Source organism: Cervus elaphus, chromosome 28 (genome assembly GCF_910594005.1).
Source record: "Cervus elaphus chromosome 28, mCerEla1.1, whole genome shotgun sequence".
Taxonomy (NCBI): domain Eukaryota; kingdom Metazoa; phylum Chordata; class Mammalia; order Artiodactyla; family Cervidae; genus Cervus; species Cervus elaphus.
In genome coordinates this window covers 16,308,394-16,378,079 of record NC_057842.1, presented here as the reverse complement: position 1 = coordinate 16,378,079, position 69,686 = coordinate 16,308,394, and the positions used below count along the sequence as shown (strand labels likewise).

At 52.1% G+C, this 69,686-nt stretch overlaps 4 protein-coding genes across 4 annotated transcripts; all 4 read left to right on the top strand.

Moving 5' to 3' along the window:
• The first annotated feature begins 28,615 nt into the window (after positions 1–28,615).
• Positions 28,616–32,877, top strand: LOC122685237. The gene is made up of 4 exons (XM_043889828.1): positions 28,616–29,059; positions 29,453–29,762; positions 30,058–30,206; positions 32,782–32,877. Exons 1-4 carry the CDS (start codon positions 28,925–28,927, stop codon positions 32,875–32,877), a joined length of 690 nt encoding a protein of 229 aa, XP_043745763.1. The 5' UTR covers positions 28,616–28,924.
• Positions 32,878–39,850: 6,973 nt separating this feature from the next.
• On the top strand, positions 39,851–44,260 carry LOC122685236. The gene is made up of 4 exons (XM_043889827.1): positions 39,851–40,294; positions 40,688–40,997; positions 41,293–41,449; positions 44,017–44,260. Exons 1-4 carry the CDS (start codon positions 40,160–40,162, stop codon positions 44,258–44,260), a joined length of 846 nt encoding a protein of 281 aa, XP_043745762.1. The 5' UTR covers positions 39,851–40,159.
• Positions 44,261–51,085: 6,825 nt separating this feature from the next.
• On the top strand, positions 51,086–55,347 carry LOC122685235. Its single transcript, XM_043889826.1, has 4 exons — positions 51,086–51,529; positions 51,923–52,232; positions 52,528–52,676; positions 55,252–55,347. The coding sequence occupies exons 1-4, from the start codon at positions 51,395–51,397 to the stop codon at positions 55,345–55,347; spliced, it is 690 nt and encodes a 229-aa protein (XP_043745761.1). The 5' UTR covers positions 51,086–51,394.
• A 6,957-nt stretch (positions 55,348–62,304) lies between these two features.
• LOC122685234 lies at positions 62,305–66,566 on the top strand. Its single transcript, XM_043889825.1, has 4 exons — positions 62,305–62,748; positions 63,142–63,451; positions 63,747–63,895; positions 66,471–66,566. The coding sequence occupies exons 1-4, from the start codon at positions 62,614–62,616 to the stop codon at positions 66,564–66,566; spliced, it is 690 nt and encodes a 229-aa protein (XP_043745760.1). The 5' UTR covers positions 62,305–62,613.
• Positions 66,567–69,686: the final 3,120 nt, after the last annotated feature.

Sequence of the window (69,686 nt, the reverse complement as noted above, 5' to 3'; positions counted from 1 at the left end):
GTAGGGACCTGACGTCCTTTCCCAATGGATACCAACTAGTCCCAGTGGGCCTTCTTTCTCCCTTTACATGTTTAGAAAGACTTCTCCAAATCCAAAGTATCAAAGGCTTCAGGTCTTTGGTCATTTGGGAAGCACCCAAGAGGCAGGTGTCCTTTTCCGAGTCTTCTCCTCGCATTTGGCCACTGCCAGTTTCTGGTATACACAAGTGCCCCAGAAAGTTCTGTGTAGTGAACCGTGCATGTTTCTGTGAGGACAGAGGATGTGAGCACGGAGGAGGGGCTGAGTCCATAGCGACCACTGACCATGCTGAGCAACTCCACCGTCAAGTCTGGCTGAGACTTCCAAAGGCAAGTTCTGTGTTTCTTCCTTTGGTGTCTGGCTGCACACAGGAAGGTTGGTGGATTGGGACTTTGGTCTCTGGGATCAGCAGTGGAGTTGAATCTAACCAGCAGATTAGACTCACAGCCTGATTGTCCATTCTGTTTCCACCATGTGGGCTCTCCTGAGCTGGAGTGGAGATATTTCTGATACATTTCTGCTAAAGGCCTGAAAAGCAGTCAATCCTTCTGCTTCCCACCCCCTGCCTTGTCTGTACTTCTGTCATTTTTTAAAAATAGAGTTCCTCATCAATGTTGTCAGTCCTTGTGTCATTCTGACAGTTAGGCACCTGCGGATTAATAGACCTAAAGCTCCCGAGAGCTCTTGGCCTGCTGGACACATGGAGAACTCAGGGAGCAGCACCACATCACACTGGAGCCTGGACCAGAGAGAAGGTCCTTGCCAGGAAGAGGCCGGCCCTGCGGTGGGGGTTCCGAGTTATCACTTCTGATCTTGCATCCCCCGCTCCCTGGTTTAGGCCCCACTCTGAGATCTGGAAAGGAGGTGGCCTCCTTCCCTGACCCACGACGACTATCATTTTCGTCCTGGTCCTCGACCAGCCCCATCTGGCTCCCCAGCTCCACACTTGACCCTTGCCCACAGGATGAGGAGAGCACAGGTTCAGAGAAGTTGGACACAAGGTGAGGCTGCTGGAGACCCTCCAATCCCCTGGTCTAAATAAGCATTTTCCTTTAGTTTCACAACCCTGGCAAGGCGGTACTGGTTTTGTGTCCATCTTGCAGTTGAAATGGTTGAGCCTCAGATCATTGTCTCATTTGCCCATGGTCACTCAGCAGGTTAGCAAGTGAGCGGGGATATCAACCCAGAATTCCCACCTCAGAATCCAGGACTCTGTGCAAGTCTTTCAGCTCCTGGTTGAAATTGATTTCAAGGTATTTCATTCCTTTGGATGCATTTAGCAGTTCAGTCGCTCAGTCATGTCCAACTCTGCGACCCCATGAATCACAGCACGCCAGGCCTCCCTGTCCATCACCAACTCCCGGACTCCACCCAAACCCATGTCCATCGAGTCAATGATGCCATCCAACCATCTCATGCTCTGTCGTCCCCCTCTCCTCCTGCCTTCGATCTTTCCCAGCATCAGGGCCTTTTCCAATGAGTCAGCTCTTCGCATCAGGTGGACAAAGGATTGGAGTTTCAGCTTCAACATCAGTCCTTCCAATGAACACCCAGGACTGGTCTCCTTTAGGATGGACTGGTTGGGTCTCCTTGCAGTCCAAGAGACTCTCCAGAGTCTTCTCCCCAGGCTCAAAAGCATCAATTCTTCGGCGCTCAACTTTCCTTCTAGTCCAACTTTGTCATCCATACATGACCACTGGAAAAGCCATCGCCTTGACAAGATGGACCTTTCTTGACAAAGTCATGTCTCTGCTTTTTAAGATGCTCTCTAGGTGGGTCATAACTTTCCTTCCAAGGAGTAAGCGTCTTTTCATTTCATGGCTCCAACCACCATCTGCGGTGATTTTGGAGCCCAGAAAAATAAAGTCAGCCACTGTTTCCCCTGTTTCCTTCCCCATTATCTGCCAGGAAGTCATGGGACCAGATGCCAAAATCTGAGTGTTCTGGATGTTGAGCATTGAGCCAGCTTTTCCACTCTCCTCTTTCACTTTCATCAAGAGGCTCTTTAGTTCTTCTTCACTTTCTGCCATAAGGGTGGTGTCATCTGCATACCTGCGGTTATTGATATTTCTCCCAGCAATCTAGATTCCAGCTTGTGCTTCCTCCAGCCCAGCGTTTCTCATGATGTCCTCTGCATGTACGTTAAATAAGGAGGGTGACCAGATAGAGCCTTGAAATACTCCTTTCCCTATTTGGAACCAGTCTGTTGCTCCATGTCCACATCGAACTGTTGCTTCCTGACGTGCATACAGATTTCTCAAGAGATCCTTTAGATGGATTCCTGTTCATATGCATTCACTAAACATGTGATCTGTATAGTCCAGGGGGTCAATCGTCATCTATTCGAATATACTTATTTAGGCTATAAGAGTGTCACAGAATGGAATTCCAAATATGACAGAATCTAACTGTATTAGAAATGCATGGAAAAACCTCACAGTAGGGGATGGGGCAAAAGATGCTGACCTAAGTGAACGTTAGCAATGAACAGACTCTCTGAACTAAAGGCAAAATGGACCATACAGAAGCAGGAGGCTTTGTTTGATGGAGTCCTTTCCAGAGTGTGAAAGTGAAAGTCACTCCGTCGTGTCTGACTCTCTGTGGCCCCTGTGACTGTATAGTCCATGGAGCTCTCTAGGCCAGAACACTGGGGTGGGTAGCCTTTCCCTCCTGCAGGGCCTCTTCCCAACCCAGGGATTGATCCCATGTCTCCCGCATTGCAGGTGCATACTTGACCAGCTGAGCCACAAGGGAAGTGTAGTAGATGACACTTCTGAAACCACTGTTTATGTCATCTGGAAAGGTCCAATGCACAGATAAATGGCAGGTGGTGGAAGCCTGGTTCCTGCCTGTGAGAGTGGCAGTTATAGAGTAGCAAGGGGACAAAAGAGATATAGAGAAACCCTCCACATCCTGGATCTAGACTTCCTGCGAGGATGGTGTGGGGAGTCGACGACCTGGGGAAATGCACAGATCTTCATACCTGGAGTGCCATGCAGATGGAGTCACCTCACACCCCATCCTTCCACCCACACTAGCTGGAAATGAGGCAGAAGAGACATAGGCCCCAGGCTGAGAACCTGGAGGCCCTCCCATGTGGACAGACACAGTAAGATGAAGACAATAGCAGGAGGCAATAGGACCCGATCCCTGTCCAGAGAACTGACGAAAGACCATAGAGTCCTCATTGTCAGGGTCGAGGAGACCTGTTCGACTACACAGGTGCAGAAAAGCTCCCAAGGGTCAAAGGACGAGAGGGCGCCACCCTACAGTCAGTCAGTGACATCAACTCCCCTTAGGCTTCCTTGCTAGAACCTGCCTTGGCTAAGTGATGCACACACATGGGAAGGAACCTGAGACAAACCAAATACAGACTCAGAACCAGACAGAGCAAGATGCTGGGCCAGAGGAAACCTGAAAGAAACACTGCATGTGAGTGATTTAAGCCACCGCAATGGGGACATCTCTTTCTGAGCGCACAGTTTTGTCTATTCACACAGACGGTCTTTCCACTTAATAAACACTTGACTTGTTTCAATCCTTTCTGCTTCTTTGTGGAAATTCATTTCTACAAAGCCACTCAGCCAGGGCCTTCTCACTGAACACTGGTCTACTGGTTGGGATTCAACTCTTTCACTGCCATTGCCTGACTTCATGCTACTGGAGTCGGTAGCCTTTCCCTACTCCAGGGCATCTTCCCAACCCAGGGATGGCACCCAGGTCTCCCGCATTGCAGGTGGATTCTTTACCAGCTGAGCCACAAGGGAAATGTAGTAGCTAACACAGGGGAAGCGTGAGCTTACTACTTCTGCATGGCATTCCAGCCATGAAGGTCTGTGCATTTCCCCAGGTAGTCAACTCCCCACACCATCCTCCCAGGAAGCATAAAGCTAGGATGTGGAGGGCTTCTCTGTATATCTTATCTCCCCTTCCTTATCCATAACTTCCACTCCCACAGTGAGAACCAGGCTCCCACCATCTGCCATTTGTTTGTGCATTGGATCTTTCCAGATTACATACACAGTGGTTTCAGAAGGGTCAGCTACTACACTTCCCTTGTGGCTCAGCTCGTAAAGAATCCGCCTGCAGTGCGGGAGACCTGGGTTCAATCCCTGGGGTGGGAAGATCCCCTGGAGAAGGGAAAGGCTACCCACTCCAGTACTCTTGCCTGGAGAACTCCTTGGACTATCCATAGGGTCACAAAGAGACAGACACAACTGAGTGACTTTCACTTTCACACTCTGGACAGAACTCCAGAAAACAAAGCCTACTGCTTAGGTATGGTCCATTTTGCCTTTAGTCTAGAGAGTCTCTTCATTTCTAAGGTTCATTTAGGTCAGCACCGTTACCTCATCCCCTATGGTGAAGTTTTTCCATGCATTTCTAATACAGTTTGATTCTGTGGTATTTGGCATTCCATTCTGTGCACTCCGATAGCCTAAAAAAGGAAATTTGAATAGATCATGATTGACCCCTTGGACTATATGAATCGATCTGTTTAGCAAACACATATTAACAGGAATCCATCTGAAGGATCAGTTCAAATTCCCCACCCCAGGATCTCTTTTCACATCTGTGGAGATTTGCCGTTCCAAGAATGTCATCAGTGGGGTCATACTGTACTCAGCCTCTTCAGACTGCATTCTTTCACTTAGCCACATGCATCGAACATTTATCCCTGTCTTTCAAGGGCTGACTTTTCACTCCTGTCCACTGTTGAGTTTTATTCCTTTGCATGTGTATAGGAGGAAACACAATTTCCCTCTGCCCTTTTGGTTCTTGGTTGAGCCTTCCTTCTCCATCATGAAAGCCAAAATATCAGGAGAGAAACAGAAGTTGAATAACATGTATATCTTGCATGTGGGGAAGAGGCCAAGGAAACTGAGTCACTTCCTGCAGTGACCAAAGCCATCAGCGTAAATACCGACTACAGCTCAAAACATAGCAAAGACCTTGGGGGAAGCGGGGAGGCCAGTTATGGCAGGTTATCATGGAAAGCACAGTAAACAAGCATATGATTCTCTGCAGACTTATGCCGGGACCTCTTCACTGAGAAGAGTTCCTTCAGATGGAACTATCCTATTTCAGGTGGAAAGAGGGACATACACTTACAAACAGAGACTTCCCTACTAAACGCAAACGGAACTCACAAAAGGGCAACCTCGTGCTCCCCTGGTCTTCTACCGGTTAAGGAGCTGCCTGCTAATGCATGGGATATGGGTTTGGTTCTCTGTCCAGGCGTATCTCACATGCCTCAGAGGAGCTAAACTCATCCACCACACGCACTGAGCCAGCGCTCTACAGCCTGGGAGTCACAACTGCTAAACACATGCAGCACAACGACTGAAGCCTGGACACCTGGACCCGTGCTCTGCAACAAGAGGAGCCCCACTCACCAGAACTAGAGGAAGCCCTCTCAAAGCAATGAAGCCCTAGCACGGCCAAAAATCAATTAATAAATCTTAAAATCAAGAAGGGCAACTTCTACTCAGGTTTTCTCTTTTTTTATTTTATTGAATTAAACACAGCAAACTCACCCAATGTCGGAGACACATCTTAGGGTGACATGTTCTGCCCCAAGTGACTTGGATGTAATCCAATTGACCTACACATTCATCTACTGAAGGATATCACGACTTCTTAACATGTATAGCCATTTTGAACAGAAGTGCTGTACATAATTGCATCCATGGTTGCATTTTCAGAGCAGTTGCCTGAATGCAGGGAGCCATTCTATGCTCAGCCACCCACAGAAGCCAAGCTGGGAGACTTGAACCAGAATCTCGATGGAAAAAGAGGACCAGAAAGTTGGCTCCTCTTTCATATAAGAGAAGGCGACCTTCCAGTCTTCCTTTCAGCCCCGCAATTGGGGGGTGGGGTCTTGAAAAGGCAGCAAGGGGAGTGTCTTTTCCTAGGTCCCAGAGCCTGTTTCTGCCCCATTCCGTGCTAGGTCAGCCCTGTATTGAATCCTTCCTTTGGGAAGTCTCAGTGCACAAACTCCATGTGATACCAGCCCCAGGTGGAAAGGCATGGGGGTCTCGGAGGCCAACAGATCTGGGCAGGAGATGGGAGAATGACCCCCGCTCGGCAGATGGAAAGACTGGGGAAACCCTGAGGGGCACATGCTTGTCTAGGGCCACGTGACCTAGGAGAAGGAGGAGCCTGGTCTGAAAGCAGCTGTGTCCTCAGAGCTCAGGCCCTGGCGGAACCCAGGCCTCCCCCAAGGCTGAGGGCTGGGCAGTGTGCGTGTCACTGTGCCCGCACGGGGCCTAAGGGTGTGGTTGCACACTCAGAAACACCCAGGTTCCCTTGGGGAGCTCTGTGTGAGGGACCTCAGCAACGAACCCAAGAAATGATGTCACTTCCTGGCAACAGAACTCAACAGAACCCAGAACCCAGGGACCCAGGCACCACTGCGAGAGGAGACCCCAGCCAGATCACTTGCTGCCAAGATGTTCTGCTGTTTGCCCCTGCCCAGAGGCCGGGGCCTCGGGAGGGCTCACAGGCAGAGTGTGTGGGATCGCTGGCGACGCTGGCTCAGGGCCCCCCGAGGAGGCCTCTGGCCCTTTGCCCGAAGGAACAGGAAGGTAACCCGGGAGCCCCAGGCCGGGCCCGGCCACCTCTCCCATCCCACCCGGGCAACCCCGAGTCCTTTCCCTGGGAATGGGGACGGGGGGTTCTCGGGGTGTGTCTGCCTCAAGCAAGCCCAGAAGGATGTGCGGTCAGAAGCCTGTGCACCGGTGGCGTCCCCACCCCAGGGGAGAGCAGGCCGGGGGGGAGGGGGAGAGCCCAGGCAGCGCTGACTGCCCAGGTTGACCTGACGCCCTAAGAGGTGTCTCCTTCCTCCCGGGTGGGTATCTGAGCAGACACACATCTCCGCTGGGACCAGAAATTCAAGTGGGCAGAAGCAGCAGCCATACTGGCCAGGCCCAGCTCGGAAAACACCAAGCAGGCCTGGCTGACGCTTACTGTCATTGCAGAGCTTCCCACCGGATGTGGCCGACGAGGGGGACACGCCGTCCACCTCCTCGAGGGAGGGGTCGGAGCCCCATCCCCCTGCCCGTGAGGCCCAGTGCAGGGTCCAGGTGAGCGTGCCCATGGAGGGGTCAGCCCAAGGGGGAGTGAAGAGCAAGAGGGGAAGGCCTCCCCAGAAACCACCCAGGACACACCGCGGGGCCCAGTCTCGGGCTGCTTCGCGGCTCAGCACACCTGGCTCCGACCCAGAGCCCCGAGCACCCCTCCCTCTGAGGCAGCACGAGGACCTGGAGCCCAGCGCGGCAGAGCACAGAGGTGAGGAGCCCGGGGCTGGGAATCTGAGTGTGTGGGGAGGGGCGCTGAGCTTCCCAGGGAGGAGTCCTCCAGAGCTGGGGCTGGGCCTGGAGCAACGGCTGGCCTCACACCATCTTGCAGACTGCAGTCAGAGAAGGCATCCTATGCTGGGTATTCTACTGGAAGTCCTGGGAAGCTTTAGAGCCCAGTTAGGCCCGTGACAAGGGAGACCTCTGGGTAATCTCTTCTTCTCTCCCAGCTCTAGCTCTGACCTTCCAACTCAACCAGGCTCCATTTCCAACACCTGTCCCTACAGAGGTGCTTGCTGCACGTGCAGGACCCAGGGATCCACTGAGGGGACATCGAGACCTGATCCATCCTGCCTCAAAGACACTGGACCAGCTGGTTCCTGGCCACCACACTGGGCAGATCGGACCTCTGTGCCTGCAGGACGCCCAGCCCCAGGCACCGATGTCCCTCCCCCTCGGCCCAAACGTCCACCTCCACCTGCACCTGCACCCTCTCGGGCTTTGGCAGGAGAACCCGAGTCAGGGCATGAGTTACCACCTCTGCAGGGACAGCCTGCCCTGGCTCCTGCTCAACACCCAGACGCCCACGATGACTGACCAACCGCTGCAGGGACAACGGGCCCCTCTTTTGGACAGAGACCCAGAGCCCGTTCTGGAAACACCAGGTCCAGGGGAGCCGTGGGCTCTGCAGCCGCTATCCCTGTCTGCCCCCCATGGATGCCATCAACTCGCTCCCCACCCAGGGGAGACTGACTTCCCTTCCCTTGAGGGTCTGTTTATTTGGTTTTTCTCTACCTATTTTGTGCTCTTTTACTTGTTCTATGGTGTTCTGTACTTTTCTTGGTTCAGTTTGAAAGAATAAAATTATTCATTTATTTAATAATAACAATGTCATAGTAACAATTATTGTTGTTTAATAATTGTTATTGTTGTTAACAATTATCGTTGTCTAATAATAACAATTATTGAAAACGGCTGCAATCTGGGGACACTGAGGACCGACAAAGCGCTGTGTAACCATGGCCACCTTGTAGTTTCAGACCCTTTGAAGATTTCCGCCTCACCTCCCAGCAAACCCTGTATTCACGGCAAGCACTCCCTGTTCTTCCGTCTCCCTGACCACGAACAAACTTGAAACCTTTTCTCTTCATTTCTCCGTATATTCTGGGTGTCCCCATCAATGACTATCAGTGAAACAATGAGGTCCTTTTGTTCTGACTCCCCACATTTTCAAGGCTACGTTTGAGAATTCTTGTTTTGATTTTATTTGAAGTACCTTTGAGTATCTGAAAGGATGGCGTAGGTACTTTCAAGATATCATGGGCCAGATGAAGTCCTTTAGGCAAATGCCGTCATATTCCCCAGGCAGTCATTGCTGTTGTTAAGAATGACATCTCAGCCAGAACGCGAATGCTGAACTTTTCCTGTGGCACAAACAAAGTCACTTAACCAGCCAAGAAAGAGAGCTGGATAAACAAAAAACCCCAACAACTAGGAAGCCATTCCTCAGGAGACAAGGCTAGAGAATGACCTAACATCCTGGTGACCCAAAAACCCTCTAGAAAATTCATGTTCTGGAAAGAAGAGAACACATGGGAAGAACGAAGGAGAGGCAATGCACATGGCCAGTCTAGCTTAGAGATGGCCTGACCGCTCCAATGGAGACGCACCACTGGAAACCCTTTGCAGACAGCAGTGATGGTCATCACCATGGTAACTGTTCTGTCTGGTGACAACCTGCCCTGGGCACCAGCCGAGGGAGCAGACCTGCTTCTCGTCCTCTGGCCCCACACCACCCCCTCGTGAAGGCGGCTCAGGTGCCATCCTGCCCCGCCTGCCTGTCTGACTCATCCATGGGCTCTCACCACCTCCAGGGCAGGCCTCCACTTTCTCCTCTCTCTGCACCGTGAACCTGCACACAGTGGGCCTTCAGAACCTCAGGAGACTCGAGCCATTCCCACTATAGCCAGGACTCTCCCCAGGCATTCAAACGCCTGTGGAGTCACTTTGGCGCAAGCACAGGTTCCAGAACCCTGGAGGCTACGACACCCTCTCCACTGTGAAGAGTCAGGCCCCTTTGTACAGAGCTTCTGAGCTGTCAGATCTGAGCTGTTGTTTCATTGTCAGCTCTGTCCGGCCGGTGGCAGCCAGGCGGGCCACGCTGCAGACAAAGGAGCTCACAAGCTGAGTTTCAAGGGAGCTATGGCAAGGACAGCGAGGGATACACACTGAGTGAGGGGCCCCACAACATGTGGAAAAGGCCTGTGGTGTGCAAGTGGGGACTAGGGCCCCCAAGGTCCACAGAAAGAGAGGCACTCGGGAGCAAAGGCCGTTGGCTTCTCCTCTAGCAGCTCCACATGGCAGCCCGTGAACAGGAGTCAGCAAAGGTGGTCACGAGAGAGTGACTCTGTCACTTCCTCAGAAATCGAGAGAAAGGTGTCAGTGTCAGTGGGAATCTGGAGGGTGTGGTGGGGTGGATGAAGCCAGGTGCCCTTCCTCCCTTCAGCGCAAACTGCTTTTGGAAATCTCAAAGCTACCACATGGCAGTTACCGAGTCAGGCCCCAACAGTGTCCAGTATGGGCTGATGCCTTAGCCCCTGACACACGGACAGCCCACACCAGTGGCTTCCCTGCGTTCAAACGGCAGGATCCGGGGCTTCTGTCTGGGTGCACGCCTCCTTGCTGGAGCCACGTCACCCCCTTCTCTGAGCAGCAGTCTCATGCTCTAGAATGAGGACATGGACTGCTCCCTTAGCAGGTTTCTATCTCAATCCTGTGAAGACTACTTCGGGTTATCCTAGAATTAATATCTGACCCGAAGAGATAGCACCTCATCCAGATTCAACTGGAGTCTCCCAGCGGCATCTGGCATTTCTTCCTGAAGCCAGCCAAAACCCACACAGTTGCATTTCCATGTCTCCACTTAGCCAGCTGAATAGAAAACCCAGCGAGGTTCAAACAAGCTGACAGACAAGCAGAAGAGGACTCACGAGCAGACGGTTTCCCCTCAGGTCTCAGGAGGAGCTCCGGGTCCACACCGGGAACGGGCGCTCTCAACCCCTGGGCTCAGCAGCGCCCTCATCCTCAGGCTGGCGGCTCTGCCCTGACGGGAGCTGGAAGGCCACCAACCGCCCCAGGCCGACCTCACTCCCCTTCCACTGCTGGAGCCTGACGACAGCCAGCCGCACCCCTTCCGGCAGAACCAGAGCCCCTCTGCCCCTTGATTCCAGGGTCAAGCCTGGCCCTGGGTCCTGATTGCTCACTGCCCTAGTCCTGAGCCAATCACGGTGGCCAGGGAGGACGGAACACACCCACTGGCCAGGTCCGGGTCATGTCACCTTCCCTAGGGCACGTGTGTCAGGGCTGGACACAGTGCGATGCCCCAAGAGCAGGACTAGGAGTCCAGTCACTGTGTCCGTGTGCTCAGAGTCCTGGGACGTGCTTCCACGCATCCTCTCGATGCACCACTTTGTCCTCTGCAGACAAAATGGTCATGACACACCTCTGCCCTTCCCAAGCCCTGTTTCACATTCAAGGGAGCAAGGACTCCTGTTTCAGGATGGGTTTGGAGATCCTCTGCTAGCCTATTAGAATAAATTATTCAGTCAAAAACCACCCGCAAGCACCATCACATGCTGCTCCGACCTTGGAGGTCTATTCGTTGTTGTTTGGAGTCGAGGGCGTGGCCCAGGGCGAGTGAATTTTCTGCAAGGAAGCACCTGAGACACTGAATCACAGAATCACTTTGCTGTATGCCTGAATCTAAAATTCATTACAAATCAACAATGTTTCAATTAAAAAAAAAGGATTCACTCATCAAAAATTGTTCTAACATGTGTCAAGTTTTTCTTTGAAGTGTTGGTTCTTGGTATGTGTCTAATCTTTGGTGGTTTCTGTGAGGTAGGGACCTGACGTCCTTTCCCAATGGATATCAACGAGTCCCAGTGGGCCTCCTTTCTCCCTTTACATGTTTAGAAAGACTTCTCCAAATCCAAAGTATCAAAGGCTTCAGGTCTTTTTGGTCATTTGGGAAGCACCCAAGAGGCAGGTGTCCTTTTCCGAGTCTTCTCCTCGCATTTGGCCACTGCCAGGTTCTGGTATACACAAGTGCCCCAGAAAGTTCTGTGTAGTGAACCGTGCATGTTTCTGTGAGGACAGAGGATGTGAGCATGGAGGAGGGGCTGAGTCCATAGCGACCACTGACCATGCTGAGCAACTCCATCGTCAAGTCTGGCTGAAACTTCCAAAGGCAAGTTCTGTGTTTCTTCCTTTGGTGTCTGGCTGCACACAGGAAGGTTGGTGGATTGGGACTTTGGTCTCTGGGATCAGCAGTGGAGTTGAATCTAACCAGCAGATTAGACTCACAGCCTGATTGTCCATTCTGTTTCCACCATGTGGGCTCTCCTGAGCTGGAGTGGAGATATTTCTGATACATTTCTGCTAAAGGCCTGAAAAGCAGTCAATCCTTCTGCTTCCCACCCCCTGCCTTGTCTGTACTTCTGTCATTTTTTAAAAATAGAGTTCCTCTTCAATGTTGTTAGTCCTTGTGTCATTCTGACAGTTAGGCACCTGAGGCTTAATAGACCTAAAGCTCCCGAGAGCTCTTGGCCTGCTGGACACATGGAGAACTCAGGGAGCAGCACCACATCACACTGGAGCCTGGACCAGAGAGAAGGTCCTTGCCAGGAAGAGGCCGGCCCTGCGGTGGGGGTTCCGAGTTTTCGCTTCTGATCTTGCATCCCCCGCTCCCTGGTTTAGGCCCCACTCTGAGATCTGGAAAGGAGGTGGCCTCCTTCCCTGACCCACGACGACTATCATTTTCGTCCTGGTCCTCGACCAGCCCCATCTGGCTCCCCAGCTCCACACTTGACCCTTGCCCACAGGATGAGGAGAGCACAGGTCCAGAGAAGTTGGACACAAGGAGAGGCTGCTGGAGACCCTCCAATCCCCTGGTCTAAATAAGCATTTCCCTTTAGTTTCACAACCCTGGCAAGGAGGTACTGGTTTTGTGTCCATCTTGCAGTTGAAATGGTTGAGCCTCAGATCATTGTCTCATTTGCCCAGGGTCACTCAGCAGGTTAGCAAGTGAGCGGGGATATCAACCCAGAATTCCCACCTCAGAATCCAGGACTCTGTGCAAGTCTTTCAGCTCCTGGTTGAAATTGATTTCAAGGTATTTCATTCCTTTGGATGCATTTAGCAGTTCAGTCGCTCAGTCATGTCCAACTCTGCGACCCCATGAATCACAGCACGCCAGGCCTCCCTGTCCATCACCAACTCCCAGACTCCACCCAAACCCATGTCCATCGAGTCAATGATGCCATCCAACCATCTCATGCTCTGTCGTCCCCCTCTCCTCCTGCCTTCGATCTTTCCCAGCATCAGGGCCTTTTCCAATGAGTCAGCTCTTCGCATCAGGTGGACAAAGGATTGGAGTTTCAGCTTCAACATCAGTCCTTCCAATGAACACCCAGGACTGGTCTCCTTTAGGATGGACTGGTTGGGTCTCCTTGCAGTCCAAGAGACTCTCCAGAGTCTTCTCCCCAGGCTCAAAAGCATCAATTCTTCGGCGCTCAACTTTCCTTCTAGTCCAACTTTGTCATCCATACATGACCACTGGAAAAACCATCGCCTTGACAAGATGGACCTTTCTTGACAAAGTCATGTCTCTCCTTTTTAAGATGCTCTCTAGGTGGGTCATAACTTTCCTTCCAAGGAGTAAGCGTCTTTTCATTTCATGGCTCCAATCACCATCTGCGGTGATTTTGGAGCCCAGAAAAATAAAGTCAGCCACTGTTTCCCCTGTTTCCTTCCCCATTATCTGCCATGAAGTCATGGGACCAGATGCCAAAATCTGAGTGTTCTGGATGTTGAGCATTGAGCCAGCTTTTCCACTCTCCTCTTTCACTTTCATCAAGAGGCTCTTTAGTTCTTCTTCACTTTCTGCCATAAGGGTGGTGTCATCTGCATACCTGCGGTTATTGATATTTCTCCCAGCAATCTAGATTCCAGCTTGTGCTTCCTCCAGCCCAGCTTTTCTCATGATGTCCTCTGCATGTAAGTTAAATAAGCAGGGTGACCAGATAGAGCCTTGAAGTACTCCTTTCCCTATTTGGAACCAGTCTGTTGCTCCATGTCCACATCGAACTGTTGCTTCCTGACGTGCATACAGATTTCTCAAGAGATCCTTTAGATGGATTCCTGTTCATGTGCATTCACTAAACATGTCGATCTGTATAGTCCAAGGGGTCAATCGTCATCTATTCGAATATACTTATTTAGGCTATAAGAGTGTCACAGAATGGAATTCCAAATATGACAGAATCTAACTGTATTAGAAATGCATGGAAAAACCTCACAGTAGGGGATGGGGCAAAAGATGCTGACCTAAGTGAACGTTAGCAATGAACAGACTCTCTGAACTAAAGGCAAAATGGACCATACAGAAGCAGGAGGCTTTGTTTGATGGAGTCCTTTCCAGAGTGTGAAAGTGAAAGTCACTCCGTCGTGTCTGACTCTCTGTGGCCCCTGTGACTGTATAGTCCATGGAGCTCTCTAGGCCAGAACACTGGGGTGGGTAGCCTTTCCCTCCTGCAGGGCCTCTTCCCAACCCAGGGATTGAACCCATGTCTCCCGCATTGCAGGTGCATACTTGACCAGCTGAGCCACAAGGGAAGTGTAGTAGCTGACACTTCTGAAACCACTGTTTATGTCATCTGGAAAGGTCCAATGCACAGATAAATGGCAGATGGTGGAAGCCTGGCTCCTGCCTGTGGGAGTGGCAGTTATAGAGTAGCAAGGGGACAAAAGAGATATAGAGAAACCCTCCACATCCTGGATCTAGACTTCCTGCGAGGATGGTGTGGGGAGTCGACGACCTGGGGAAATGCACAGATCTTCATACCTGGAGTGCCATGCAGATGGACTCACCTCACACCCCATCCTTCCACCCACACTAGCTGGAAATGAGGCAGAAGAGACATAGGCCCCAGGCTGAGAACCTGGAGGCCCTCCCATGTGGACAGACACAGTAAGATGAAGACAATAGCAGGAGGCAATAGGACCCGATCCCTGTCCAGAGAACTGACGAAAGACCATAGAGTCCTCATTGTCAGGGTCGAGGAGACCTGTTCGACTACACAGGTGCAGAAAAGCTCCCAAGGGTCAAAGGACGAGAGGGCGCCACCCTACAGTCAGTCAGTGACATCAACTCCCCTTAGGCTTCCTTGCTAGAACCTGCCTTGGCTAAGTGATGCACACACATGGGAAGGAACCGGAGAGAAACCAAATACAGACTCAGAACCAGACAGAGCAAGATGCTGGGCCAGAGGAAACCTGAAAGAAACAGTGCATGTGAGTGATTTAAGCCACCGCAATGGGGACATCTCTTTCTGAGCGCACAGTTTTGTCTATTCACACAGACGGTCTTTCCACTTAATAAACACTTGACTTGTTTCAATCCTTTCTGCTTCTTTGTGGAAATTCATTTCTACAAAGCCACTCAGCCAGGGCCTTCTCACTGACCACTGGTCTACTGGTTAGGATTCAACTCTTTCACTGCCATTGCCTGACTTCATGCTACTGGAGTCGGTAGCCTTTCCCTACTCCAGGGCATCTTCCCAACCCAGGGATGGCACCCAGGTCTCCCGCATTGCAGGTGGATTCTTTACCAGCTGAGCCACAAGGGAAATGTAGTAGCTAACACAGGGGAAGCGTGAGCTTACTACTTCTGCATGGCATTCCAGCCATGAAGGTCTGTGCATTTCCCCAGGTAGTCAACTCCCCACACCATCCTCCCAGGAAGCATAAAGCTAGGATGTGGAGGGCTTCTCTGTATATCTTATCTCCCCTTCCTTATCCATAACTTCCACTCCCACAGTGAGAACCAGGCTCCCACCATCTGCCATTTGTTTGTGCATTGGATCTTTCCAGATTACATACACAGTGGTTTCAGAAGGGTCAGCTACTACACTTCCCTTGTGGCTCAGCTCGTAAAGAATCCGCCTGCAGTGCGGGAGACCTGGGTTCGATCCCTGGGGTGGGAAGATCCCCTGGAGAAGGGAAAGGCTACCCATGACAGTACTCTTGCCTGGAGAACTCCTTGGACTATCCATAGGGTCACAAAGAGACAGACACAACTGAGTGACTTTCACTTTCACACTCTGGACAGAACTCCAGAAAACAAAGCCTACTGCTTAGGTATGGTCCATTTTGCCTTTAGTCTAGAGAGTCTCTTCATTTCTAAAGTTCATTTAGGTCAGCACCGTTACCTCATCCCCTATGGTGAAGTTTTTCCATGCATTTCTAATACAGTTTGATTCTGTGGTATTTGGCATTCCATTCTGTGCACTCCGATAGCCTAAAAAAGGAAATTTGAATAGATCATGATTGACCCCTTGGACTATATGAATCGATCTGTTTAGCAAACGCATATTAACAGGAATCCATCTGAAGGATCAGTTCAAATTCCCCACCCCAGGATCTCTTTTCACATCTGTGGAGATTTGCCGTTCCAAGAATGTCATCAATGGGGTCATACTGTACTCAGCCTCTTCAGACTGCATTCTTTCACTTAGCCACATGCATCGAACATTTATCCCTGTCTTTCAAGGGCTGACTTTTCACTCCTGTCCACTGTTGAGTATTCTTCCTTTGCATGCGTATAGGAGGAAACACAATTTCCCTCTGCCCTTTTGGTTCTTGGTTGAGCCTTCCTTCTCCATCATGAAAGCCAAAATATCAGGAGAGAAACAGAAGTTGAATAACATGTATATCTTGCATGTGGGGAAGAGGCCAAGGAAACTGAGTCACTTCCTGCAGTGACCAAAGCCATCAGCGTAAATACCGTCTACAGCTCAAAACATAGCAAAGACCTTGGGGGAAGCGGGGAGGCCAGTTATGGCAGGTTATCATGGAAAGCACAGTAAACAAGCATATGATTCTCTGCAGACTTATGCCGGGACCTCTTCACTGAGAAGAGTTCCTTCAGATGGAACTATCCTATTTCAGGTGCAAAGAGCGACATACCCTTACAAACAGAGACTTCCCTACTAAACATAAACGGAACTCACAAAAGGGCAACCTCGTGCTCCCCTGGTCTTCTACCGGTTAAGGAGCTGCCTGCTAATGCATGGGATATGGGTTTGGTTCTCTGTCCAGGCGTATCTCACATGCCTCAGAGGAGCTAAACTCATCCACCACACGCACTGAGCCAGCCCTCTACAGCCTGGGAGTCACAACTGCTAAACACATGCAGCACAACGACTGAAGCCTGGACACCTGGACCCGTGCTCTGCAACAAGAGGAGCCCCACTCACCAGAACTAGAGGAAGCCCTCTCAAAGCAATGAAGCCCTAGCACGGCCAACAATCAATTAGTAAATCTTAAAATCAAGAAGGGCAACTTCTACTCAGGTTTTCTCTTTTTTTATTTTATTGAATTAAACACAGCAAACTCACCCGATGTCGGAGACACATCTTAGGGTGACATGTTCTGCCCCAAGTGACTTGGATGGAATCCAATTGACCTACACATTCATCTACTGAAGGATATCACGACTTCTTAACATGTATAGCCATTTTGAACAGAACTGCTGTACATAATTGCATCCATGGTTGCATTTTCAGAGCAGTTGCCTGAATGCAGGGAGCCATTCTATGCTCAGCCACCCACAGAAGCCAAGCTGGGAGACTTGAACCAGAATCTCGATGGAAAAAGAGGACCAGAAAGTTGGCTCCTCTTTCATATAAGAGAAGGCGACCTTCCAGTCTTCCTTTCAGCCCCGCAATTGGGGGGTGGGGTCTTGAAAAGGCAGCAAGGGGAGTGTCTTTTCCTAGGTCCCAGAGCCTGTTTCTGCCCCATTCCGTGCTAGGTCAGCCCTGTATTGAATCCTTCCTTTGGGAAGTCTCAGTGCACAAACTCCATGTGATACCAGCCCCAGGTGGAAAGGCATGGGGGTCTCGGAGGCCAACAGATCTGGGCAGGAGATGGGAGAATGACCCCCGCTCGGCAGATGGAAAGACTGGGGAAACCCTGAGGGGCACATGCTTGTCTAGGGCCACGTGACCTAGGAGAAGGAGGAGCCTGGTCTGAAAGCAGCTGTGTCCTCAGAGCTCAGGCCCTGGCGGAACCCAGGCCTCCCCCAAGGCTGAGGGCTGGGCAGTGTGCGTGTCACTGTGCCCGCACGGGGCCTAAGGGTGTGGTTGCACACTCAGAAACACCCAGGTTCCCTTGGGGAGCTCTGTGTGAGGGACCTCAGCAACGAACCCAAGAAATGATGTCACTTCCTGGCAACAGAACTCAACAGAACCCAGAACCCAGGGACCCAGGCACCACTGCGAGAGGAGACCCCAGCCAGATCACTTGCTGCCAAGATGTTCTGCTGTTTGCCCCTGCCCAGAGGCCGGGGCCTCGGGAGGGCTCACAGGCAGAGTGTGTGGGATCGCTGGCGACGCTGGCTCAGGGCCCCCCGAGGAGGCCTCTGGCCCTTTGCCCGAAGGAACAGGAAGGTAACCCGGGAGCCCCAGGCCGGGCCCGGCCACCTCTCCCATCCCACCCGGGCAACCCCGAGTCCTTTCCCTGGGAATGGGGACGGGGGGTTCTCGGGGTGTGTCTGCCTCAAGCAAGCCCAGAAGGATGTGCGGTCAGAAGCCTGTGCACCGGTGGCGTCCCCACCCCAGGGGAGAGCAGGCTGGGCGGGAGGGGGAGAGCCCAGGCAGCGCTGACTGCCCAGGTTGACCTGACGCCCTAAGAGGTGTCTCCTTCCTCCCGGGTGGGTATCTGAGCAGACACACATCTCCGCTGGGACCAGAAATTCAAGTGGGCAGAAGCAGCAGCCATACTGGCCAGGCCCAGCTCGGAAAACACCAAGCAGGCCTGGCTGACGCTTACTGTCATTGCAGAGCTTCCCACCGGATGTGGCCGACGAGGGGGACACGCCGTCCACCTCCTCGAGGGAGGGGTCGGAGCCCCATCCCCCTGCCCGTGAGGCCCAGTGCAGGGTCCAGGTGAGCGTGCCCATGGAGGGGTCAGCCCAAGGGGGAGTGAAGAGCAAGAGGGGAAGGCCTCCCCAGAAACCACCCAGGACACACCGCGGGGCCCAGTCTCGGGCTGCTTCGCGGCTCAGCACACCTGGCTCCGACCCAGAGCCCCGAGCACCCCTCCCTCTGAGGCAGCACGAGGACCTGGAGCCCAGCGCGGCAGAGCACAGAGGTGAGGAGCCCGGGGCTGGGAATCTGAGTGTGTGGGGAGGGGCGCTGAGCTTCCCAGGGAGGAGTCCTCCAGAGCTGGGGCTGGGCCTGGAGCAACGGCTGGCCTCCCACCATCTTGCAGACTGCAGTCAGAGAAGGCATCCTATGCTGGGTATTCTACTGGAAGTCCTGGGAAGCTTTAGAGCCCAGTTAGGCCCGTGACAAGGGAGACCTCTGGGTAATCTCTTCTTCTCTCCCAGCTCTAGCTCTGACCTTCCAACTCAACCAGGCTCCATTTCCAACACCTGTCCCTACAGAGGTGCTTGCTGCACGTGCAGGACCCAGGGATCCACTGAGGGGACATCGAGACCTGATCCATCCTGCCTCAAAGACACTGGACCAGCTGGTTCCTGGCCACCACACTGGGCAGATCGGACCTCTGTGCCGGCAGGACGCCCAGCCCCAGGCACCGATGTCCCTCCCCCTCGGCCCAAACGTCCACCTCCACCTGCACCTGCACCCGCTCGGGCTTTGGCAGGAGAACCCGAGTCAGGGCATGAGTTACCACCTCTGCAGGGACAGCCTGCCCTGGCTCCTGCTCAACACCCAGACGCCCACGATGACTGACCAACTGCTGCAGGGACAACGGGCCCCTCTTTTGGACAGAGACCCAGAGCCCGTTCTGGAAACACCAGGTCCAGGGGAGCCGTGGGCTCTGCAGCCGCTATCCCTGTCTGCCCCCCATGGATGCCATCAACTCGCTCCCCACCCAGGGGAGACTGACTTCCCTTCCCTTGAGGGTCTGTTTATTTGGTTTTTCTCTACCTATTTTGTGCTCTTTTACTTGTTCTATGGTGTTCTGTACTTTTCTTGGTTCAGTTTGAAAGAATAAAATTATTCATTTATTTAATAATAACAATGTCATAGTAACAATTATTGTTGTTTAATAATTGTTATTGTTGTTAACAATTATCGTTGTCTAATAATAACAATTATTGAAAACGGCTGCAATCTGGGGACACTGAGGACCGACAAAGCGCTGTGTAACCATGGCCACCTTGTAGTTTCAGACCCTTTGAAGATTTCCGCCTCACCTCCCAGCAAACCCTGTATTCACGGCAAGCACTCCCTGTTCTTCCGTCTCCCTGACCACGAACAAACTTGAAACCTTTTCTCTTCATTTCTCCGTATATTCTGGGTGTCCCCATCAATGACTATCAGTGAAACAATGAGGTCCTTTTGTTCTGACTCCCCACATTTTCAAGGCTACGTTTGAGAATTCTTGTTTTGATTTTATTTGAAGTACCTTTGAGTATCTGAAAGGATGGCGTAGGTACTTTCAAGATATCATGGGCCAGATGAAGTCCTTTAGGCAAATGCCGTCATATTCCCCAGGCAGTCATTGCTGTTGTTAAGAATGACATCTCAGCCAGAACGCGAATGCTGAACTTTTCCTGTGGCACAAACAAAGTCACATAACCAGCCAAGAAAGAGAGCTGGATAAACAAACAACCCCAACAACTAGGAAGCCATTCCTCAGGAGACAAGGCTAGAGAATGACCTAACATCCTGGTGACCCAAAAACCCTCTAGAAAATTCATGTTCTGGAAAGAAGAGAACACATGGGAAGAACGAAGGAGAGGCAATGCACATGGCCAGTCTAGCTTAGAGATGGCCTGACCGCTCCAATGGAGACGCACCACTGGAAACCCTTTGCAGACAGCAGTGATGGTCATCACCATGGTAACTGTTCTGTCTGGTGACAACCTGCCCTGGGCACCAGCCGAGGGAGCAGACCTGCTTCTCGTCCTCTGGCCCCACACCACCCCCTCGTGAAGGCGGCTCAGGTGCCATCCTGCCCCGCCTGCCTGTCTGACTCATCCATGGGCTCTCACCACCTCCAGGGCAGGCCTCCACTTTCTCCTCTCTCTGCACCATGAACCTGCACACAGTGGGCCTTCAGAACCTCAGGAGACTCGAGCCATTCCCACTATAGCCAGGACTCTCCCCAGGCATTCAAACGCCTGTGGAGTCACTTTGGTGCAAGCACAGGTTCCAGAACCCTGGAGGCTACGACACCCTCTCCACTGTGAAGAGTCAGGCCCCTTTGTACAGAGCTTCTGAGCTGTCAGATCTGAGCTGTTGTTTCATTGTCAGCTCTGTCCGGCCGGTGGCAGCCAGGCGGGCCACGCTGCAGACAAAGGAGCTCACAAGCTGAGTTTCAAGGGAGCTATGGCAAGGACAGCGAGGGATACACACTGAGTGAGGGGCCCCACAACATGTGGAAAAGGCCTGTGGTGTGCAAGTGGGGACTAGGGCCCCCAAGGTCCACAGAAAGAGAGGCACTCGGGAGCAAAGGCCGTTGGCTTCTCCTCTAGCAGCTCCACATGGCAGCCCGTGAACAGGAGTCAGCAAAGGTGGTCACGAGAGAGTGACTCTGTCACTTCCTCAGAAATCGAGAGAAAGGTGTCAGTGTCAGTGGGAATCTGGAGGGTGTGGTGGGGTGGATGAAGCCAGGTGCCCTTCCTCCCTTCAGCGCAAACTGCTTTTGGAAATCTCAAAGCTACCACATGGCAGTTACCAAGTCAGGCCCCAACAGTGTCCAGTATGGGCTGATGCCTTAGCCCCTGACACACGGACAGCCCACACCAGTGGCTTCCCTGCGTTCAAACGGCAGGATCCGGGGCTTCTGTCTGGGTGCACGCCTCCTTGCTGGAGCCACGTCACCCCCTTCTCTGAGCAGCAGTCTCATGCTCTAGAATGAGGACATGGACTGCTCCCTTAGCAGGTTTCTATCTCAATCCTGTGAAGACTACTTCGGGTTATCCTAGAATTAATATCTGACCCGAAGAGATATCACCTCATCCAGATTCAACTGGAGTCTCCCAGCGGCATCTGGCATTTCTTCCTGAAGCCAGCCAAAACCCACACAGTTGCATTTCCATGTCTCCACTTAGCCAGCTGAATAGAAAACCCAGCGAGGTTCAAACAAGCTGACAGACAAGCAGAAGAGGACTCACGAGCAGACGGTTTCCCCTCAGGTCTCAGGAGGAGCTCCGGGTCCACACCGGGAACGGGCGCTCTCAACCCCTGGGCTCAGCAGCGCCCTCATCCTCAGGCTGGCGGCTCTGCCCTGACGGGAGCTGGAAGGCCACCAACCGCCCCAGGCCGACCTCACTCCCCTTCCACTGCTGGAGCCTGACGACAGCCAGCCGCACCCCTTCCGGCAGAACCAGAGCCCCTCTGCCCCTTGATTCCAGGGTCAAGCCTGGCCCTGGGTCCTGATTGCTCACTGCCCTAGTCCTGAGCCAATCACGGTGGCCAGGGAGGACGGAACACACCCACTGCCCAGGTCCGGGTCATGTCACCTTCCCTAGGGCACGTGGGAGCTGCTCGCCGTGTGTCAGGGCTGGACACAGTGCGATGCCCCAAGAGCAGGGCTAGGAGTCCAGTCACTGTGTCCGTGTGCTCAGAGTCCTGGGACGTGCTTCCACGCATCCTCTCGACGCACCACTTTGTCCTCTGCAGACAAAATGGTCATGACACACCTCTGCCCTTCCCAAGCCCTGTTTCACATTCAAGGGAGCAAGGACTCCTGTTTCAGGATGGGTTTGGAGATCCTCTGCTAGCCTATTAGAATAAATTATTCAGTCAAAAACCACCCGCAAGCACCATCACATGCTGCTCCGACCTTGGAGGTCTATTCGTTGTTGTTTGGAGTCGAGGGCGTGGCCCAGGGCGAGTGAATTTTCTGCAAGGAAGCACCTGAGACACTGAATCACAGAATCACTTTGCTGTATGCCTGAATCTAAAATTCATTACAAATCAACAATGTTTCAATTAAAAAAAAAGGATTCACTCATCAAAAATTGTTCTAACATGTGTCAAGTTTTTCTTTGAAGTGTTGGTTCTTGGTATGTGTCTAATCTTTGGTGGTTTCTGTGAGGTAGGGACCTGACGTCCTTTCCCAATGGATATCAACGAGTCCCAGTGGGCCTCCTTTCTCCCTTTACATGTTTAGAAAGACTTCTCCAAATCCAAAGTATCAAAGGCTTCAGGTCTTTTTGGTCATTTGGGAAGCACCCAAGAGGCAGGTGTCCTTTTCCGAGTCTTCTCCTCGCATTTGGCCACTGCCAGGTTCTGGTATACACAAGTGCCCCAGAAAGTTCTGTGTAGTGAACCGTGCATGTTTCTGTGAGGACAGAGGATGTGAGCACGGAGGAGGGGCTGAGTCCATAGCGACCACTGACCATGCTGAGCAACTCCACCATCAAGTCTGGCTGAGACTTCCAAAGGCAAGTTCTGTGTTTCTTCCTTTGGTGTCTGGCTGCACACAGGAAGGTTGGTGGATTGGCACTTTGGTCTCTGGGATCAGCAGTGGAGTTGAATCTAACCAGCAGATTAGACTCACAGCCTGATTGTCCATTCTGTTTCCACCATGTGGGCTCTCCTGAGCTGGAGTGGAGATATTTCTGATACATTTCTGCTAAAGGCCTGAAAAGCAGTCAATCCTTCTGCTTCCCACCCCCTGCCTTGTCTGTACTTCTGTCATTTTTTAAAAATAGAGTTCCTCTTCAATGTTGTTAGTCCTTGTGTCATTCTGACAGTTAGGCACCTGCGGATTAATAGACCTAAAGCTCCCGAGAGCTCTTGGCCTGCTGGACACATGGAGAACTCAGGGAGCAGCACCACATCACACTGGAGCCTGGACCAGAGAGAAGGTCCTTGCCAGGAAGAGGCCGGCCCTGCGGTGGGGGTTCCGAGTTTTCGCTTCTGATCTTGCATCCCCCGCTCCCTGGTTTAGGCCCCACTCTGAGATCTGGAAAGGAGGTGGCCTCCTTCCCTGACCCACGACGACTATCATTTTCATCCTGGTCCTCGACCAGCCCCATCTGGCTCCCCAGCTCCACACTTGACCCTTGCCCACAGGATGAGGAGAGCACAGGTCCAGAGAAGTTGGACACAAGGAGAGGCTGCTGGAGACCCTCCAATCCCCTGGTCTAAATAAGCATTTCCCTTTAGTTTCACAACCCTGGCAAGGAGGTACTGGTTTTGTGTCCATCTTGCAGTTGAAATGGTTGAGCCTCAGATCATTGTCTCATTTGCCCAGGGTCACTCAGCAGGTTAGCAAGTGAGCGGGGATATCAACCCAGAATTCCCACCTCAGAATCCAGGACTCTGTGCAAGTCTTTCAGCTCCTGGTTGAAATTGATTTCAAGGTATTTCATTCCTTTGGATGCATTTAGAAGTTCAGTCGCTCAGTCATGTCCAACTCTGCGACCCCATGAATCACAGCACGCCAGGCCTCCCTGTCCATCACCAACTCCCAGACTCCACCCAAACCCATGTCCATCGAGTCAATGATGCCATCCAACCATCTCATGCTCTGTCGTCCCCCTCTCCTCCTGCCTTCGATCTTTCCCAGCATCAGGGCCTTTTCCAATGAGTCAGCTCTTCGCATCAGGTGGACAAAGGATTGGAGTTTCAGCTTCAACATCAGTCCTTCCAATGAACACCCAGGACTGGTCTCCTTTAGGATGGACTGGTTGGGTCTCCTTGCAGTCCAAGAGACTCTCCAGAGTCTTCTCCCCAGGCTCAAAAGCATCAATTCTTCGGCGCTCAACTTTCCTTCTAGTCCAACTTTGTCATCCATACATGACCACTGGAAAAACCATCGCCTTGACAAGATGGACCTTTCTTGACAAAGTCATGTCTCTGCTTTTTAAGATGCTCTCTAGGTGGGTCATAACTTTCCTTCCAAGGAGTAAGCGTCTTTTCATTTCATGGCTCCAATCACCATCTGCGGTGATTTTGGAGCCCAGAAAAATAAAGTCAGCCACTGTTTCCCCTGTTTCCTTCCCCATTATCTGCCATGAAGTCATGGGACCAGATGCCAAAATCTGAGTGTTCTGGATGTTGAGCATTGAGCCAGCTTTTCCACTCTCCTCTTTCACTTTCATCAAGAGGCTCTTTAGTTCTTCTTCACTTTCTGCCATAAGGGTGGTGTCATCTGCATACCTGCGGTTATTGATATTTCTCCCAGCAATCTAGATTCCAGCTTGTGCTTCCTCCAGCCCAGCTTTTCTCATGATGTCCTCTGCATGTAAGTTAAATAAGCAGGGTGACCAGATAGAGCCTTGAAGTACTCCTTTCCCTATTTGGAACCAGTCTGTTGCTCCATGTCCACATCGAACTGTTGCTTCCTGACGTGCATACAGATTTCTCAAGAGATCCTTTAGATGGATTCCTGTTCATGTGCATTCACTAAACATGTCGATCTGTATAGTCCAAGGGGTCAATCGTCATCTATTCGAATATACTTATTTAGGCTATAAGAGTGTCACAGAATGGAATTCCAAATATGACAGAATCTAACTGTATTAGAAATGCATGGAAAAACCTCACAGTAGGGGATGGGGCAAAAGATGCTGACCTAAGTGAACGTTAGCAATGAACAGACTCTCTGAACTAAAGGCAAAATGGACCATACAGAAGCAGGAGGCTTTGTTTGATGGAGTCCTTTCCAGAGTGTGAAAGTGAAAGTCACTCCGTCGTGTCTGACTCTCTGTGGCCCCTGTGACTGTATAGTCCATGGAGCTCTCTAGGCCAGAACACTGGGGTGGGTAGCCTTTCCCTCCTGCAGGGCCTCTTCCCAACCCAGGGATTGAACCCATGTCTCCCGCATTGCAGGTGCATACTTGACCAGCTGAGCCACAAGGGAAGTGTAGTAGCTGACACTTCTGAAACCACTGTTTATGTCATCTGGAAAGGTCCAATGCACAGATAAATGGCAGATGGTGGAAGCCTGGCTCCTGCCTGTGGGAGTGGCAGTTATAGAGTAGCAAGGGGACAAAAGAGATATAGAGAAACCCTCCACATCCTGGATCTAGACTTCCTGCGAGGATGGTGTGGGGAGTCGACGACCTGGGGAAATGCACAGATCTTCATACCTGGAGTGCCATGCAGATGGACTCACCTCACACCCCATCCTTCCACCCACACTAGCTGGAAATGAGGCAGAAGAGACATAGGCCCCAGGCTGAGAACCTGGAGGCCCTCCCATGTGGACAGACACAGTAAGATGAAGACAATAGCAGGAGGCAATAGGACCCGATCCCTGTCCAGAGAACTGACGAAAGACCATAGAGTCCTCATTGTCAGGGTCGAGGAGACCTGTTCGACTACACAGGTGCAGAAAAGCTCCCAAGGGTCAAAGGACGAGAGGGCGCCACCCTACAGTCAGTCAGTGACATCAACTCCCCTTAGGCTTCCTTGCTAGAACCTGCCTTGGCTAAGTGATGCACACACATGGGAAGGAACCGGAGAGAAACCAAATACAGCCTCAGAACCAGACAGAGCAAGATGCTGGGCCAGAGGAAACCTGAAAGAAACAGTGCATGTGAGTGATTTAAGCCACCGCAATGGGGACATCTCTTTCTGAGCGCACGGTTTTGTCTATTCACACAGACGGTCTTTCCACTTAATAAACACTTGACTTGTTTCAATCCTTTCTGCTTCTTTGTGGAAATTCATTTCTACAAAGCCACTCAGCCAGGGCCTTCTCACTGACCACTGGTCTACTGGTTAGGATTCAACTCTTTCACTGCCATTGCCTGACTTCATGCTACTGGAGTCGGTAGCCTTTCCCTACTCCAGGGCATCTTCCCAACCCAGGGATGGCACCCAGGTCTCCCGCATTGCAGGTGGATTCTTTACCAGCTGAGCCACAAGGGAAATGTAGTAGCTAACACAGGGGAAGCGTGAGCTTACTACTTCTGCATGGCATTCCAGCCATGAAGGTCTGTGCATTTCCCCAGGTAGTCAACTCCCCACACCATCCTCCCAGGAAGCATAAAGCTAGGATGTGGAGGGCTTCTCTGTATATCTTATCTCCCCTTCCTTATCCATAACTTCCACTCCCACAGTGAGAACCAGGCTCCCACCATCTGCCATTTGTTTGTGCATTGGATCTTTCCAGATTACATACACAGTGGTTTCAGAAGGGTCAGCTACTACACTTCCCTTGTGGCTCAGCTCGTAAAGAATCCGCCTGCAGTGCGGGAGACCTGGGTTCGATCCCTGGGGTGGGAAGATCCCCTGGAGAAGGGAAAGGCTACCCACTCCAGTACTCTTGCCTGGAGAACTCCTTGGACTATCCATAGGGTCACAAAGAGACAGACACAACTGAGTGACTTTCACTTTCACACTCTGGACAGAACTCCAGAAAACAAAGCCTACTGCTTAGGTATGGTCCATTTTGCCTTTAGTCTAGAGAGTCTCTTCATTTCTAAAGTTCATTTAGGTCAGCACCGTTACCTCATCCCCTATGGTGAAGTTTTTCCATGCATTTCTAATACAGTTTGATTCTGTGGTATTTGGCATTCCATTCTGTGCACTCCGATAGCCTAAAAAAGGAAATTTGAATAGATCATGATTGACCCCTTGGACTATATGAATCGATCTGTTTAGCAAACGCATAGTAACAGGAATCCATCTGAAGGATCAGTTCAAATTCCCCACCCCAGGATCTCTTTTCACATCTGTGGAGATTTGCCGTTCCAAGAATGTCATCAATGGGGTCATACTGTACTCAGCCTCTTCAGACTGCATTCTTTCACTTAGCCACATGCATCGAACATTTATCCCTGTCTTTCAAGGGCTGACTTTTCACTCCTGTCCACTGTTGAGTATTCTTCCTTTGCATGCGTATAGGAGGAAACACAATTTCCCTCTGCCCTTTTGGTTCTTGGTTGAGCCTTCCTTCTCCATCATGAAAGCCAAAATATCAGGAGAGAAACAGAAGTTGAATAACATGTATATCTTGCATGTGGGGAAGAGGCCAAGGAAACTGAGTCACTTCCTGCAGTGACCAAAGCCATCAGCGTAAATACCGTCTACAGCTCAAAACATAGCAAAGACCTTGGGGGAAGCGGGGAGGCCAGTTATGGCAGGTTATCATGGAAAGCACAGTAAACAAGCATATGATTCTCTGCAGACTTATGCCGGGACCTCTTCACTGAGAAGAGTTCCTTCAGATGGAACTATCCTATTTCAGGTGCAAAGAGGGACATACCCTTACAAACAGAGACTTCCCTACTAAACATAAACGGAACTCACAAAAGGGCAACCTCGTGCTCCCCTGGTCTTCTACCGGTTAAGGAGCTGCCTGCTAATGCATGGGATACGGGTTTGGTTCTCTGTCCAGGCGTATCTCACATGCCTCAGAGGAGCTAAACTCATCCACCACACGCACTGAGCCAGCGCTCTACAGCCTGGGAGTCACAACTGCTAAACACATGCAGCACAACGACTGAAGCCTGGACACCTGGACCCGTGCTCTGCAACAAGAGGAGCCCCACTCACCAGAACTAGAGGAAGCCCTCTCAAAGCAATGAAGCCCTAGCACGGCCAACAATCAATTAGTAAATCTTAAAATCAAGAAGGGCAACTTCTACTCAGGTTTTCTCTTTTTTTATTTTATTGAATTAAACACAGCAAACTCACCCGATGTCGGAGACACATCTTAGGGTGACATGTTCTGCCCCAAGTGACTTGGATGTAATCCAATTGACCTACACATTCATCTACTGAAGGATATCACGACTTCTTAACATGTATAGCCATTTTGAACAGAAGTGCTGTACATAATTGCATCCATGGTTGCATTTTCAGAGCAGTTGCCTGAATGCAGGGAGCCATTCTATGCTCAGCCACCCACAGAAGCCAAGCTGGGAGACTTGAACCAGAATCTCGATGGAAAAAGAGGACCAGAAAGTTGGCTCCTCTTTCATATAAGAGAAGGCGACCTTCCAGTCTTCCTTTCAGCCCCGCAATTGGGGGGTGGGGTCTTGAAAAGGCAGCAAGGGGAGTGTCTTTTCCTAGGTCCCAGAGCCTGTTTCTGCCCCATTCCGTGCTAGGTCAGCCCTGTATTGAATCCTTCCTTTGGGAAGTCTCAGTGCACAAACTCCATGTGATACCAGCCCCAGGTGGAAAGGCATGGGGGTCTCGGAGGCCAACAGATCTGGGCAGGAGATGGGAGAATGACCCCCGCTCGGCAGATGGAAAGACTGGGGAAACCCTGAGGGGCACATGCTTGTCTAGGGCCACGTGACCTAGGAGAAGGAGGAGCCTGGTCTGAAAGCAGCTGTGTCCTCAGAGCTCAGGCCCTGGCGGAACCCAGGCCTCCCCCAAGGCTGAGGGCTGGGCAGTGTGCGTGTCACTGTGCCCGCACGGGGCCTAAGGGTGTGGTTGCACACTCAGAAACACCCAGGTTCCCTTGGGGAGCTCTGTGTGAGGGACCTCAGCAACGAACCCAAGAAATGATGTCACTTCCTGGCAACAGAACTCAACAGAACCCAGAACCCAGGGACCCAGGCACCACTGCGAGAGGAGACCCCAGCCAGATCACTTGCTGCCAAGATGTTCTGCTGTTTGCCCCTGCCCAGAGGCCGGGGCCTCGGGAGGGCTCACAGGCAGAGTGTGTGGGATCGCTGGCGACGCTGGCTCAGGGCCCCCCGAGGAGGCCTCTGGCCCTTTGCCCGAAGGAACAGGAAGGTAACCCGGGAGCCCCAGGCCGGGCCCGGCCACCTCTCCCATCCCACCCGGGCAACCCCGAGTCCTTTCCCTGGGAATGGGGACGGGGGGTTCTCGGGGTGTGTCTGCCTCAAGCAAGCCCAGAAGGATGTGCGGTCAGAAGCCTGTGCACCGGTGGCGTCCCCACCCCAGGGGAGAGCAGGCTGGGCGGGAGGGGGAGAGCCCAGGCAGCGCTGACTGCCCAGGTTGACCTGACGCCCTAAGAGGTGTCTCCTTCCTCCCGGGTGGGTATCTGAGCAGACACACATCTCCGCTGGGACCAGAAATTCAAGTGGGCAGAAGCAGCAGCCATACTGGCCAGGCCCAGCTCGGAAAACACCAAGCAGGCCTGGCTGACGCTTACTGTCATTGCAGAGCTTCCCACCGGATGTGGCCGACGAGGGGGACACGCCGTCCACCTCCTCGAGGGAGGGGTCGGAGCCCCATCCCCCTGCCCGTGAGGCCCAGTGCAGGGTCCAGGTGAGCGTGCCCATGGAGGGGTCAGCCCAAGGGGGAGTGAAGAGCAAGAGGGGAAGGCCTCCCCAGAAACCACCCAGGACACACCGCGGGGCCCAGTCTCGGGCTGCTTCGCGGCTCAGCACACCTGGCTCCGACCCAGAGCCCCGAGCACCCCTCCCTCTGAGGCAGCACGAGGACCTGGAGCCCAGCGCGGCAGAGCACAGAGGTGAGGAGCCCGGGGCTGGGAATCTGAGTGTGTGGGGAGGGGCGCTGAGCTTCCCAGGGAGGAGTCCTCCAGAGCTGGGGCTGGGCCTGGAGCAACGGCTGGCCTCACACCATCTTGCAGACTGCAGTCAGAGAAGGCATCCTATGCTGGGTATTCTACTGGAAGTCCTGGGAAGCTTTAGAGCCCAGTTAGGCCCGTGACAAGGGAGACCTCTGGGTAATCTCTTCTTCTCTCCCAGCTCTAGCTCTGACCTTCCAACTCAACCAGGCTCCATTTCCAACACCTGTCCCTACAGAGGTGCTTGCTGCACGTGCAGGACCCAGGGATCCACTGAGGGGACATCGAGACCTGATCCATCCTGCCTCAAAGACACTGGACCAGCTGGTTCCTGGCCACCACACTGGGCAGATCGGACCTCTGTGCCGGCAGGACGCCCAGCCCCAGGCACCGATGTCCCTCCCCCTCGGCCCAAACGTCCACCTCCACCTGCACCTGCACCCGCTCGGGCTTTGGCAGGAGAACCCGAGTCAGGGCATGAGTTACCACCTCTGCAGGGACAGCCTGCCCTGGCTCCTGCTCAACACCCAGACGCCCACGATGACTGACCAACCGCTGCAGGGACAACGGGCCCCTCTTTTGGACAGAGACCCAGAGCCCGTTCTGGAAACACCAGGTCCAGGGGAGCCGTGGGCTCTGCAGCCGCTATCCCTGTCTGTCCCCCATGGATGCCATCAACTCGCTCCCCACCCAGGGGAGACTGACTTCCCTTCCCTTGAGGGTCTGTTTATTTGGTTTTTCTCTACCTATTTTGTGCTCTTTTACTTGTTCTATGGTGTTCTGTACTTTTCTTGGTTCAGTTTGAAAGAATAAAATTATTCATTTATTTAATAATAACAATGTCATAGTAACAATTATTGTTGTTTAATAATTGTTATTGTTGTTAACAATTATCGTTGTCTAATAATAACAATTATTGAAAACGGCTGCAATCTGGGGACACTGAGGACCGACAAAGCGCTGTGTAACCATGGCCACCTTGTAGTTTCAGACCCTTTGAAGATTTCCGCCTCACCTCCCAGCAAACCCTGTATTCACGGCAAGCACTCCCTGTTCTTCCGTCTCCCTGACCACGAACAAACTTGAAACCTTTTCTCTTCATTTCTCCGTATATTCTGTGTGTCCCCATCAATGACTATCAGTGAAACAATGAGGTCCTTTTGTTCTGACTCCCTACATTTTCAAGGCTACGTTTGAGAATTCTTGTTTTGATTTTATTTGAAGTACCTTTGAGTATCTGAAAGGATGGTGTAGGTACTTTCAAGATATCATGGGCCAGATGAAGTCCTTTAGGCAAATGCCGTCATATTCCCCAGGCAGTCATTGCTGTTGTTAAGAATGACATCTCAGCCAGAACGCGAATGCTGAACTTTTCCTGTGGCACAAACAAAGTCACATAATCAGCCAAGAAAGAGAGCTGGATAAACAAACAACCCCAACAACTAGGAAGCCATTCCTCAGGAGACAAGGCTAGAGAATGACCTAACATCCTGGTGACCCAAAAACCCTCTAGAAAATTCATGTTCTGGAAAGAAGAGAACACATGGGAAGAACGAAGGAGAGGCAATGCACATGGCCAGTCTAGCTTAGAGATGGCCTGACCGCTCCAATGGAGACGCACCACTGGAAACCCTTTGCAGACAGCAGTGATGGTCATCACCATGGTAACTGTTCTGTCTGGTGACAACCTGCCCTGGGCACCAGCCGAGGGAGCAGACCTGCTTCTCGTCCTCTGGCCCCACACCACCCCCTCGTGAAGGCGGCTCAGGTGCCATCCTGCCCCGCCTGCCTGTCTGACTCATCCATGGGCTCTCACCACCTCCAGGGCAGGCCTCCACTTTCTCCTCTCTCTGCACCGTGAACCTGCACACAGTGGGCCTTCAGAACCTCAGGAGACTCGAGCCATTCCCACTATAGCCAGGACTCTCCCCAGGCATTCAAACGCCTGTGGAGTCACTTTGGCGCAAGCACAGGTTCCAGAACCCTGGAGGCTACGACACCCTCTCCACTGTGAAGAGTCAGGCCCCTTTGTACAGAGCTTCTGAGCTGTCAGATCTGAGCTGTTGTTTCATTGTCAGCTCTGTCCGGCCGGTGGCAGCCAGGCGGGCCACGCTGCAGACAAAGGAGCTCACAAGCTGAGTTTCAAGGGAGCTATGGCAAGGACAGCGAGGGATACACACTGAGTGAGGGGCCCCACAACATGTGGAAAAGGCCTGTGGTGTGCAAGTGGGGACTAGGGCCCCCAAGGTCCACAGAAAGAGAGGCACTCGGGAGCAAAGGCCGTTGGCTTCTCCTCTAGCAGCTCCACATGGCAGCCCGTGAACAGGAGTCAGCAAAGGTGGTCACGAGAGAGTGACTCTGTCACTTCCTCAGAAATCGAGAGAAAGGTGTCAGTGTCAGTGGGAATCTGGAGGGTGTGGTGGGGTGGATGAAGCCAGGTGCCCTTCCTCCCTTCAGCGCAAACTGCTTTTGGAAATCTCAAAGCTACCACATGGCAGTTACCAAGTCAGGCCCCAACAGTGTCCAGTATGGGCTGATGCCTTAGCCCCTGACACACGGACAGCCCACACCAGTGGCTTCCCTGCGTTCAAACGGCAGGATCCGGGGCTTCTGTCTGGGTGCACGCCTCCTTGCTGGAGCCACGTCACCCCCTTCTCTGAGCAGCAGTCTCATGCTCTAGAATGAGGACATGGACTGCTCCCTTAGCAGGTTTCTATCTCAATCCTGTGAAGACTACTTCGGGTTATCCTAGAATTAATATCTGACCCGAAGAGATATCACCTCATCCAGATTCAACTGGAGTCTCCCAGCGGCATCTGGCATTTCTTCCTGAAGCCAGCCAAAACCCACACAGTTGCATTTCCATGTCTCCACTTAGCCAGCTGAATAGAAAACCCAGCGAGGTTCAAACAAGCTGACAGACAAGCAGAAGAGGACTCACGAGCAGACGGTTTCCCCTCAGGTCTCAGGAGGAGCTCCGGGTCCACACCGGGAACGGGCGCTCTCAACCCCTGGGCTCAGCAGCGCCCTCATCCTCAGGCTGGCGGCTCTGCCCTGACGGGAGCTGGAAGGCCACCAACCGCCCCAGGCCGACCTCACTCCCCTTCCACTGCTGGAGCCTGACGACAGCCAGCCGCACCCCTTCCGGCAGAACCAGAGCCCCTCTGCCCCTTGATTCCAGGGTCAAGCCTGGCCCTGGGTCCTGATTGCTCACTGCCCTAGTCCTGAGCCAATCACGGTGGCCAGGGAGGACGGAACACACCCACTGGCCAGGTCCGGGTCATGTCACCTTCCCTAGGGCACGTGGGAGCTGCTCGCCGTGTGTCAGGGCTGGACACAGTGCGATGCCCCAAGAGCAGGACTAGGAGTCCAGTCACTGTGTCCGTGTGCTCAGAGTCCTGGGACGTGCTTCCACGCATCCTCTCGACGCACCACTTTGTCCTCTGCAGACAAAATGGTCATGACACACCTCTGCCCTTCCCAAGCCCTGTTTCACATTCAAGGGAGCAAGGACTCCTGTTTCAGGATGGGTTTGGAGATCCTCTGCTAGCCTATTAGAATAAATTATTCAGTCAAAAACCACCCGCAAGCACCATCACATGCTGCTCCGACCTTGGAGGTCTATTCGTTGTTGTTTGGAGTCGAGGGCGTGGCCCAGGGCGAGTGAATTTTCTGCAAGGAAGCACCTGAGACACTGAATCACAGAATCACTTTGCTGTATGCCTGAATCTAAAATTCATTACAAATCAACAATGTTTCAATTAAAAAAAAAGGATTCACTCATCAAAAATTGTTCTAAAATGTGTCAAGTTTTTCTTTGAAGTGTTGGTTCTTGGTATGTGTCTAATCTTTGGTGGTTTCTGTGAGGTAGGGACCTGGCGTCCTTTCCCAATGGATATCAGCTAGTCCCAGTGGGCCTCCTTTCTCCCTTTACATGTTTAGAAAGACTTCTCCAAATCCAAAGTATCAAAGGCTTCAGGTCTTTTTGGTCATTTGGGAAGCACCCAAGAGGCAGGTGTCCTTTTCCGAGTCTTCTCCTCGCATTTGGCCACTGCCAGTTTCTGGTATACACAAGTGCCCCAGAAAGTTCTGTGTAGTGAACCGTGCATGTTTCTGTGAGGACAGAGGATGTGAGCACGGAGGAGGGGCTGAGTCCATAGCGACCACTGACCATGCTGAGCAACTCCACCATCAAGTCTGGCTGAGACTTCCAAAGGCAAGTTCTCTGTTTCTTCCTTTGGTGTCTGGCTGCACACAGGAAGGTTGGTGGATTGGGACTTTGGTCTCTGGGATCAGCAGTGGAGTTGAATCTAACCAGCAGATTAGACTCACAGCCTGATTGTCCATTCTGTTTCCACCATGTGGGCTCTCCTGAGCTGGAGTGGAGATATTTCTGATACATTTCTGCTAAAGGCCTGAAAAGCAGTCAATCCTTCTGCTTCCCACCCCCTGCCTTGTCTGTACTTCTGTCATTTTTTAAAAATAGAGTTCCTCTTCAATGTTGTTAGTCCTTGTGTCATTCTGACAGTTAGGCACCTGCGGATTAATAGACCTAAAGCTCCCGAGAGCTCTTGGCCTGCTGGACACATGGAGAACTCAGGGAGCAGCACCACATCACACTGGAGCCTGGACCAGAGAGAAGGTCCTTGCCAGGAAGAGGCCGGCCCTGCGGTGGGGGTTCCGAGTTTTCGCTTCTGATCTTGCATCCCCCGCTCCCTGGTTTAGGCCCCACTCTGAGATCTGGAAAGGAGGTGGCCTCCTTCCCTGACCCACGACGACTATCATTTTCATCCCGGTCCTCGACCAGCCCCATCTGGCTCCCCAGCTCCACACTTGACCCTTGCCCACAGGATGAGGAGAGCACAGGTCCAGAGAAGTTGGACACAAGGATAGGCTGCTGGAGACCCTCCAATCCCCTGGTCTAAATAAGCATTTCCCTTTAGTTTCACAACCCTGGCAAGGAGGTACTGGTTTTGTGTCCATCTTGCAGTTGAAATGGTTGAGCCTCAGATCATTGTCTCATTTGCCCAGGGTCACTCAGCAGGTTAGCAAGTGAGCGGGGATATCAACCCAGAATTCCCACCTCAGAATCCAGGACTCTGTGCAAGTCTTTCAGCTCCTGGTTGAAATTGATTTCAAGGTATTTCATTCCTTTGGATGCATTTAGAAGTTCAGTCGCTCAGTCATGTCCAACTCTGCGACCCCATGAATCACAGCACGCCAGGCCTCCCTGTCCATCACCAACTCCCAGACTCCACCCAAACCCATGTCCATCGAGTCAATGATGCCATCCAACCATCTCATGCTCTGTCGTCCCCCTCTCCTCCTGCCTTCGATCTTTCCCAGCATCAGGGCCTTTTCCAATGAGTCAGCTCTTCGCATCAGGTGGACAAAGGATTGGAGTTTCAGCTTCAACATCAGTCCTTCCAATGAACACCCAGGACTGGTCTCCTTTAGGATGGACTGGTTGGGTCTCCTTGCAGTCCAAGAGACTCTCCAGAGTCTTCTCCCCAGGCTCAAAAGCATCAATTCTTCGGCGCTCAACTTTCCTTCTAGTCCAACTTTGTCATCCATACATGACCACTGGAAAAACCATCGCCTTGACAAGATGGACCTTTCTTGACAAAGTCATGTCTCTGCTTTTTAAGATGCTCTCTAGGTGGGTCATAACTTTCCTTCCAAGGAGTAAGCGTCTTTTCATTTCATGGCTCCAATCACCATCTGCGGTGATTTTGGAGCCCAGAAAAATAAAGTCAGCCACTGTTTCCCCTGTTTCCTTCCCCATTATCTGCCATGAAGTCATGGGACCAGATGCCAAAATCTGAGTGTTCTGGATGTTGAGCATTGAGCCAGCTTTTCCACTCTCCTCTTTCACTTTCATCAAGAGGCTCTTTAGTTCTTCTTCACTTTCTGCCATAAGGGTGGTGTCATCTGCATACCTGCGGTTATTGATATTTCTCCCAGCAATCTAGATTCCAGCTTGTGCTTCCTCCAGCCCAGCTTTTCTCATGATGTCCTCTGCATGTAAGTTAAATAAGCAGGGTGACCAGATAGAGCCTTGAAGTACTCCTTTCCCTATTTGGAACCAGTCTGTTGCTCCATGTCCACATCGAACTGTTGCTTCCTGACGTGCATACAGATTTCTCAAGAGATCCTTTAGATGGATTCCTGTTCATGTGCATTCACTAAACATGTCGATCTGTATAGTCCAAGGGGTCAATCGTCATCTATTCGAATATACTTATTTAGGCTATAAGAGTGTCACAGAATGGAATTCCAAATATGACAGAATCTAACTGTATTAGAAATGCATGGAAAAACCTCACAGTAGGGGATGGGGCAAAAGATGCTGACCTAAGTGAACGTTAGCAATGAACAGACTCTCTGAACTAAAGGCAAAATGGACCATACAGAAGCAGGAGGCTTTGTTTGATGGAGTCCTTTCCAGAGTGTGAAAGTGAAAGTCACTCCGTCGTGTCTGACTCTCTGTGGCCCCTGTGACTGTATAGTCCATGGAGCTCTCTAGGCCAGAACACTGGGGTGGGTAGCCTTTCCCTCCTGCAGGGCCTCTTCCCAACCCAGGGATTGAACCCATGTCTCCCGCATTGCAGGTGCATACTTGACCAGCTGAGCCACAAGGGAAGTGTAGTAGCTGACACTTCTGAAACCACTGTTTATGTCATCTGGAAAGGTCCAATGCACAGATAAATGGCAGATGGTGGAAGCCTGGCTCCTGCCTGTGGGAGTGGCAGTTATAGAGTAGCAAGGGGACAAAAGAGATATAGAGAAACCCTCCACATCCTGGATCTAGACTTCCTGCGAGGATGGTGTGGGGAGTCGACGACCTGGGGAAATGCACAGATCTTCATACCTGGAGTGCCATGCAGATGGACTCACCTCACACCCCATCCTTCCACCCACACTAGCTGGAAATGAGGCAGAAGAGACATAGGCCCCAGGCTGAGAACCCGGAGGCCCTCCCATGTGGACAGACACAGTAAGATGAAGACAATAGCAGGAGGCAATAGGACCCGATCCCTGTCCAGAGAACTGACGAAAGACCATAGAGTCCTCATTGTCAGGGTCGAGGAGACCTGTTCGACTACACAGGTGCAGAAAAGCTCCCAAGGGTCAAAGGACAAGAGGGCGCCACCCTACAGTCAGTCAGTGACATCAACTCCCCTTAGGCTTCCTTGCTAGAACCTGCCTTGGCTAAGTGATGCACACACATGGGAAGGAACCTGAGAGAAACCAAATACAGACTCAGAACCAGACAGAGCAAGATGGTGGGCCAGAGGAAACCTGAAAGAAACACTGCATGTGAGTGATTTAAGCCACCGCAATGGGGACATCTCTTTCTGAGCGCACAGTTTTGGCTATTCACACAGACGGTCTTTCCACTTAATAAACACTTGACTTGTTTCAATCCTTTCTGCTTCTTTGTGGAAATTCATTTCTACAAAGCCACCCAGCCAGGGCCTTCTCACTGACCACTGGTCTACTGGTTAGGATTCAACTCTTTCACTGCCATTGCCTGACTTCATGCTACTGGAGTCGGTAGCCTTTCCCTACTCCAGGGCATCTTCCCAACCCAGGGATGGCACCCAGGTCTCCCGCATTGCAGGTGGATTCTTTACCAGCTGAGCCACAAGGGAAATGTAGTAGCTAACACAGGGGAAGCGTGAGCTTACTACTTCTGCATGGCATTCCAGCCATGAAGGTCTGTGCATTTCCCCAGGTAGTCAACTCCCCACACCATCCTCCCAGGAAGCATAAAGCTAGGATGTGGAGGGCTTCTCTGTATATCTTATCTCCTCTTCCTTATCCATAACTTCCACTCCCACAGTGAGAACCAGGCTCCCACCATCTGCCATTTGTTTGTGCATTGGATCTTTCCAGATTACATACACAGTGGTTTCAGAAGGGTCAGCTACTACACTTCCCTTGTGGCTCAGCTCGTAAAGAATCCGCCTGCAGTGCGGGAGACCTGGGTTCGATCCCTGGGGTGGGAAGATCCCCTGGAGAAGGGAAAGGCTACCCACTCCAGTACTCTTGCCTGGAGAACTCCTTGGACTATCCATAGGGTCACAAAGAGACAGACACAACTGAGTGACTTTCACTTTCACACTCTGGACAGAACTCCAGAAAACAAAGCCTACTGCTTAGGTATGGTCCATTTTGCCTTTAGTCTAGAGAGTCTCTTCATTTCTAAAGTTCATTTAGGTCAGCACCGTTACCTCATCCCCTATGGTGAAGTTTTTCCATGCATTTCTAATACAGTTTGATTCTGTGGTATTTGGCATTCCATTCTGTGCACTCCGATAGCCTAAAAAAGGAAATTTGAATAGATCATGATTGACCCCTTGGACTATATGAATCGATCTGTTTAGCAAACGCATATTAACAGGAATCCATCTGAAGGATCAGTTCAAATTCCCCACCCCAGGATCTCTTTTCACATCTGTGGAGATTTGCCGTTCCAAGAATGTCATCAATGGGGTCATACTGTACTCAGCCTCTTCAGACTGCATTCTTTCACTTAGCCACATGCATCGAACATTTATCCCTGTCTTTCAAGGGCTGACTTTTCACTCCTGTCCACTGTTGAGTATTCTTCCTTTGCATGCGTATAGGAGGAAACACAATTTCCCTCTGCCCTTTTGGTTCTTGGTTGAGCCTTCCTTCTCCATCATGAAAGCCAAAATATCAGGAGAGAAACAGAAGTTGAATAACATGTATATCTTGCATGTGGGGAAGAGGCCAAGGAAACTGAGTCACTTCCTGCAGTGACCAAAGCCATCAGCGTAAATACCGTCTACAGCTCAAAACATAGCAAAGACCTTGGGGGAAGCGGGGAGGCCAGTTATGGCAGGTTATCATGGAAAGCACAGTAAACAAGCATATGATTCTCTGCAGACTTATGCCGGGACCTCTTCACTGAGAAGAGTTCCTTCAGATGGAACTATCCTATTTCAGGTGCAAAGAGGGACATACCCTTACAAACAGAGACTTCCCTACTAAACATAAACGGAACTCACAAAAGGGCAACCTCGTGCTCCCCTGGTCTTCTACCGGTTAAGGAGCTGCCTGCTAATGCATGGGATACGGGTTTGGTTCTCTGTCCAGGCGTATCTCACATGCCTCAGAGGAGCTAAACTCATCCACCACACGCACTGAGCCAGCGCTCTACAGCCTGGGAGTCACAACTGCTAAACACATGCAGCACAACGACTGAAGCCTGGACACCTGGACCCGTGCTCTGCAACAAGAGGAGCCCCACTCACCAGAACTAGAGGAAGCCCTCTCAAAGCAATGAAGCCCTAGCACGGCCAACAATCAATTAGTAAATCTTAAAATCAAGAAGGGCAACTTCTACTCAGGTTTTCTCTTTTTTTATTTTATTGAATTAAACACAGCAAACTCACCCGATGTCGGAGACACATCTTAGGGTGACATGTTCTGCCCCAAGTGACTTGGATGGAATCCAATTGACCTACACATTCATCTACTGAAGGATATCACGACTTCTTAACATGTATAGCCATTTTGAACAGAAGTGCTGTACATAATTGCATCCATGGTTGCATTTTCAGAGCAGTTGCCTGAATGCAGGGAGCCATTCTATGCTCAGCCACCCACAGAAGCCAAGCTGGGAGACTTGAACCAGAATCTCGATGGAAAAAGAGGACCAGAAAGTTGGCTCCTCTTTCATATAAGAGAAGGCGACCTTCCAGTCTTCCTTTCAGCCCCGCAATTGGGGGGTGGGGTCTTGAAAAGGCAGCAAGGGGAGTGTCTTTTCCTAGGTCCCAGAGCCTGTTTCTGCCCCATTCCGTGCTAGGTCAGCCCTGTATTGAATCCTTCCTTTGGGAAGTCTCAGTGCACAAACTCCATGTGATACCAGCCCCAGGTGGAAAGGCATGGGGGTCTCGGAGGCCAACAGATCTGGGCAGGAGATGGGAGAATGACCCCCGCTCGGCAGATGGAAAGACTGGGGAAACCCTGAGGGGCACATGCTTGTCTAGGGCCACGTGACCTAGGAGAAGGAGGAGCCTGGTCTGAAAGCAGCTGTGTCCTCAGAGCTCAGGCCCTGGCGGAACCCAGGCCTCCCCCAAGGCTGAGGGCTGGGCAGTGTGCGTGTCACTGTGCCCGCACGGGGCCTAAGGGTGTGGTTGCACACTCAGAAACACCCAGGTTCCCTTGGGGAGCTCTGTGTGAGGGACCTCAGCAACGAACCCAAGAAATGATGTCACTTCCTGGCAACAGAACTCAACAGAACCCAGAACCCAGGGACCCAGGCACCACTGCGAGAGGAGACCCCAGCCAGATCACTTGCTGCCAAGATGTTCTGCTGTTTGCCCCTGCCCAGAGGCCGGGGCCTCGGGAGGGCTCACAGGCAGAGTGTGTGGGATCGCTGGCGACGCTGGCTCAGGGCCCCCCGAGGAGGCCTCTGGCCCTTTGCCCGAAGGAACAGGAAGGTAACCCGGGAGCCCCAGGCCGGGCCCGGCCACCTCTCCCATCCCACCCGGGCAACCCCGAGTCCTTTCCCTGGGAATGGGGACGGGGGGTTCTCGGGGTGTGTCTGCCTCAAGCAAGCCCAGAAGGATGTGCGGTCAGAAGCCTGTGCACCGGTGGCGTCCCCACCCCAGGGGAGAGCAGGCTGGGCGGGAGGGGGAGAGCCCAGGCAGCGCTGACTGCCCAGGTTGACCTGACGCCCTAAGAGGTGTCTCCTTCCTCCCGGGTGGGTATCTGAGCAGACACACATCTCCGCTGGGACCAGAAATTCAAGTGGGCAGAAGCAGCAGCCATACTGGCCAGGCCCAGCTCGGAAAACACCAAGCAGGCCTGGCTGACGCTTACTGTCATTGCAGAGCTTCCCACCGGATGTGGCCGACGAGGGGGACACGCCGTCCACCTCCTCGAGGGAGGGGTCGGAGCCCCATCCCCCTGCCCGTGAGGCCCAGTGCAGGGTCCAGGTGAGCGTGCCCATGGAGGGGTCAGCCCAAGGGGGAGTGAAGAGCAAGAGGGGAAGGCCTCCCCAGAAACCACCCAGGACACACCGCGGGGCCCAGTCTCGGGCTGCTTCGCGGCTCAGCACACCTGGCTCCGACCCAGAGCCCCGAGCACCCCTCCCTCTGAGGCAGCACGAGGACCTGGAGCCCAGCGCGGCAGAGCACAGAGGTGAGGAGCCCGGGGCTGGGAATCTGAGTGTGTGGGGAGGGGCGCTGAGCTTCCCAGGGAGGAGTCCTCCAGAGCTGGGGCTGGGCCTGGAGCAACGGCTGGCCTCACACCATCTTGCAGACTGCAGTCAGAGAAGGCATCCTATGCTGGGTATTCTACTGGAAGTCCTGGGAAGCTTTAGAGCCCAGTTAGGCCCGTGACAAGGGAGACCTCTGGGTAATCTCTTCTTCTCTCCCAGCTCTAGCTCTGACCTTCCAACTCAACCAGGCTCCATTTCCAACACCTGTCCCTACAGAGGTGCTTGCTGCACGTGCAGGACCCAGGGATCCACTGAGGGGACATCGAGACCTGATCCATCCTGCCTCAAAGACACTGGACCAGCTGGTTCCTGGCCACCACACTGGGCAGATCGGACCTCTGTGCCGGCAGGACGCCCAGCCCCAGGCACCGATGTCCCTCCCCCTCGGCCCAAACGTCCACCTCCACCTGCACCTGCACCCGCTCGGGCTTTGGCAGGAGAACCCGAGTCAGGGCATGAGTTACCACCTCTGCAGGGACAGCCTGCCCTGGCTCCTGCTCAACACCCAGACGCCCACGATGACTGACCAACCGCTGCAGGGACAACGGGCCCCTCTTTTGGACAGAGACCCAGAGCCCGTTCTGGAAACACCAGGTCCAGGGGAGCCGTGGGCTCTGCAGCCGCTATCCCTGTCTGCCCCCCATGGATGCCATCAACTCGCTCCCCACCCAGGGGAGACTGACTTCCCTTCCCTTGAGGGTCTGTTTATTTGGTTTTTCTCTACCTATTTTGTGCTCTTTTACTTGTTCTATGGTGTTCTGTACTTTTCTTGGTTCAGTTTGAAAGAATAAAATTATTCATTTATTTAATAATAACAATGTCATAGTAACAATTATTGTTGTTTAATAATTGTTATTGTTGTTAACAATTATCGTTGTCTAATAATAACAATTATTGAAAACGGCTGCAATCTGGGGACACTGAGGACCGACAAAGCGCTGTGTAACCATGGCCACCTTGTAGTTTCAGACCCTTTGAAGATTTCCGCCTCACCTCCCAGCAAACCCTGTATTCACGGCAAGCACTCCCTGTTCTTCCGTCTCCCTGACCACGAACAAACTTGAAACCTTTTCTCTTCATTTCTCCGTATATTCTGGGTGTCCCCATCAATGACTATCAGTGAAACAATGAGGTCCTTTTGTTCTGACTCCCCACATTTTCAAGGCTACGTTTGAGAATTCTTGTTTTGATTTTATTTGAAGTACCTTTGAGTATCTGAAAGGATGGTGTAGGTACTTTCAAGATATCATGGGCCAGATGAAGTCCTTTAGGCAAATGCCGTCATATTCCCCAGGCAGTCATTGCTGTTGTTAAGAATGACATCTCAGCCAGAACGCGAATGCTGAACTTTTCCTGTGGCACAAACAAAGTCACATAATCAGCCAAGAAAGAGAGCTGGATAAACAAACAACCCCAACAACTAGGAAGCCATTCCTCAGGAGACAAGGCTAGAGAATGACCTAACATCCTGGTGACCCAAAAACCCTCTAGAAAATTCATGTTCTGGAAAGAAGAGAACACATGGGAAGAACGAAGGAGAGGCAATGCACATGGCCAGTCTAGCTTAGAGATGGCCTGACCGCTCCAATGGAGACGCACCACTGGAAACCCTTTGCAGACAGCAGTGATGGTCATCACCATGGTAACTGTTCTGTCTGGTGACAACCTGCCCTGGGCACCAGCCGAGGGAGCAGACCTGCTTCTCGTCCTCTGGCCCCACACCACCCCCTCGTGAAGGCGGCTCAGGTGCCATCCTGCCCCGCCTGCCTGTCTGACTCATCCATGGGCTCTCACCACCTCCAGGGCAGGCCTCCACTTTCTCCTCTCTCTGCACCGTGAACCTGCACACAGTGGGCCTTCAGAACCTCAGGAGACTCGAGCCATTCCCACTATAGCCAGGACTCTCCCCAGGCATTCAAACGCCTGTGGAGTCACTTTGGCGCAAGCACAGGTTCCAGAACCCTGGAGGCTACGACACCCTCTCCACTGTAAAGAGTCAGGCCCCTTTGTACAGAGCTTCTGAGCTGTCAGATCTGAGCTGTTGTTTCATTGTCAGCTCTGTCCGGCCGGTGGCAGCCAGGCGGGCCACGCTGCAGACAAAGGAGCTCACAAGCTGAGTTTCAAGGGAGGTATGGCAAGGACAGCGAGGGATACACACTGAGTGAGGGGCCCCACAACATGTGGAAAAGGCCTGTGGTGTGCAAGTGGGGACTAGGGCCCCCAAGGTCCACAGAAAGAGAGGCACTCGGGAGCAAAGGCCGTTGGCTTCTCCTCTAGCAGCTCCACATGGCAGCCCGTGAACAGGAGTCAGCAAAGGTGGTCACGAGAGAGTGACTCTGTCACTTCCTCAGAAATCGAGAGAAAGGTGTCAGTGTCAGTGGGAATCTGGAGGGTGTGGTGGGGTGGATGAAGCCAGGTGCCCTTCCTCCCTTCAGCGCAAACTGCTTTTGGAAATCTCAAAGCTACCACATGGCAGTTACCAAGTCAGGCCCCAACAGTGTCCAGTATGGGCTGATGCCTTAGCCCCTGACACACGGACAACCCACACCAGTGGCTTCCCTGCGTTCAAACGGCAGGATCCGGGGCTTCTGTCTGGGTGCACACCTCCTTGCTGGAGCCACGTCACCCCCTACTCTGAGCAGCAGTCTCATGCTCTAGAATGAGGACATGGACTGCTCCCTTAGCAGGTTTCTATCTCAATCCTGTGAAGACTACTTCGGGTTATCCTAGAATTAATATCTGACCCGAAGAGATATCACCTCATCCAGATTCAACTGGAGTCTCCCAGCGGCATCTGGCATTTCTTCCTGAAGCCAGCCAAAACCCACACAGTTGCATTTCCATGTCTCCACTTAGCCAGCTGAATAGAAAACCCAGCGAGGTTCAAACAAGCTGACAGACAAGCAGAAGAGGACTCACGAGCAGACGGTTTCCCCTCAGGTCTCAGGAGGAGCTCCGGGTCCACACCGGGAACGGGCGCTCTCAACCCCTGGGCTCAGCAGCGCCCTCATCCTCAGGCTGGCGGCTCTGCCCTGACGGGAGCTGGAAGGCCACCAACGGCCCCAGGCCGACCTCACTCCCCTTCCACTGCTGGAGCCTGACGACAGCCAGCCGCACCCCTTCCGGCAGAACCAGAGCCCCTCTGCCCCTTGATGCCAGGGTCAAGCCTGGCCCTGGGTCCTGATTGCTCACTGCCCTAGTCCTGAGCCAATCACGGTGGCCAGGGAGGACGGAACACACCCACTGGCCAGGTCCGGGTCATGTCACCTTCCCTAGGGCACGTGGGAGCTGCTCGCCGTGTGTCAGGGCTGGACACAGTGCGATGCCCCAAGAGCAGGACTAGGAGTCCAGTCACTGTGTCCGTGTGCTCAGAGTCCTGGGACGTGCTTCCACGCATCCTCTCGACGCACCACTTTGTCCTCTGCAGACAAAATGGTCATGACACACCTCTGCCCTTCCCAAGCCCTGTTTCACATTCAAGGGAGCAAGGACTCCTGTTTCAGGATGGGTTTGGAGATCCTCTGCTAGCCTATTAGAATAAATTATTCAGTCAAAAACCACCCGCAAGCACCATCACATGCTGCTCCGACCTTGGAGGTCTATTCGTTGTTGTTTGGAGTCGAGGGCGTGGCCCAGGGCGAGTGAAATTTCTGCAAGGAAGCACCTGAGACACTGAATCACAGAATCACTTTGCTGTATGCCTGAATCTAAAATTCATTACAAATCAACAATGTTTCAATTAAAAAAAAAGGATTCACTCATCAAAAATTGTTCTAACATGTGTCAAGTTTTTCTTTGAAGTGTTGGTTCTTGGTATGTGTCTAATCTTTGGTGGTTTCTGTGAGGTAGGGACCTGACGTCCTTTCCCAATGGATATCAACGAGTCCCAGTGGGCCTCCTTTCTCCCTTTACATGTTTAGAAAGACTTCTCCAAATCCAAAGTATCAAAGGCTTCAGGTCTTTTTGGTCATTTGGGAAGCACCCAAGAGGCAGGTGTCCTTTTCCGAGTCTTCTCCTCGCATTTGGCCACTGCCAGTTTCTGGTATACACAAGTGCCCCAGAAAGTTCTGTGTAGTGAACCGTGCATGTTTCTGTGAGGACAGAGGATGTGAGCATGGAGGAGGGGCTGAGTCCATAGCGACCACTGACCATGCTGAGCAACTCCACCGTCAAGTCTGGCTGAAACTTCCAAAGGCAAGTTCTGTGTTTCTTCCTTTGGTGTCTGGCTGCACACAGGAAGGTTGGTGGATTGGGACTTTGGTCTCTGGGATCAGCAGTGGAGTTGAATCTAACCAGCAGATTAGACTCACAGCCTGATTGTCCATTCTGTTTCCACCATGTGGGCTCTCCTGAGCTGGAGTGGAGATATTTCTGATACATTTCTGCTAAAGGCCTGAAAAGCAGTCAATCCTTCTGCTTCCCACCCCCTGCCTTGTCTGTACTTCTGTCATTTTTTAAAAATAGAGTTCCTCTTCAATGTTGTTAGTCCTTGTGTCATTCTGACAGTTAGGCACCTGCGGATTAATAGACCTAAAGCTCCTGAGAGCTCTTGGCCTGCTGGACACATGGAGAACTCAGGGAGCAGCACCACATCACACTGGAGCCTGGACCAGAGAGAAGGTCCTTGCCAGGAAGAGGCCGGCCCTGCGGTGGGGGTTCCGAGTTTTCGCTTCTGATCTTGCATCCCCCGCTCCCTGGTTTAGGCCCCACTCTGAGATCTGGAAAGGAGGTGGCCTCCTTCCCTGACCCACGACGACTATCATTTTCGTCCTGGTCCTCGACCAGCCCCATCTGGCTCCCCAGCTCCACACTTGACCCTTGCCCACAGGATGAGGAGAGCACAGGTCCAGAGAAGTTGGACACAAGGAGAGGCTGCTGGAGACCCTCCAATCCCCTGGTCTAAATAAGCATTTCCCTTTAGTTTCACAACCCTGGCAAGGAGGTACTGGTTTTGTGTCCATCTTGCAGTTGAAATGGTTGAGCCTCAGATCATTGTCTCATTTGCCCAGGGTCACTCAGCAGGTTAGCAAGTGAGTGGGGATATCAACCCAGAATTCCCACCTCAGAATCCAGGACTCTGTGCAAGTCTTTCAGCTCCTGGTTGAAATTGATTTCAAGGTATTTCATTCCTTTGGATGCATTTAGAAGTTCAGTCGCTCAGTCATGTCCAACTCTGCGACCCCATGAATCACAGCACGCCAGGCCTCCCTGTCCATCACCAACTCCCAGACTCCACCCAAACCCATGTCCATCGAGTCAATGATGCCATCCAACCATCTCATGCTCTGTCGTCCCCCTCTCCTCCTGCCTTCGATCTTTCCCAGCATCAGGGCCTTTTCCAATGAGTCAGCTCTTCGCATCAGGTGGACAAAGGATTGGAGTTTCAGCTTCAACATCAGTCCTTCCAATGAACACCCAGGACTGGTCTCCTTTAGGATGGACTGGTTGGGTCTCCTTGCAGTCCAAGAGACTCTCCAGAGTCTTCTCCCCAGGCTCAAAAGCATCAATTCTTCGGCGCTCAACTTTCCTTCTAGTCCAACTTTGTCATCCATACATGACCACTGGAAAAACCATCGCCTTGACAAGATGGACCTTTCTTGACAAAGTCATGTCTCTGCTTTTTAAGATGCTCTCTAGGTGGGTCATAACTTTCCTTCCAAGGAGTAAGCGTCTTTTCATTTCATGGCTCCAATCACCATCTGCGGTGATTTTGGAGCCCAGAAAAATAAAGTCAGCCACTGTTTCCCCTGTTTCCTTCCCCATTATCTGCCATGAAGTCATGGGACCAGATGCCAAAATCTGAGTGTTCTGGATGTTGAGCATTGAGCCAGCTTTTCCACTCTCCTCTTTCACTTTCATCAAGAGGCTCTTTAGTTCTTCTTCACTTTCTGCCATAAGGGTGGTGTCATCTGCATACCTGCGGTTATTGATATTTCTCCCAGCAATCTAGATTCCAGCTTGTGCTTCCTCCAGCCCAGCTTTTCTCATGATGTCCTCTGCATGTAAGTTAAATAAGCAGGGTGACCAGATAGAGCCTTGAAGTACTCCTTTCCCTATTTGGAACCAGTCTGTTGCTCCATGTCCACATCGAACTGTTGCTTCCTGACGTGCATACAGATTTCTCAAGAGATCCTTTAGATGGATTCCTGTTCATGTGCATTCACTAAACATGTCGATCTGTATAGTCCAAGGGGTCAATCGTCATCTATTCGAATATACTTATTTAGGCTATAAGAGTGTCACAGAATGGAATTCCAAATATGACAGAATCTAACTGTATTAGAAATGCATGGAAAAACCTCACAGTAGGGGATGGGGCAAAAGATGCTGACCTAAGTGAACGTTAGCAATGAACAGACTCTCTGAACTAAAGGCAAAATGGACCATACAGAAGCAGGAGGCTTTGTTTGATGGAGTCCTTTCCAGAGTGTGAAAGTGAAAGTCACTCCGTCGTGTCTGACTCTCTGTGGCCCCTGTGACTGTATAGTCCATGGAGCTCTCTAGGCCAGAACACTGGGGTGGGTAGCCTTTCCCTCCTGCAGGGCCTCTTCCCAACCCAGGGATTGAACCCATGTCTCCCGCATTGCAGGTGCATACTTGACCAGCTGAGCCACAAGGGAAGTGTAGTAGCTGACACTTCTGAAACCACTGTTTATGTCATCTGGAAAGGTCCAATGCACAGATAAATGGCAGATGGTGGAAGCCTGGCTCCTGCCTGTGGGAGTGGCAGTTATAGAGTAGCAAGGGGACAAAAGAGATATAGAGAAACCCTCCACATCCTGGATCTAGACTTCCTGCGAGGATGGTGTGGGGAGTCGACGACCTGGGGAAATGCACAGATCTTCATACCTGGAGTGCCATGCAGATGGACTCACCTCACACCCCATCCTTCCACCCACACTAGCTGGAAATGAGGCAGAAGAGACATAGGCCCCAGGCTGAGAACCTGGAGGCCCTCCCATGTGGACAGACACAGTAAGATGAAGACAATAGCAGGAGGCAATAGGACCCGATCCCTGTCCAGAGAACTGACGAAAGACCATAGAGTCCTCATTGTCAGGGTCGAGGAGACCTGTTCGACTACACAGGTGCAGAAAAGCTCCCAAGGGTCAAAGGACGAGAGGGCGCCACCCTACAGTCAGTCAGTGACATCAACTCCCCTTAGGCTTCCTTGCTAGAACCTGCCTTGGCTAAGTGATGCACACACATGGGAAGGAACCGGAGAGAAACCAAATACAGACTCAGAACCAGACAGAGCAAGATGCTGGGCCAGAGGAAACCTGAAAGAAACACTGCATGTGAGTGATTTAAGCCACCGCAATGGGGACATCTCTTTCTGAGCGCACGGTTTTGTCTATTCACACAGACGGTCTTTCCACTTAATAAACACTTGACTTGTTTCAATCCTTTCTGCTTCTTTGTGGAAATTCATTTCTACAAAGCCACTCAGCCAGGGCCTTCTCACTGACCACTGGTCTACTGGTTAGGATTCAACTCTTTCACTGCCATTGCCTGACTTCATGCTACTGGAGTCGGTAGCCTTTCCCTACTCCAGGGCATCTTCCCAACCCAGGGATGGCACCCAGGTCTCCCGCATTGCAGGTGGATTCTTTACCAGCTGAGCCACAAGGGAAATGTAGTAGCTAACACAGGGGAAGCGTGAGCTTACTACTTCTGCATGGCATTCCAGCCATGAAGGTCTGTGCATTTCCCCAGGTAGTCAACTCCCCACACCATCCTCCCAGGAAGCATAAAGCTAGGATGTGGAGGGCTTCTCTGTATATCTTATCTCCCCTTCCTTATCCATAACTTCCACTCCCACAGTGAGAACCAGGCTCCCACCATCTGCCATTTGTTTGTGCATTGGATCTTTCCAGATTACATACACAGTGGTTTCAGAAGGGTCAGCTACTACACTTCCCTTGTGGCTCAGCTCGTAAAGAATCCGCCTGCAGTGCGGGAGACCTGGGTTCGATCCCTGGGGTGGGAAGATCCCCTGGAGAAGGGAAAGGCTACCCACTCCAGTACTCTTGCCTGGAGAACTCCTTGGACTATCCATAGGGTCACAAAGAGACAGACACAACTGAGTGACTTTCACTTTCACACTCTGGACAGAACTCCAGAAAACAAAGCCTACTGCTTAGGTATGGTCCATTTTGCCTTTAGTCTAGAGAGTCTCTTCATTTCTAAAGTTCATTTAGGTCAGCACCGTTACCTCATCCCCTATGGTGAAGTTTTTCCATGCATTTCTAATACAGTTTGATTCTGTGGTATTTGGCATTCCATTCTGTGCACTCCGATAGCCTAAAAAAGGAAATTTGAATAGATCATGATTGACCCCTTGGACTATATGAATCGATCTGTTTAGCAAACGCATATTAACAGGAATCCATCTGAAGGATCAGTTCAAATTCCCCACCCCAGGATCTCTTTTCACATCTGTGGAGATTTGCCGTTCCAAGAATGTCATCAATGGGGTCATACTGTACTCAGCCTCTTCAGACTGCATTCTTTCACTTAGCCACATGCATCGAACATTTATCCCTGTCTTTCAAGGGCTGACTTTTCACTCCTGTCCACTGTTGAGTATTCTTCCTTTGCATGCGTATAGGAGGAAACACAATTTCCCTCTGCCCTTTTGGTTCTTGGTTGAGCCTTCCTTCTCCATCATGAAAGCCAAAATATCAGGAGAGAAACAGAAGTTGAATAACATGTATATCTTGCATGTGGGGAAGAGGCCAAGGAAACTGAGTCACTTCCTGCAGTGACCAAAGCCATCAGCGTAAATACCGTCTACAGCTCAAAACATAGCAAAGACCTTGGGGGAAGCGGGGAGGCCAGTTATGGCAGGTTATCATGGAAAGCACAGTAAACAAGCATATGATTCTCTGCAGACTTATGCCGGGACCTCTTCACTGAGAAGAGTTCCTTCAGATGGAACTATCCTATTTCAGGTGCAAAGAGGGACATACCCTTACAAACAGAGACTTCCCTACTAAACATAAACGGAACTCACAAAAGGGCAACCTCGTGCTCCCCTGGTCTTCTACCGGTTAAGGAGCTGCCTGCTAATGCATGGGATACGGGTTTGGTTCTCTGTCCAGGCGTATCTCACATGCCTCAGAGGAGCTAAACTCATCCACCACACGCACTGAGCCAGCGCTCTACAGCCTGGGAGTCACAACTCCTAAACACATGCAGCACAACGACTGAAGCCTGGACACCTGCACCCGTGCTCTGCAACAAGAGGAGCCCCACTCACCAGAACTAGAGGAAGCCCTCTCAAAGCAATGAAGCCCTAGCACGGCCAAAAATCAATTAGTAAATCTTAAAATCAAGAAGGGCAACTTCTACTCAGGTTTTCTCTTTTTTTATTTTATTGAATTAAACACAGCAAACTCACCCGATGTCGGAGACACATCTTAGGGTGACATGTTCTGCCCCAAGTGACTTGGATGGAATCCAATTGACCTACACATTCATCTACTGAAGGATATCACGACTTCTTAACATGTATAGCCATTTTGAACAGAACTGCTGTACATAATTGCATCCATGGTTGCATTTTCAGAGCAGTTGCCTGAATGCAGGGAGCCATTCTATGCTCAGCCACCCACAGAAGCCAAGCTGGGAGACTTGAACCAGAATCTCGATGGAAAAAGAGGACCAGAAAGTTGGCTCCTCTTTCATATAAGAGAAGGCGACCTTCCAGTCTTCCTTTCAGCCCCGCAATTGGGGGGTGGGGTCTTGAAAAGGCAGCAAGGGGAGTGTCTTTTCCTAGGTCCCAGAGCCTGTTTCTGCCCCATTCCGTGCTAGGTCAGCCCTGTATTGAATCCTTCCTTTGGGAAGTCTCAGTGCACAAACTCCATGTGATACCAGCCCCAGGTGGAAAGGCATGGGGGTCTCGGAGGCCAACAGATCTGGGCAGGAGATGGGAGAATGACCCCCGCTCGGCAGATGGAAAGACTGGGGAAACCCTGAGGGGCACATGCTTGTCTAGGGCCACGTGACCTAGGAGAAGGAGGAGCCTGGTCTGAAAGCAGCTGTGTCCTCAGAGCTCAGGCCCTGGCGGAACCCAGGCCTCCCCCAAGGCTGAGGGCTGGGCAGTGTGCGTGTCACTGTGCCCGCACGGGGCCTAAGGGTGTGGTTGCACACTCAGAAACACCCAGGTTCCCTTGGGGAGCTCTGTGTGAGGGACCTCAGCAACGAACCCAAGAAATGATGTCACTTCCTGGCAACAGAACTCAACAGAACCCAGAACCCAGGGACCCAGGCACCACTGCGAGAGGAGACCCCAGCCAGATCACTTGCTGCCAAGATGTTCTGCTGTTTGCCCCTGCCCAGAGGCCGGGGCCTCGGGAGGGCTCACAGGCAGAGTGTGTGGGATCGCTGGCGACGCTGGCTCAGGGCCCCCCGAGGAGGCCTCTGGCCCTTTGCCCGAAGGAACAGGAAGGTAACCCGGGAGCCCCAGGCCGGGCCCGGCCACCTCTCCCATCCCACCCGGGCAACCCCGAGTCCTTTCCCTGGGAATGGGGACGGGGGGTTCTCGGGGTGTGTCTGCCTCAAGCAAGCCCAGAAGGATGTGCGGTCAGAAGCCTGTGCACCGGTGGCGTCCCCACCCCAGGGGAGAGCAGGCTGGGCGGGAGGGGGAGAGCCCAGGCAGCGCTGACTGCCCAGGTTGACCTGACGCCCTAAGAGGTGTCTCCTTCCTCCCGGGTGGGTATCTGAGCAGACACACATCTCCGCTGGGACCAGAAATTCAAGTGGGCAGAAGCAGCAGCCATACTGGCCAGGCCCAGCTCGGAAAACACCAAGCAGGCCTGGCTGACGCTTACTGTCATTGCAGAGCTTCCCACCGGATGTGGCCGACGAGGGGGACACGCCGTCCACCTCCTCGAGGGAGGGGTCGGAGCCCCATCCCCCTGCCCGTGAGGCCCAGTGCAGGGTCCAGGTGAGCGTGCCCATGGAGGGGTCAGCCCAAGGGGGAGTGAAGAGCAAGAGGGGAAGGCCTCCCCAGAAACCACCCAGGACACACCGCGGGGCCCAGTCTCGGGCTGCTTCGCGGCTCAGCACACCTGGCTCCGACCCAGAGCCCCGAGCACCCCTCCCTCTGAGGCAGCACGAGGACCTGGAGCCCAGCGCGGCAGAGCACAGAGGTGAGGAGCCCGGGGCTGGGAATCTGAGTGTGTGGGGAGGGGCGCTGAGCTTCCCAGGGAGGAGTCCTCCAGAGCTGGGGCTGGGCCTGGAGCAACGGCTGGCCTCACACCATCTTGCAGACTGCAGTCAGAGAAGGCATCCTATGCTGGGTATTCTACTGGAAGTCCTGGGAAGCTTTAGAGCCCAGTTAGGCCCGTGACAAGGGAGACCTCTGGGTAATCTCTTCTTCTCTCCCAGCTCTAGCTCTGACCTTCCAACTCAACCAGGCTCCATTTCCAACACCTGTCCCTACAGAGGTGCTTGCTGCACGTGCAGGACCCAGGGATCCACTGAGGGGACATCGAGACCTGATCCATCCTGCCTCAAAGACACTGGACCAGCTGGTTCCTGGCCACCACACTGGGCAGATCGGACCTCTGTGCCGGCAGGACGCCCAGCCCCAGGCACCGATGTCCCTCCCCCTCGGCCCAAACGTCCACCTCCACCTGCACCTGCACCCGCTCGGGCTTTGGCAGGAGAACCCGAGTCAGGGCATGAGTTACCACCTCTGCAGGGACAGCCTGCCCTGGCTCCTGCTCAACACCCAGACGCCCACGATGACTGACCAACCGCTGCAGGGACAACGGGCCCCTCTTTTGGACAGAGACCCAGAGCCCGTTCTGGAAACACCAGGTCCAGGGGAGCCGTGGGCTCTGCAGCCGCTATCCCTGTCTGCCCCCCATGGATGCCATCAACTCGCTCCCCACCCAGGGGAGACTGACTTCCCTTCCCTTGAGGGTCTGTTTATTTGGTTTTTCTCTACCTATTTTGTGCTCTTTTACTTGTTCTATGGTGTTCTGTACTTTTCTTGGTTCAGTTTGAAAGAATAAAATTATTCATTTATTTAATAATAACAATGTCATAGTAACAATTATTGTTGTTTAATAATTGTTATTGTTGTTAACAATTATCGTTGTCTAATAATAACAATTATTGAAAACGGCTGCAATCTGGGGACACTGAGGACCGACAAAGCGCTGTGTAACCATGGCCACCTTGTAGTTTCAGACCCTTTGAAGATTTCCGCCTCACCTCCCAGCAAACCCTGTATTCACGGCAAGCACTCCCTGTTCTTCCGTCTCCCTGACCACGAACAAACTTGAAACCTTTTCTCTTCATTTCTCCGTATATTCTGGGTGTCCCCATCAATGACTATCAGTGAAACAATGAGGTCCTTTTGTTCTGACTCCCCACATTTTCAAGGCTACGTTTGAGAATTCTTGTTTTGATTTTATTTGAAGTACCTTTGAGTATCTGAAAGGATGGTGTAGGTACTTTCAAGATATCATGGGCCAGATGAAGTCCTTTAGGCAAATGCCGTCATATTCCCCAGGCAGTCATTGCTGTTGTTAAGAATGACATCTCAGCCAGAACGCGAATGCTGAACTTTTCCTGTGGCACAAACAAAGTCACATAATCAGCCAAGAAAGAGAGCTGGATAAACAAACAACCCCAACAACTAGGAAGCCATTCCTCAGGAGACAAGGCTAGAGAATGACCTAACATCCTGGTGACCCAAAAACCCTCTAGAAAATTCATGTTCTGGAAAGAAGAGAACACATGGGAAGAACGAAGGAGAGGCAATGCACATGGCCAGTCTAGCTTAGAGATGGCCTGACCGCTCCAATGGAGACGCACCACTGGAAACCCTTTGCAGACAGCAGTGATGGTCATCACCATGGTAACTGTTCTGTCTGGTGACAACCTGCCCTGGGCACCAGCCGAGGGAGCAGACCTGCTTCTCGTCCTCTGGCCCCACACCACCCCCTCGTGAAGGCGGCTCAGGTGCCATCCTGCCCCGCCTGCCTGTCTGACTCATCCATGGGCTCTCACCACCTCCAGGGCAGGCCTCCACTTTCTCCTCTCTCTGCACCGTGAACCTGCACACAGTGGGCCTTCAGAACCTCAGGAGACTCGAGCCATTCCCACTATAGCCAGGACTCTCCCCAGGCATTCAAACGCCTGTGGAGTCACTTTGGCGCAAGCACAGGTTCCAGAACCCTGGAGGCTACGACACCCTCTCCACTGTGAAGAGTCAGGCCCCTTTGTACAGAGCTTCTGAGCTGTCAGATCTGAGCTGTTGTTTCATTGTCAGCTCTGTCCGGCCGGTGGCAGCCAGGCGGGCCACGCTGCAGACAAAGGAGCTCACAAGCTGAGTTTCAAGGGAGCTATGGCAAGGACAGTGAGGGATACACACTGAGTGAGGGGCCCCACAACATGTGGAAAAGGCCTGTGGTGTGCAAGTGGGGACTAGGGCCCCCAAGGTCCACAGAAAGAGAGGCACTCGGGAGCAAAGGCCGTTGGCTTCTCCTCTAGCAGCTCCACATGGCAGCCCGTGAACAGGAGTCAGCAAAGGTGGTCACGAGAGAGTGACTCTGTCACTTCCTCAGAAATCGAGAGAAAGGTGTCAGTGTCAGTGGGAATCTGGAGGGTGTGGTGGGGTGGATGAAGCCAGGTGCCCTTCCTCCCTTCAGCGCAAACTGCTTTTGGAAATCTCAAAGCTACCACATGGCAGTTACCAAGTCAGGCCCCAACAGTGTCCAGTATGGGCTGATGCCTTAGCCCCTGACACACGGACAGCCCACACCAGTGGCTTCCCTGCGTTCAAACGGCAGGATCCGGGGCTTCTGTCTGGGTGCACGCCTCCTTGCTGGAGCCACGTCACCCCCTTCTCTGAGCAGCAGTCTCATGCTCTAGAATGAGGACATGGACTGCTCCCTTAGCAGGTTTCTATCTCAATCCTGTGAAGACTACTTCGGGTTATCCTAGAATTAATATCTGACCCGAAGAGATATCACCTCATCCAGATTCAACTGGAGTCTCCCAGCGGCATCTGGCATTTCTTCCTGAAGCCAGCCAAAACCCACACAGTTGCATTTCCATGTCTCCACTTAGCCAGCTGAATAGAAAACCCAGCGAGGTTCAAACAAGCTGACAGACAAGCAGAAGAGGACTCACGAGCAGACGGTTTCCCCTCAGGTCTCAGGAGGAGCTCCGGGTCCACACCGGGAACGGGCGCTCTCAACCCCTGGGCTCAGCAGCGCCCTCATCCTCAGGCTGGCGGCTCTGCCCTGACGGGAGCTGGAAGGCCACCAACCGCCCCAGGCCGACCTCACTCCCCTTCCACTGCTGGAGCCTGACGACAGCCAGCCGCACCCCTTCCGGCAGAACCAGAGCCCCTCTGCCCCTTGATTCCAGGGTCAAGCCTGGCCCTGGGTCCTGATTGCTCACTGCCCTAGTCCTGAGCCAATCACGGTGGCCAGGGAGGACGGAACACACCCACTGGCCAGGTCCGGGTCATGTCACCTTCCCTAGGGCACGTGTGTCAGGGCTGGACACAGTGCGATGCCCCAAGAGCAGGACTAGGAGTCCAGTCACTGTGTCCGTGTGCTCAGAGTCCTGGGACGTGCTTCCACGCATCCTCTCGACGCACCACTTTGTCCTCTGCAGACAAAATGGTCATGACACACCTCTGCCCTTCCCAAGCCCTGTTTCACATTCAAGGGAGCAAGGACTCCTGTTTCAGGATGGGTTTGGAGATCCTCTGCTAGCCTATTAGAATAAATTATTCAGTCAAAAACCACCCGCAAGCACCATCACATGCTGCTCCGACCTTGGAGGTCTATTCGTTGTTGTTTGGAGTCGAGGGCGTGGCCCAGGGCGAGTGAATTTTCTGCAAGGAAGCACCTGAGACACTGAATCACAGAATCACTTTGCTGTATGCCTGAATCTAAAATTCATTACAAATCAACAATGTTTCAATTAAAAAAAAAGGATTCACTCATCAAAAATTGTTCTAACATGTGTCAAGTTTTTCTTTGAAGTGTTGGTTCTTGGTATGTGTCTAATCTTTGGTGGTTTCTGTGAGGTAGGGACCTGACGTCCTTTCCCAATGGATATCAGCTAGTCCCAGTGGGCCTCCTTTCTCCCTTTACATGTTTAGAAAGACTTCTCCAAATCCAAAGTATCAAAGGCTTCAGGTCTTTTTGGTCATTTGGGAAGCACCCAAGAGGCAGGTGTCCTTTTCTGAGTCTTCTCCTCGCATTTGGCCACTGCCAGTTTCTGGTATACACAAGTGCCCCAGAAAGTTCTGTGTAGTGAACCGTGCATGTTTCTGTGAGGACAGAGGATGTGAGCACGGAGGAGGGGCTGAGTCCATAGCGACCACTGACCATGCTGAGCAACTCCACCATCAAGTCTGGCTGAGACTTCCAAAGGCAAGTTCTGTGTTTCTTCCTTTGGTGTCTGGCTGCACACAGGAAGGTTGGTGGATTGGGACTTTGGTCTCTGGGATCAGCAGTGGAGTTGAATCTAACCAGCAGATTAGACTCACAGCCTGATTGTCCATTCTGTTTCCACCATGTGGGCTCTCCTGAGCTGGAGTGGAGATATTTCTGATACATTTCTGCTAAAGGCCTGAAAAGCAGTCAATCCTTCTGCTTCCCACCCCCTGCCTTGTCTGTACTTCTGTCATTTTTTAAAAATAGAGTTCCTCTTCAATGTTGTTAGTCCTTGTGTCATTCTGACAGTTAGGCACCTGCGGATTAATAGACCTAAAGCTCCCGAGAGCTCTTGGCCTGCTGGACACATGGAGAACTCAGGGAGCAGCACCACATCACACTGGAGCCTGGACCAGAGAGAAGGTCCTTGCCAGGAAGAGGCCGGCCCTGCGGTGGGGGTTCTGAGTTTTCGCTTCTGATCTTGCATCCCCCGCTCCCTGGTTTAGGCCCCACTCTGAGATCTGGAAAGGAGGTGGCCTCCTTCCCTGACCCACGACGACTATCATTTTCGTCCTGGTCCTCGACCAGCCCCATCTGGCTCCCCAGCTCCACACTTGACCCTTGCCCACAGGATGAGGAGAGCACAGGTCCAGAGAAGTTGGACACAAGGATAGGCTGCTGGAGACCCTCCAATCCCCTGGTCTAAATAAGCATTTCCCTTTAGTTTCACAACCCTGGCAAGGCGGTACTGGTTTTGTGTCCATCTTGCAGTTGAAATGGTTGAGCCTCAGATCATTGTCTCATTTGCCCAGGGTCACTCAGCAGGTTAGCAAGTGAGCGGGGATATCAACCCAGAATTCCCACCTCAGAATCCAGGACTCTGTGCAAGTCTTTCAGCTCCTGGTTGAAATTGATTTCAAGGTATTTCATTCCTTTGGATGCATTTAGAAGTTCAGTCGCTCAGTCATGTCCAACTCTGCGACCCCATGAATCACAGCACGCCAGGCCTCCCTGTCCATCACCAACTCCCAGACTCCACCCAAACCCATGTCCATCGAGTCAATGATGCCATCCAACCATCTGTTGCTCTGTCGTCCCCCTCTCCTCCTGCCTTCGATCTTTCCCAGCATCAGGGCCTTTTCCAATGAGTCAGCTCTTCGCATCAGGTGGACAAAGGATTGGAGTTTCAGCTTCAACATCAGTCCTTCCAATGAACACCCAGGACTGGTCTCCTTTAGGATGGACTGGTTGGGTCTCCTTGCAGTCCAAGAGACTCTCCAGAGTCTTCTCCCCAGGCTCAAAAGCATCAATTCTTCGGCGCTCAACTTTCCTTCTAGTCCAACTTTGTCATCCATACATGACCACTGGAAAAACCATCGCCTTGACAAGATGGACCTTTCTTGACAAAGTCATGTCTCTGCTTTTTAAGATGCTCTCTAGGTGGGTCATAACTTTCCTTCCAAGGAGTAAGCGTCTTTTCATTTCATGGCTCCAATCACCATCTGCGGTGATTTTGGAGCCCAGAAAAATAAAGTCAGCCACTGTTTCCCCTGTTTCCTTCCCCATTATCTGCCATGAAGTCATGGGACCAGATGCCAAAATCTGAGTGTTCTGGATGTTGAGCATTGAGCCAGCTTTTCCACTCTCCTCTTTCACTTTCATCAAGAGGCTCTTTAGTTCTTCTTCACTTTCTGCCATGAGGGTGGTGTCATCTGCATACCTGCGGTTATTGATATTTCTCCCAGCAATCTAGATTCCAGCTTGTGCTTCCTCCAGCCCAGCTTTTCTCATGATGTCCTCTGCATGTAAGTTAAATAAGCAGGGTGACCAGATAGAGCCTTGAAGTACTCCTTTCCCTATTTGGAACCAGTCTGTTGCTCCATGTCCACATCGAACTGTTGCTTCCTGACGTGCATACAGATTTCTCAAGAGATCCTTTAGATGGATTCCTGTTCATGTGCATTCACTAAACATGTCGATCTGTATAGTCCAAGGGGTCAATCGTCATCTATTCGAATATGTTTATTTAGGCTATAAGAGTGTCACAGAATGGAATTCCAAATATGACAGAATCTAACTGTATTAGAAATGCATGGAAAAACCTCACAGTAGGGGATGGGGCAAAAGATGCTGACCTAAGTGAACGTTAGCAATGAACAGACTCTCTGAACTAAAGGCAAAATGGACCATACAGAAGCAGGAGGCTTTGTTTGATGGAGTCCTTTCCAGAGTGTGAAAGTGAAAGTCACTCCGTCGTGTCTGACTCTCTGTGGCCCCTGTGACTGTATAGTCCATGGAGCTCTCTAGGCCAGAACACTGGGGTGGGTAGCCTTTCCCTCCTGCAGGGCCTCTTCCCAACCCAGGGATTGAACCCATGTCTCCCACATTGCAGGTGCATACTTGACCAGCTGAGCCACAAGGGAAGTGTAGTAGCTGACACTTCTGAAACCACTGTTTATGTCATCTGGAAAGGTCCAATGCACAGATAAATGGCAGATGGTGGAAGCCTGGCTCCTGCCTGTGGGAGTGGCAGTTATAGAGTAGCAAGGGGACAAAAGAGATATAGAGAAACCCTCCACATCCTGGATCTAGACTTCCTGCGAGGATGGTGTGGGGAGTCGACGACCTGGGGAAATGCACAGATCTTCATACCTGGAGTGCCATGCAGATGGACTCACCTCACACCCCATCCTTCCACCCACACTAGCTGGAAATGAGGCAGGAGAGACATAGGCCCCAGGCTGAGAACCTGGAGGCCCTCCCATGTGGACAGACACAGTAAGATGAAGACAATAGCAGGAGGCAATAGGACCCGATCCCTGTCCAGAGAACTGACGAAAGACCATAGAGTCCTCATTGTCAGGGTCGAGGAGACCTGTTCGACTACACAGGTGCAGAAAAGCTCCCAAGGGTCAAAGGACGAGAGGGCGCCACCCTACAGTCAGTCAGTGACATCAACTCCCCTTAGGCTTCCTTGCTAGAACCTGCCTTGGCTAAGTGATGCACACACATGGGAAGGAACCGGAGAGAAACCAAATACAGACTCAGAACCAGACAGAGCAAGATGCTGGGCCAGAGGAAACCTGAAAGAAACACTGCATGTGAGTGATTTAAGCCACCGCAATGGGGACATCTCTTTCTGAGCGCACGGTTTTGTCTATTCACACAGACGGTCTTTCCACTTAATAAACACTTGACTTGTTTCAATCCTTTCTGCTTCTTTGTGGAAATTCATTTCTACAAAGCCACTCAGCCAGGGCCTTCTCACTGACCACTGGTCTACTGGTTAGGATTCAACTCTTTCACTGCCATTGCCTGACTTCATGCTACTGGAGTCGGTAGCCTTTCCCTACTCCAGGGCATCTTCCCAACCCAGGGATGGCACCCAGGTCTCCCGCATTGCAGGTGGATTCTTTACCAGCTGAGCCACAAGGGAAATGTAGTAGCTAACACAGGGGAAGCGTGAGCTTACTACTTCTGCATGGCATTCCAGCCATGAAGGTCTGTGCATTTCCCCAGGTAGTCAACTCCCCACACCATCCTCCCAGGAAGCATAAAGCTAGGATGTGGAGGGCTTCTCTGTATATCTTATCTCCCCTTCCTTATCCATAACTTCCACTCCCACAGTGAGAACCAGGCTCCCACCATCTGCCATTTGTTTGTGCATTGGATCTTTCCAGATTACATACACAGTGGTTTCAGAAGGGTCAGCTACTACACTTCCCTTGTGGCTCAGCTCGTAAAGAATCCGCCTGCAGTGCGGGAGACCTGGGTTCGATCCCTGGGGTGGGAAGATCCCCTGGAGAAGGGAAAGGCTACCCACTCCAGTACTCTTGCCTGGAGAACTCCTTGGACTATCCATAGGGTCACAAAGAGACAGACACAACTGAGTGACTTTCACTTTCACACTCTGGACAGAACTCCAGAAAACAAAGCCTACTGCTTAGGTATGGTCCATTTTGCCTTTAGTCTAGAGAGTCTCTTCATTTCTAAAGTTCATTTAGGTCAGCACCGTTACCTCATCCCCTATGGTGAAGTTTTTCCATGCATTTCTAATACAGTTTGATTCTGTGGTATTTGGCATTCCATTCTGTGCACTCCGATAGCCTAAAAAAGGAAATTTGAATAGATCATGATTGACCCCTTGGACTATATGAATCGATCTGTTTAGCAAACGCATATTAACAGGAATCCATCTGAAGGATCAGTTCAAATTCCCCACCCCAGGATCTCTTTTCACATCTGTGGAGATTTGCCGTTCCAAGAATGTCATCAATGGGGTCATACTGTACTCAGCCTCTTCAGACTGCATTCTTTCACTTAGCCACATGCATCGAACATTTATCCCTGTCTTTCAAGGGCTGACTTTTCACTCCTGTCCACTGTTGAGTATTCTTCCTTTGCATGCGTATAGGAGGAAACACAATTTCCCTCTGCCCTTTTGGTTCTTGGTTGAGCCTTCCTTCTCCATCATGAAAGCCAAAATATCAGGAGAGAAACAGAAGTTGAATAACATGTATATCTTGCATGTGGGGAAGAGGCCAAGGAAACTGAGTCACTTCCTGCAGTGACCAAAGCCATCAGCGTAAATACCGTCTACAGCTCAAAACATAGCAAAGACCTTGGGGGAAGCGGGGAGGCCAGTTATGGCAGGTTATCATGGAAAGCACAGTAAACAAGCATATGATTCTCTGCAGACTTATGCCGGGACCTCTTCACTGAGAAGAGTTCCTTCAGATGGAACTATCCTATTTCAGGTGCAAGGAGGGACATACCCTTACAAACAGAGACTTCCCTACTAAACATAAACGGAACTCACAAAAGGGCAACCTCGTGCTCCCCTGGTCTTCTACCGGTTAAGGAGCTGCCTGCTAATGCATGGGATACGGGTTTGGTTCTCTGTCCAGGCGTATCTCACATGCCTCAGAGGAGCTAAACTCATCCACCACACGCACTGAGCCAGCGCTCTACAGCCTGGGAGTCACAACTGCTAAACACATGCAGCACAACGACTGAAGCCTGGACACCTGGACCCGTGCTCTGCAACAAGAGGAGCCCCACTCACCAGAACTAGAGGAAGCCCTCTCAAAGCAATGAAGCCCTAGCACGGCCAACAATCAATTAGTAAATCTTAAAATCAAGAAGGGCAACTTCTACTCAGGTTTTCTCTTTTTTTATTTTATTGAATTAAACACAGCAAACTCACCCGATGTCGGAGACACATCTTAGGGTGACATGTTCTGCCCCAAGTGACTTGGATGGAATCCAATTGACCTACACATTCATCTACTGAAGGATATCACGACTTCTTAACATGTATAGCCATTTTGAACAGAACTGCTGTACATAATTGCATCCATGGTTGCATTTTCAGAGCAGTTGCCTGAATGCAGGGAGCCATTCTATGCTCAGCCACCCACAGAAGCCAAGCTGGGAGACTTGAACCAGAATCTCGATGGAAAAAGAGGACCAGAAAGTTGGCTCCTCTTTCATATAAGAGAAGGCGACCTTCCAGTCTTCCTTTCAGCCCCGCAATTGGGGGGTGGGGTCTTGAAAAGGCAGCAAGGGGAGTGTCTTTTCCTAGGTCCCAGAGCCTGTTTCTGCCCCATTCCGTGCTAGGTCAGCCCTGTATTGAATCCTTCCTTTGGGAAGTCTCAGTGCACAAACTCCATGTGATACCAGCCCCAGGTGGAAAGGCATGGGGGTCTCGGAGGCCAACAGATCTGGGCAGGAGATGGGAGAATGACCCCCGCTCGGCAGATGGAAAGACTGGGGAAACCCTGAGGGGCACATGCTTGTCTAGGGCCACGTGACCTAGGAGAAGGAGGAGCCTGGTCTGAAAGCAGCTGTGTCCTCAGAGCTCAGGCCCTGGCGGAACCCAGGCCTCCCCCAAGGCTGAGGGCTGGGCAGTGTGCGTGTCACTGTGCCCGCACGGGGCCTAAGGGTGTGGTTGCACACTCAGAAACACCCAGGTTCCCTTGGGGAGCTCTGTGTGAGGGACCTCAGCAACGAACCCAAGAAATGATGTCTCTTCCTGGCAACAGAACTCAACAGAACCCAGAACCCAGGGACCCAGGCACCACTGCGAGAGGAGACCCCAGCCAGATCACTTGCTGCCAAGATGTTCTGCTGTTTGCCCCTGCCCAGAGGCCGGGGCCTCGGGAGGGCTCACAGGCAGAGTGTGTGGGATCGCTGGCGACGCTGGCTCAGGGCCCCCCGAGGAGGCCTCTGGCCCTTTGCCCGAAGGAACAGGAAGGTAACCCGGGAGCCCCAGGCCGGGCCCGGCCACCTCTCCCATCCCACCCGGGCAACCCCGAGTCCTTTCCCTGGGAATGGGGACGGGGGGTTCTCGGGGTGTGTCTGCCTCAAGCAAGCCCAGAAGGATGTGCGGTCAGAAGCCTGTGCACCGGTGGCGTCCCCACCCCAGGGGAGAGCAGGCTGGGCGGGAGGGGGAGAGCCCAGGCAGCGCTGACTGCCCAGGTTGACCTGACGCCCTAAGAGGTGTCTCCTTCCTCCCGGGTGGGTATCTGAGCAGACACACATCTCCGCTGGGACCAGAAATTCAAGTGGGCAGAAGCAGCAGCCATACTGGCCAGGCCCAGCTCGGAAAACACCAAGCAGGCCTGGCTGACGCTTACTGTCATTGCAGAGCTTCCCACCGGATGTGGCCGACGAGGGGGACACGCCGTCCACCTCCTCGAGGGAGGGGTCGGAGCCCCATCCCCCTGCCCGTGAGGCCCAGTGCAGGGTCCAGGTGAGCGTGCCCATGGAGGGGTCAGCCCAAGGGGGAGTGAAGAGCAAGAGGGGAAGGCCTCCCCAGAAACCACCCAGGACACACCGCGGGGCCCAGTCTCGGGCTGCTTCGCGGCTCAGCACACCTGGCTCCGACCCAGAGCCCCGAGCACCCCTCCCTCTGAGGCAGCACGAGGACCTGGAGCCCAGCGCGGCAGAGCACAGAGGTGAGGAGCCCGGGGCTGGGAATCTGAGTGTGTGGGGAGGGGCGCTGAGCTTCCCAGGGAGGAGTCCTCCAGAGCTGGGGCTGGGCCTGGAGCAACGGCTGGCCTCACACCATCTTGCAGACTGCAGTCAGAGAAGGCATCCTATGCTGGGTATTCTACTGGAAGTCCTGGGAAGCTTTAGAGCCCAGTTAGGCCCGTGACAAGGGAGACCTCTGGGTAATCTCTTCTTCTCTCCCAGCTCTAGCTCTGACCTTCCAACTCAACCAGGCTCCATTTCCAACACCTGTCCCTACAGAGGTGCTTGCTGCACGTGCAGGACCCAGGGATCCACTGAGGGGACATCGAGACCTGATCCATCCTGCCTCAAAGACACTGGACCAGCTGGTTCCTGGCCACCACACTGGGCAGATCGGACCTCTGTGCCGGCAGGACGCCCAGCCCCAGGCACCGATGTCCCTCCCCCTCGGCCCAAACGTCCACCTCCACCTGCACCTGCACCCGCTCGGGCTTTGGCAGGAGAACCCGAGTCAGGGCATGAGTTACCACCTCTGCAGGGACAGCCTGCCCTGGCTCCTGCTCAACACCCAGACGCCCACGATGACTGACCAACCGCTGCAGGGACAACGGGCCCCTCTTTTGGACAGAGACCCAGAGCCCGTTCTGGAAACACCAGGTCCAGGGGAGCCGTGGGCTCTGCAGCCGCTATCCCTGTCTGCCCCCCATGGATGCCATCAACTCGCTCCCCACCCAGGGGAGACTGACTTCCCTTCCCTTGAGGGTCTGTTCATTTGGTTTTTCTCTACCTATTTTGTGCTCTTTTACTTGTTCTATGGTGTTCTGTACTTTTCTTGGTTCAGTTTGAAAGAATAAAATTATTCATTTATTTAATAATAACAATGTCATAGTAACAATTATTGTTGTTTAATAATTGTTATTGTTGTTAACAATTATCGTTGTCTAATAATAACAATTATTGAAAACGGCTGCAATCTGGGGACACTGAGGACCGACAAAGCGCTGTGTAACCATGGCCACCTTGTAGTTTCAGACCCTTTGAAGATTTCCGCCTCACCTCCCAGCAAACCCTGTATTCACGGCAAGCACTCCCTGTTCTTCCGTCTCCCTGACCACGAACAAACTTGAAACCTTTTCTCTTCATTTCTCCGTATATTCTGGGTGTCCCCATCAATGACTATCAGTGAAACAATGAGGTCCTTTGGTTCTGACTCCCCACATTTTCAAGGCTACGTTTGAGAATTCTTGTTTTGATTTTATTTGAAGTACCTTTGAGTATCTGAAAGGATGGTGTAGGTACTTTCAAGATATCATGGGCCAGATGAAGTCCTTTAGGCAAATGCCGTCATATTCCCCAGGCAGTCATTGCTGTTGTTAAGAATGACATCTCAGCCAGAACGCGAATGCTGAACTTTTCCTGTGGCACAAACAAAGTCACATAATCAGCCAAGAAAGAGAGCTGGATAAACAAACAACCCCAACAACTAGGAAGCCATTCCTCAGGAGACAAGGCTAGAGAATGACCTAACATCCTGGTGACCCAAAAACCCTCTAGAAAATTCATGTTCTGGAAAGAAGAGAACACATGGGAAGAACGAAGGAGAGGCAATGCACATGGCCAGTCTAGCTTAGAGATGGCCTGACCGCTCCAATGGAGACGCACCACTGGAAACCCTTTGCAGACAGCAGTGATGGTCATCACCATGGTAACTGTTCTGTCTGGTGACAACCTGCCCTGGGCACCAGCCGAGGGAGCAGACCTGCTTCTCGTCCTCTGGCCCCACACCACCCCCTCGTGAAGGCGGCTCAGGTGCCATCCTGCCCCGCCTGCCTGTCTGACTCATCCATGGGCTCTCACCACCTCCAGGGCAGGCCTCCACTTTCTCCTCTCTCTGCACCGTGAACCTGCACACAGTGGGCCTTCAGAACCTCAGGAGACTCGAGCCATTCCCACTATAGCCAGGACTCTCCCCAGGCATTCAAACGCCTGTGGAGTCACTTTGGCGCAAGCACAGGTTCCAGAACCCTGGAGGCTACGACACCCTCTCCACTGTGAAGAGTCAGGCCCCTTTGTACAGAGCTTCTGAGCTGTCAGATCTGAGCTGTTGTTTCATTGTCAGCTCTGTCCGGCCGGTGGCAGCCAGGCGGGCCACGCTGCAGACAAAGGAGCTCACAAGCTGAGTTTCAAGGGAGCTATGGCAAGGACAGTGAGGGATACACACTGAGTGAGGGGCCCCACAACATGTGGAAAAGGCCTGTGGTGTGCAAGTGGGGACTAGGGCCCCCAAGGTCCACAGAAAGAGAGGCACTCGGGAGCAAAGGCCGTTGGCTTCTCCTCTAGCAGCTCCACATGGCAGCCCGTGAACAGGAGTCAGCAAAGGTGGTCACGAGAGAGTGACTCTGTCACTTCCTCAGAAATCGAGAGAAAGGTGTCAGTGTCAGTGGGAATCTGGAGGGTGTGGTGGGGTGGATGAAGCCAGGTGCCCTTCCTCCCTTCAGCACAAACTGCTTTTGGAAATCTCAAAGCTACCACATGGCAGTTACCAAGTCAGGCCCCAACAGTGTCCAGTATGGGCTGATGCCTTAGCCCCTGACACACGGACAGCCCACACCAGTGGCTTCCCTGCGTTCAAACGGCAGGATCCGGGGCTTCTGTCTGGGTGCACGCCTCCTTGCTGGAGCCACGTCACCCCCTTCTCTGAGCAGCAGTCTCATGCTCTAGAATGAGGACATGGACTGCTCCCTTAGCAGGTTTCTATCTCAATCCTGTGAAGACTACTTCGGGTTATCCTAGAATTAATATCTGACCCGAAGAGATATCACCTCATCCAGATTCAACTGGAGTCTCCCAGCGGCATCTGGCATTTCTTCCTGAAGCCAGCCAAAACCCACACAGTTGCATTTCCATGTCTCCACTTAGCCAGCTGAATAGAAAACCCAGCGAGGTTCAAACAAGCTGACAGACAAGCAGAAGAGGACTCACGAGCAGACGGTTTCCCCTCAGGTCTCAGGAGGAGCTCCGGGTCCACACCGGGAACGGGCGCTCTCAACCCCTGGGCTCAGCAGCGCCCTCATCCTCAGGCTGGCGGCTCTGCCCTGACGGGAGCTGGAAGGCCACCAACCGCCCCAGGCCGACCTCACTCCCCTTCCACTGCTGGAGCCTGACGACAGCCAGCCGCACCCCTTCCGGCAGAACCAGAGCCCCTCTGCCCCTTGATTCCAGGGTCAAGCCTGGCCCTGGGTCCTGATTGCTCACTGCCCTAGTCCTGAGCCAATCACGGTGGCCAGGGAGGACGGAACACACCCACTGGCCAGGTCCGGGTCATGTCACCTTCCCTAGGGCACGTGGGAGCTGCTCGCCGTGTGTCAGGGCTGGACACAGTGCGATGCCCCAAGAGCAGGACTAGGAGTCCAGTCACTGTGTCCGTGTGCTCAGAGTCCTGGGACGTGCTTCCACGCATCCTCTCGACGCACCACTTTGTCCTCTGCAGACAAAATGGTCATGACACACCTCTGCCCTTCCCAAGCCCTGTTTCACATTCAAGGGAGCAAGGACTCCTGTTTCAGGATGGGTTTGGAGATCCTCTGCTAGCCTATTAGAATAAATTATTCAGTCAAAAACCACCCGCAAGCACCATCACATGCTGCTCCGACCTTGGAGGTCTATTCGTTGTTGTTTGGAGTCGAGGGCGAGGCCCAGGGCGAGTGAATTTTCTGCAAGGAAGCACCTGAGACACTGAATCACAGAATCACTTTGCTGTATGCCTGAATCTAAAATTCATTACAAATCAACAATGTTTCAATTAAAAAAAAAGGATTCACTCATCAAAAATTGTTCTAAAATGTGTCAAGTTTTTCTTTGAAGTGTTGGTTCTTGGTATGTGTCTAATCTTTGGTGGTTTCTGTGAGGTAGGGACCTGGCGTCCTTTCCCAATGGATATCAGCTAGTCCCAGTGGGCCTCCTTTCTCCCTTTACATGTTTAGAAAGACTTCTCCAAATCCAAAGTATCAAAGGCTTCAGGTCTTTTTGGTCATTTGGGAAGCACCCAAGAGGCAGGTGTCCTTTTCCGAGTCTTCTCCTCGCATTTGGCCACTGCCAGGTTCTGGTATACACAAGTGCCCCAGAAAGTTCTGTGTAGTGAACCGTGCATGTTTCTGTGAGGACAGAGGATGTGAGCACGGAGGAGGGGCTGAGTCCATAGCGACCACTGACCATGCTGAGCAACTCCACCATCAAGTCTGGCTGAGACTTCCAAAGGCAAGTTCTGTGTTTCTTCCTTTGGTGTCTGGCTGCACACAGGAAGGTTGGTGGATTGGGACTTTGGTCTCTGGGATCAGCAGTGGAGTTGAATCTAACCAGCAGATTAGACTCACAGCCTGATTGTCCATTCTGTTTCCACCATGTGGGCTCTCCTGAGCTGGAGTGGAGATATTTCTGACACATTTCTGCTAAAGGCCTGAAAAGCAGTCAATCCTTCTGCTTCCCACCCCCTGCCTTGTCTGTACTTCTGTCATTTTTTAAAAATAGAGTTCCTCTTCAATGTTGTTAGTCCTTGTGTCATTCTGACAGTTAGGCACCTGCGGATTAATAGACCTAAAGCTCCCGAGAGCTCTTGGCCTGCTGGACACATGGAGAACTCAGGGAGCAGCACCACATCACACTGGAGCCTGGACCAGAGAGAAGGTCCTTGCCAGGAAGAGGCCGGCCCTGCGGTGGGGGTTCCGAGTTTTCGCTTCTGATCTTGCATCCCCCGCTCCCTGGTTTAGGCCCCACTCTGAGATCTGGAAAGGAGGTGGCCTCCTTCCCTGACCCACGACGACTATCATTTTCGTCCTGGTCCTCGACCAGCCCCATCTGGCTCCCCAGCTCCACACTTGACCCTTGCCCACAGGATGAGGAGAGCACAGGTCCAGAGAAGTTGGACACAAGGAGAGGCTGCTGGAGACCCTCCAATCCCCTGGTCTAAATAAGCATTTCCCTTTAGTTTCACAACCCTGGCAAGGAGGTACTGGTTTTGTGTCCATCTTGCAGTTGAAATGGTTGAGCCTCAGATCATTGTCTCATTTGCCCAGGGTCACTCAGCAGGTTAGCAAGTGAGCGGGGATATCAACCCAGAATTCCCACCTCAGAATCCAGGACTCTGTGCAAGTCTTTCAGCTCCTGGTTGAAATTGATTTCAAGGTATTTCATTCCTTTGGATGCATTTAGAAGTTCAGTCGCTCAGTCATGTCCAACTCTGCGACCCCATGAATCACAGCACGCCAGGCCTCCCTGTCCATCACCAACTCCCAGACTCCACCCAAACCCATGTCCATCGAGTCAATGATGCCATCCAACCATCTCATGCTCTGTCGTCCCCCTCTCCTCCTGCCTTCGATCTTTCCCAGCATCAGGGCCTTTTCCAATGAGTCAGCTCTTCGCATCAGGTGGACAAAGGATTGGAGTTTCAGCTTCAACATCAGTCCTTCCAATGAACACCCAGGACTGGTCTCCTTTAGGATGGACTGGTTGGGTCTCCTTGCAGTCCAAGAGACTCTCCAGAGTCTTCTCCCCAGGCTCAAAAGCATCAATTCTTCGGCGCTCAACTTTCCTTCTAGTCCAACTTTGTCATCCATACATGACCACTGGAAAAACCATCGCCTTGACAAGATGGACCTTTCTTGACAAAGTCATGTCTCTGCTTTTTAAGATGCTCTCTAGGTGGGTCATAACTTTCCTTCCAAGGAGTAAGCGTCTTTTCATTTCATGGCTCCAATCACCATCTGCGGTGATTTTGGAGCCCAGAAAAATAAAGTCAGCCACTGTTTCCCCTGTTTCCTTCCCCATTATCTGCCATGAAGTCATGGGACCAGATGCCAAAATCTGAGTGTTCTGGATGTTGAGCATTGAGCCAGCTTTTCCACTCTCCTCTTTCACTTTCATCAAGAGGCTCTTTAGTTCTTCTTCACTTTCTGCCATAAGGGTGGTGTCATCTGCATACCTGCGGTTATTGATATTTCTCCCAGCAATCTAGATTCCAGCTTGTGCTTCCTCCAGCCCAGCTTTTCTCATGATGTCCTCTGCATGTAAGTTAAATAAGCAGGGTGACCAGATAGAGCCTTGAAGTACTCCTTTCCCTATTTGGAACCAGTCTGTTGCTCCATGTCCACATCGAACTGTTGCTTCCTGACGTGCATACAGATTTCTCAAGAGATCCTTTAGATGGATTCCTGTTCATGT

Bases quoted from the DNA above. Each gene is read 5' to 3' on its own strand.
- LOC122685237 (XM_043889828.1), top strand. From the start codon at position 28,925: ATGTTCTGCTGTTTGCCCCTGCCCAGAGGCCGGGGCCTCGGGAGGGCT. The intron at 29,060-29,452 runs GTAACCCGGGAG...CTGTCATTGCAG, and splicing joins TTGCCCGAAGGAACAGGAAG to AGCTTCCCACCGGATGTGGC. The intron at 29,763-30,057 runs GTGAGGAGCCCG...CTGTCCCTACAG, and splicing joins CAGCGCGGCAGAGCACAGAG to AGGTGCTTGCTGCACGTGCA.
- LOC122685236 (XM_043889827.1), top strand. From the start codon at position 40,160: ATGTTCTGCTGTTTGCCCCTGCCCAGAGGCCGGGGCCTCGGGAGGGCT. The intron at 40,998-41,292 runs GTGAGGAGCCCG...CTGTCCCTACAG, and splicing joins CAGCGCGGCAGAGCACAGAG to AGGTGCTTGCTGCACGTGCA. The intron at 41,450-44,016 runs GTCCCTCCCCCT...GTTTCCCCTCAG, and splicing joins GCCCAGCCCCAGGCACCGAT to GTCTCAGGAGGAGCTCCGGG.
- LOC122685235 (XM_043889826.1), top strand. From the start codon at position 51,395: ATGTTCTGCTGTTTGCCCCTGCCCAGAGGCCGGGGCCTCGGGAGGGCT. The intron at 51,530-51,922 runs GTAACCCGGGAG...CTGTCATTGCAG, and splicing joins TTGCCCGAAGGAACAGGAAG to AGCTTCCCACCGGATGTGGC. The intron at 52,677-55,251 runs GCACCGATGTCC...GTTTCCCCTCAG, and splicing joins GGCAGGACGCCCAGCCCCAG to GTCTCAGGAGGAGCTCCGGG.
- LOC122685234 (XM_043889825.1), top strand. From the start codon at position 62,614: ATGTTCTGCTGTTTGCCCCTGCCCAGAGGCCGGGGCCTCGGGAGGGCT. The intron at 63,452-63,746 runs GTGAGGAGCCCG...CTGTCCCTACAG, and splicing joins CAGCGCGGCAGAGCACAGAG to AGGTGCTTGCTGCACGTGCA. The intron at 63,896-66,470 runs GCACCGATGTCC...GTTTCCCCTCAG, and splicing joins GGCAGGACGCCCAGCCCCAG to GTCTCAGGAGGAGCTCCGGG.